Here is a 72,089-nt window from a genome sequence, read left to right as displayed (position 1 = left end):
CTAATTATTGGAGTAGTCAGGCTAGCCTTCTGGTGAGGCGATAGCCTGGGTAAGGAGCCATGAAGAAAGATGAAGGAAGGGGCTCTGTGGGACAGAGAAAATGGGTGGGGCACTCTCCCTCAATTCTGGATACTTAGACAGATAGAGCCAGAGTTGAGAGTTGAGCATTGCAGTGATGTGAGCTAGAGGAAAAAGCTGTGAACTAGAGAGAGAGAACCAGAGCAATGCTTGGTTTCTGTTTCAATCCAAGACTGCGACTGAGGGTGTGAATGCTGTGAGCCCCCCCTCCATCATAGGATCAGGTTGTATATATAGGTAAATAAACCATACTGTATATTAAAAAGACACCACATTCGCTGCTGTGCCTCATTCCGAAAGAAACACGGATCCTGGGTACCATAAGTGCCTGAAATCCCTGGGATCTCACGCTGCTGAGAGAGTGAGGTGGTGCACAACTAGATGTACTTTTGTACACATTAATTAGCTGAAGAACTGAATCACAAAATTAGGAGAAGGAAGAATTTTGAAGGATAGCTGTGTTGCAGTTCACATAGTGTTTTGGGACACTGCAAATTAAGTAGCTTCATGTTAAAATACAGTGGTACTGTACCTTGGTTCTCAAACATAATCCATTTCAGAAGTCCGTTCAACTCCCAAAATCATTCAAAAACCAAGGTGTGGCTTCTGATTGGCTGCAGGCGCTTCCTGCACTCCAGCGGAAGCCGTGTTGGAAGTTCAGCTTCCGGAAAACGTTTGCAAACCGGAACACTTACTTTCGGGTTTGCGGTGTTCGAGAGCTGATTTGTTTGGCAGCTAAGCCATTCAATAACCAAGGTATGACTGTATAAACCGAAGTGAACTTGTCTCCAACCCCAACCATCATCTACCTCCAGTTTCTTAGTCTCAAAGTGCCTAGAAACCACAATCAGTTTTGGAGAAGCTGTATTATTATGCTGCAATTTGGATTATCTTCTTGTATTTTAGTATGAATTATTATTTGTTTGTTCAGTCTTAGTATGCAGTTATTAATGTGCAATGTTTTGATTAGCCTATAAATCTTGGTATGACTATTTAAATTTCATTGTGTTTTTTTGCATATATGCATAACCAGTGTGTATCAACAATAAACAACAAATAAAAAGGGGGGAAATACAGCATTCGCAAGTTTTGTCTGCTGTTAAAATAGAAATAGAGGTGTTATGGCAATACATATTTTATCACTTTTTTACTACTCGGATAAGTTCGGCTGACACCAATGACCCTTGGGAGTGATATTTGTGATTCTCCCTTATTGATGGAAGTGAAAACTGTATTGTAACTGTTAGTGAATTAACTTGAAATGTTGCTATATTTTATTAGGCAAACATTTTCTGATGTTGTGAGCTGCTCTGTGTATGGTTTAACACGGTGGTGATGATGGCAATTATATTCACACCTTTTGGTAAACAGCTGGGCAAAGAACACCCAACAATCTCAAATTCTTCACAGCACAAACTTTCTTTCTCTAAAGGATTCTAGAGAAGGAGAAATTTTACCGATTTGATCCTAGCCCAGTCAGCCCTAGGGGCTAAACCAATTAAAAACACTAATTTTACCTCAAACAACCTTAACACTATTAAGATACATTTGGGCTGCAATTCTATACGTACTTACCTGGAACCAAGCCAGTATAGCATTGAACCCAGTGGAGCTTTCTTATGAGTAGACATGTAGAGTGGGCTCTTAGTAGCCTAAAAGTTTTCTACAGCTAAGGTACTTCAGAAGATTAAGAACTCTAGATTTATAAGATTAAATGTTCTAAACCTGAAGAGTTCATAATTTCAAAAGTATGGATGCACTATAAGATAAGAGAAGGGTGAAATGTTTTCAGAAAGGATGGTATTTGCTATTGATTAAGACCTCAAGCTGAAGGAAGTGATTTCCACATCAAAGAAAGCAGCAATATTTGCCTGAGGAAAGCAACATACTTCATGATTTTCAGAGCAGTAGTCCTATTAGTTTGTTGCACCAAAAAACAACAGCTTTGTGGCACCTTATAACAAGCTTACGTTTTTGAGGCCCAGAGTCCACTTCGTTAGATACCAGTAGATTTGTCCCTCCTTAAGGTGCCACAAGATTATTTTGATACCTGAGGATCGACAGTGAGCAGACACGTTTACAAAACTGCATACTCTATTCTGTCAGCCATCTCTTTTGGAGGCTTGCTCAGAAGCATTAAGCCCCTTAAGGAAGTGAGTACAGGATTGAAGCTTTATTATTGCACAGTCAGAGAAGCGCTTTCCATCACAAGGGGGCAGCAAGAGGATCAGCAGTACGGTATATATCTGGTCAGACAGGTCCTCATTTATTTACAGTTTCTTGAAATGGTCCTCCAACAATGCCAGGACTGACTAGGATGCTAACTTGAATAAAATATTGCGGGTGGGTGTGAGGTAAGCCCTGCCCTGCAGAATCGACCATATGATGCAGTGCACACGCACTATTTGAATGGCAAGGTCGACCAACTTGGGGGGAACAGACCCCTATAATATTTTAGGGGGGGAAACCCCTTGGCCCCCAAGAGTTGGTTCCTATGGCACTGACTGTTATTAGTCATTTTTGAAAAAGTTGCTGCCGAGTGGGAGGGAGCAGAGCTCAAACCCAAATGTCATGGTGCAAGATGGATCTTCACTCCTAGGTCTGTCATGGTGAAGAAGGATGTGTGGCACTTCTGCAAGAGCAAGCACATATAGGCTTGCAACAGTCTAAGGCAGGCTTCCTCAAACTCTGCCCTCCGGATGTTTTGAGACTACAATTCCCATCATCCCTGACCACTGGTCCTGCTAGCTAGGGATCATGGGAGTTGTAGGCCAAAAACATCTGGAGGGCCAAGTTTGAGGAAGCCTGGTCTAAGGCATATTCACAATGGGTCTGGTGAAATCAGTGGACTTAAATTAGCTTACTGTGAGTATGATATAGCAGAATAGTACCCCATGTCTTGAAACCAAAGTATAGCTAAGTCTCAGTCCCGTCTGTGCAAGGATCTCCACTTGCGCAACTGAGCTCCCCCCCCTCCTTTCCTCCACATGCCCCTGGGGCCTCCTAACATTTAGAGCAGATTTAGGGAGGGGACAGGTTGGAAGGGAGGAGGGAGGAGCGAGTCCAATTGTGCAAGTGGAAATCCTTGCACCAATTGGGTCCATAATTTGGATACCACCCTTATGTTGAAACCACCGAAGAAAATATGAGCACAGCATACTTTTTTGCCTCTTGCTTATTCAAAATTTGTATCATCATCTGGTCTCTCTGTGTGTATCTCTCTCTCACACACACTCTCACACACAAGTATATAACTTCAAACTGGAACTTCAGCAACAGGAACACTTTTTATTTATTCAAAGCTTCTGTTTTCTTAACACTCACAATTCCCCTAATGAAGGGCCATCTGTGGCTTTTGGAACAGAATCATTATTTTCTTTTGTACTTTGAATATATCTGTTCACTTCAGCTACCACCAAAAATAGTGCCACTCAAAAAACTTGGACAAATGTTCTTAATGATATAATTAACTCATAATAGCAAACTTGGTTTTATCTTCTACTTTGTAAATGGTTTTGAATAGAGAATACAGTTGCAGTATATTTGGCTCTTAATCACAGAAATAGCTCTTTCGATTAAGTGTGAAGAGAGGTTTCATAACAACAGCATAGCTTCCTTCTGCCAAGTGTATGTTAGCATGTGTGTGTTTGTAATACTTCTTCTTTGTTTTGCATATAGACATTGTTTATTTGCTGTGCTTGGGAACAGCTTCCCCTCCTTTTTATTCATGCTTTTCACCACAAAGTGCTGCTTGGAAGTAGAGCCAGGTAAAAGTTTCTTGAGTCAAAATTATTCACCACTTCATTTAAATCTGGGATAGGCAGTAATAATAATAATAATAATAATAATAATAATAATAATAATAATAATATATTTATACCCCACCCATCTGGCTGGGTTTCCCCAGCCACTCTGGGCGGCTTCCAACAAAATATTAAAATACAATAGTCTATTAAACATTAAAAACTTCCCTAAACAGGGCTGCCTTCAGATGTCTCCTAAAAGTCTGGTCGTTGTTTTTCTCTTTGACATCTGGTGCGAGGGCGTTCCACAGGGCGGGTGCCACTACCGAGAAGGCCCTCTGCCTGGTTCCCTGTAACTTGGCTTCTTGCAGTGAGGGAAATGCCAGAAGGCCCTCGGCACTGGACCTCAGTGTCCGGGCAGAACGATGGAGGTGGAGACGCCCCTTCAGGTATACTGGGCCGAGACCGTTTAGGGCTTTAAAAGTCAGCAACAACACTTTGAATTGTGCTCGGAAACGTACTGGGAGCCAATGTAGATCTCTCAGGACCGGAGGAGATCAGACGCAACCCATGAAGCAGTTTTATCCCCCCCCCCCCAACACCATTTTTTAAAAAGAAATCTACTGATCACTAACTTAACTTTTAAGAGAAAGACTTCCCCTCTCCCCCCAAAAAAACAAAAACAAAAAAACAACAGCTGGAGGTGAGAGATCCCTTTGTTTAGTGATAATACCTCTTGCTATGTTTCATATGTAATGCTCTGACCAATGGTAGGAGTGGAGCTGTTCAACAGTAGAACAGACTACATCAGAAGGTGGCAGACTTTACTTCCCTGGATGTTTTTAAACAGAGGTTGGATGGCCATCTGTCTAGGATTCTTTATCTGTGATTCCTGCATTACAGGGAGTTGAACCAGATTATCTTTGGGATCCCTTCCAACCCTGTGATTCTATGAATATCCTCCTCAAGCATCTCCTTATCCCACCATATCCCACATTGTTTAGATCAGGCATCCCCAAACTCGGCCCTCCAGAGGTATTGGGACTACAACTCCCATCATCCCTAGCTAACAGGACCAGTGGTCCAGGGTGATGGGAATTGTAGTCCCAAAACTTCTGGAGGGCTGAGTTTGGGAATGCCTGGTTTAGATGGTCCTTTGATCTTCCTGAGACACTTAGTGGGGCACAAGTGGTTGTAGAAAGAGGAGAATGGGAACTTTCATTTCAATAATTTCTTTTCTGTCCACTTAAAGTACCACTCAAAATCTGTGGCTTATAGTTTGGGGTATGAGACCATAGATCAAGTTATCTGGGTGCAGAAGGTATCAGGGTTCTGTGGTTTAAAGGGGATAGAAGGTAGCAAACCAAACCACTGCGAGTCAGAATAGGCAGAACTCAGCAAAGCTGTCAGAATAACACAATTTCATATGTTCCTTTGTTTAATACAGCAAGTGGCATAACTAGAAGACTACCCACCTGCTCAACCTATTCATGGGAGACAAGGATTTTACCTCATTCACCTCTCCCTTCCAAATGCATTACTCATGCATTTAAAAAGTTCTTAGCCATCCTTTTTTTCTTGAGGAAACAACTTTTAATAATAAAAAATAGAATTTTTTGATTTGCAGGAAACAGTGAAAATAGAAGCTCCTGAGTTCACAGTATCTTACCTCATAATTATTGTGAGTGAAGCATCACTACAGCAACCCTTCTTAGTGAAACAACAGCTCTTGTTTGGTAGATATGATATGTTTGTCTTTTACTATTGTACATAGTAGTTGTACGGCACCCACACAGGAAAGTAGAAGAGAAGGCATCTAATTTTTCAAGGTAGCCATCAGTCCCCGCCCACCCTGTTTCATTTTTTCCAGCTTTTGCAACTTTAGAAACTGGATGGAAATTTCGGAAGTCTGCTTTTCTTTGTGCAGTGATACGGGGTGTGTGTGTGTGTGTGTGTGTGTGTGTGTGTGTGTTTGTTTGTGTTTCAACTAATTAGCCAGCAATGACAGAGGAAATTGTTTTAACATTGCTCAGTGAAAGGGGAATTGGTCTTTGTGTTTGTAAGAAACACAAGTGCCACTGCAAGCGTGTATCTCTCTGTATGTACATACATATACCTGTTCTGTATGCTTTTTCTGCTCCATCCCCTCTCCAGTTGCCAGTAACCAGATCTATAGTTAGAATGTAAAGGTCTATTAAAGAGATAATAGAGAACACGAGGTATTACAGCCCTAAGATTAAGAAAGATGGGCTGTTGTATAAAAGGATAGGGTTAATCTTATCAGCTCCAGAGTGAGGTGCAAAATAATGATGGTCACGAATACAAATCAGGTATTCTCATTATCTGGCATTCATGCTCTGAACAGTGGCCTATGAGCATGCAACTAGAAGAGACATAGACTCTTCTTCTATCAGCCAATGAAATAGCAGCATCAACATCTGTTTCTACACTGCCTCTAGTCCGTGCTATATAAAATAGTAAGGTAAACACTCCCTTGCCCTCAAGCTCAGAATTTAATACACGTACACACACCAAAAGGAAGTGGGAAGTTGGAATGGAAAAGAAGAGCTTTGCTGCATGCTGGGTGGCAACAACATACTAAGATTGCCAGAAACCCAGGCAGCTTCATGGAGCTGGTCTCTCATGCATGGCCCTCCAAGTCCCAAACTCATCTCTCTAGTCTTCTCCTTGGGCAGCAAAATGTCTTAGATCAGTACCGAGTGGAAACCAGAGCATCTCTTGTGATTTACATTGGAGGTGAGGCGATTAAAGAGCTTTTTGCAATGGTCTTGGCTTATGAATGAGGAGGGGCATGATAATGTGTGTGTGTCCATGTGTTCAGGGGTGATACTGAAGGCCAGATGTAAGCCTTTTTGAGAGGGGTAGATGCGGCCCCTGAGCTTCTTGATGTCTATCTCTAGTTTACATTATCAATTTTTCTTCTGTTAAAGCTTATGGGGGATATCCAGCAATCAGACTCACAGCAGACCCATCGAAATCAGTGGAGTTACTTAACTCAAGGCTATTGATTTCAACAGATCTCCTCTGAGTTTGACTTAGCAGGATATCATCCTGCAAATTTATAGTTAGCAAAGAAAACTAGACCAGAAACACACTCTTCTGCCGCATATAATGTGTTCTTTGTAGCATATGTTAGTTACTTTGAGTTTTTACAGATTCAGAATAATTTTATATCAGCACATGAATAACAGATGGCGCCCTTTAATACAAGCACTGATGAGGGCAGTCATGATGATTTAGCAGCACAGAGAACATTTGAATTTCAGATATACTTACAAATAGCTGCTTATATTCCTCTCCAGAATTGACAAGTTCATTTGGCAAAGGTTGATTAAAGAAAATAAACAACTTGAACATATTGTTAAAGGTTGGTCACCTTACTTATTGGCTTCTCTAATAGGTATTTTCTATTATTAGTTATTAAATGTGCAAGAGCCTTGCTCTCTTTTTCACCTGGCCTCCCAGGATCATGGAATCATAGAATTGTAGTATTAGATGGGTTCCTGAGGGTCATCTAGTCCAACCCCCTGCAATGCAGGAAACTTTCACCCAATGCGGGGACTCACAACTCTGAGATCAAGAGTTTCATGCTCTACCAAGTGAGCTATCCCAGTGGATAGATTAGGTGTTTACATAAATGACAAAGTGGAACAAAGGTGGAAGGCTCTGTCCCTGTATGGCTTAGCTAAAACACACGAGGAGGCTCATTATATCACCCTTCTTCATTTTGTCAGCACCAGTTCAAAAGCCTTTTCAAAGGCCACCTGGCTTGGAGAAGGAATGATCATCACTGTCCCCTGTCCAGCTTTGCAAGAGGTTGTTGGGTTTTCAATTAATTAATTAAGTAATACTGTATTACTAAATATTAAGTGTGCAAATGTTCTGCTTTCCTAGCTCCTCTCCACTTTTCCCCTTTACTAAAACATTATTTATTCTGCCCAGAGAACTTTGTGTTTTGGGGTAGTATACAAATGCAACAACAACAACAACAACAACAACAACAACTCATTGAAAACAAACAAACAATCTAATAAACAAAAACAGCCTCATTATTAAAAATTTGAAACCAGACTACAGATGGGGTGGTTGAGAGTATAATCTAGCCCGAGGTGTCTGCATGTCTTCATAGAGATGAGTACACTAATCTCAAATGACAGGTTGTTGGAATGGTCTGAGTGATGCTTGGAAATATATTGTTAAAGCGGAGCGAAAGTGCCCACAATAATATAAATCAAATCCAGGTTCAGCAATCAAAGGTGACAGAATGCAAGTAATGACAGCATTTCTTTGCACTGATGTGATGACAGGATGGCATTTAAGGTATGCCCATCTTCTGCTTCTGGCAGCCTTACAGCTCCTTGATGAAACTATGAATGTACATAATGTGATAAATACCACTAAGCGGCTCTGAAAAGTGATTCCTGGTTATCTCCTTTCGGGAAGCGTAAACAGGATCATTTCGGAAGCAATGCTGGGGGATACAATGCAGAAGCCTTGCCAACAAATAATGTTTCAGATAAACTCCTCTGCTATTTAGCTCCAAAGCGTTTCTGTTTCTAGTGGGGGGAGGGGTGTTTGTGTGTGCGCTAATTAATTAACTAAATCTCTTGGAATAACATTTCTGCCACTTAGGTGCCCAAGGAGATTCTACATTCACATACAACTACTAAAAATTACAATAAGAATCCAACTATATTGAGAATAAGATTTTAAAATGTTTCGAAGATACTGTGATCATATGGCAGTTCTGAACACAGGAAGTCACGTTACAGGAAGATGGCGCCAAAATTTGGCTAAAATTTACCACAACCATGATAACAAATGTTGGAGATGCAAGAAAGAAGAAGGTTCCTTTTACCACATGTGGTGGACATGCCCACTAGTAAGTGACTTCTGGAATAAGATTTATAATGAACTCAAGAAAGTGTTGAAAAACACATTTGTTAAAAAAACCCAGAAGCATTTCTAGTGGGCATCATTGGAAATGAGATACCAAATAAAAATGTGTCTTTTTTTATGTATGCGGCGGCGGTGGCAAGAATTTTAATTGCGAAGAACTGGAAACTACCAACACTACCAATGATTGATGACTGGCAGATGAAGATGATGGAGTTTATGGAACTGGCTGAGATGACCGGGAGAATCCGCAACCGGGGAGAGGAAGCGATGGAAGAAGAATGGAAAGATTTTAAGTCATATTTTAAAAAATATGCAAGTGTGATATATTAAGAATAGAATTAGGTTGTAAATAAACTGTGGAAAATAGGAATATGTTAATTGAGAATTAAAATTAGATTATATGAGGTGATTAAAATGGGTTAGAACTTGCTAAAATAGAAATGTGATTAAGAACCACAGGGGAAGGGATCCCGAGGGGGTCCACATATGCAATGCATTTTTCTTTTTTCTATTTTTCTATTTTTTATCCTTTTTGTAATGCTTTTTTGTTCTTCTTTTATTCTGGAAAAACCTAATAAAAATATTATATAAAAAAAGGAAGATGGGGCCACTGACACTGGCTCCAGAGGGATAACAACAGGTTTAGTGGCGGAAAAGGCTCAGCACTCGTTTTCCAGGAGTTTGTGTCTGGTGGTAATGGGCAAATGGATTGGAACAGAAGCAAGGAGAATATGTGTTAACAGTTGGATGTGCCTCTGATGTGCTCTTTAGATTGAACAAACTGTGTGAACCGTTTGGAGCTGTTGTTTCCTGTTGTGAGGGGAAAGCAAAGGCCAAGCCCTCCTGGCTGTGAGAGGAGTTCCAGCATCTTACTGCTACAGATTTGGGGCCTTTAGAAGCACATCGGAGGTGAGGTGAACTGTTCTGTGCCACAAGTATCTTACCAGTCAGTGCCTGATGATTCACTTTCTGGGGGGGGGGGGGGATCTTGATGTGGCATCAAAGGATCATAGCATCTCAGCTTGGGTGTGTATCTATTGCTGAGGCACCACACATAAGCATTTGCCCTACTTTGGGGGCAATAGGCATCTTGTTAGGCGTTAAGTTTCTTTGTCTGCTCTGTGGAGAGTCTTCATATAGTGCTTGTGCGGGCATGCTTTGCAAAACAGTGAAACTCCTTTTACCCACACTGACATGCCAGCTGTCCCTTCTCTGAGTTACCAAGGCTATAAAATACCTCTTGGTGAGCTTTTGATGTTTTTGGCCTCCTTAGCTTGGAAGTGCCTGAGTCAGTTCTCAGGCTCTGTGTTTAAGTTTCAGTTCTGCATTGCAAGCAGCAGGTTGCCGAAGACTTTCTTTCTTGGGAAGTATCTTGTATCTTTTTGCATGAACATCCTCTGGGTGGCCTCCACTTTGTGACAAGTCTCTTAGACTCAGCATCCTGCTACCTCTTAAACCTGCCTGCCTGTACAGAACCTCACATCAGCTAAAACAGCCTTGCAACTCTCTAGGGCCCCCTTTGTCTCTTGAGCAATCAACCTCTTGTCCAGAAAAGATTGCTCATTATCTATATGCCTGTCAAATAAGTAGCAAACAAACACAGGTTATAATCGCACCAGGAAGGGTGACTGCTTTTCGGTAGCGGATGGCTTAAAGAGTCAGAGGTGCTTACCTCACCTCCCAGCAGGTGGGTTGCTGTTATTGGCCAAGAGTGGAAGGGGCAAGATGGCGGACTCACTGGCAGGAACACCAGGCCGCCTCTGTTGACCTCGCTGCTGCCTCGCCCCTGTTCTTTCTGGTAAGCTGCAGTGACTCACCTGCTGGGACCCACCATAGTCCTTGCTTCCACTGTTTTTGCTGCTGCAAATGTGCTGCCACTTAGTAACTGCATTTCTAGACAGTTGTCTTAATGCAAGGGTCACCAATGTGGTGCCCATGTGTGCCAGTGTGTCCCCCAATGATTCTTAGGGCTCCTGTGGGTGATTTCAGTAAATACCCCTTCAAAAATCCACAATGCAGAAGGTGCTGTTTGCTTTTCTTGCTCAGTACCTGTTTGCACTGGCTCAGACTCTTCTACATTAAGCCCGTCTCTTCCCGTGCAGCAAAAAGAGATGGTAGGATTCTGAGATGATGGAAGAGGCTGTACTACTTCAGATTGTAGGTGGGGAGATACCATTTCTGAATGCTCCCCTACACAAATACATTCCTGCAAGTAAAAAGCTAACGCATCAGGGAAAAAGTTCCTAGCCCAATCTGCTCCCTTTTGTGTTTGTTTTCTGTTTGCAGGGAGTTCTTTAGTTGCAGAAACACTCATTAATGTGACCATTGCCAGCAGTATAAAGTGCTAGAGAACATTCCTACTGTGTTCTGCTGCCTCAGCCTTATAGCTTAGCCAGGGTCCTTTGAATTAAAACAAAAACAGAACAATTAAAGAGAACACCAGGAAAGTATCACACACCGCCGAAGCCGGATTTCACAAAGAACATGGGGGTTATCCAATGCTCTGAATTCACAAAGAGGTTTGGCTTATTTCAAAACAAACACAAAAATGAATAGGTTTTCCGATGCTCATTTTCTGTGCACAAAGAAACCTCATGTCAGAACCTCTGACATCAGGTTTCGCTGTTCACTGAAAATGAACACTAGAGAAACAACCCATTTGAACAAAAATCCAACCAGACTGCTTTAGGTATACAAATTAGTCCATGCTAGTACCTAGACATTCAATTATAATATTCCCCAAAGTTGGAAACATCTGGACTGGACCCTTAGCGCTCGCTTGCACAACTTCATGCACCCTGTTTTGAGTTCAGCAGCTGCAGGATAAGGGAAGAGGTTAAGCAACAGGAGACTTTTCATCTTCCTAAAAATCAATTAGGTGTTTTCTGTTGAGGAGTATTTAGCCACCGAATGAGTCTGTGTGCCATGCAAATAAAGACAAGTTTACTTTTGTTACATGCAACACAGCACACTGACTCAAGTGACTTAAAGTCAAGTATTCAGCATAATTGCAGTGGCATTCTGCATTTAAACCAGGATCTGAGTTCAGTGGAGATAAATGTAGCCATTTGGCTCCAAACACATACCCTCCATCATTTATCCAATGAAACTAGTGACATCCTGATTAATACTACTACTCCTAATAATAATAATAAGAAGAGAAAAGAAAAGAAAAGAAAGCAATAGAAACTAAGTAATTGTGTAAGTGTTTTAATAACTAAAATTGCTAAATAGCAATGGGGAAGGGGGAAAGCCATTGCACTTTGATTGTTTCTTTGGTTAGAGGAATACTGTCAACAAAACAGGAAAGCAAAGAAATATAAAATAAACTGATAACTTGGGTGGGATCAAAAGTTAATTTTCTTTGAGACATAACACCAATTTTGAATCAGATTTCCATATTGGGTAAAATAGTCATAGGCTTCGCTGGCACATTTTGGGCCACCTCTTATTGCCAGGAGCTTCCTTATGGTTGCCAATGGAAAGAGGGAAATTTGAAGTGTGGGAAATAAAAACTGGATTAAAAGAATATAGGACTGGAACAAGGCTTGTTCCCCTAAGCGCAGTGTATGTATGGAATACTTGGCTCTTTCGTGACCAAATGATGGTTGGTTTCCTGAATGGTGCGTAATAGCACATTTCAGAAGGAATTTAGGTGATGTGTTTTCAGCTGTATAAGTGGCATTTGACTGCTTTCTCTCTTCACAGCCATAGCAAGACTGCAGTTCACCATGGTTCCATATGCATGCTCAGTGTGCACTTTGAATATATTCCAGACCTGTTACAGTTTTATCATTTGGCTCTCTATAATGAATTTGGAACCTTCAAGTAAAAATTGCTATTTTCACTAGCTCATTTGTTTCCTTCTCACTTCCCCCAAGTCTCTTGTAACATGAAGAGCAATTCCATGATTTGCTTTGTGGCCCAAGGAGGATACTTCCATGATGGAACTCTCTGCCATGTAAAGCCTGTTGAGATTTCCATTCTACCTTAAGGGCAGACATGGGACTGGTGCATGTCACATGTCTGTCTTACACACACACCTGCACTGTATGCTGGGACTTCCATTTGTGTATAGCTTTTGTTTTTTTGCTTTGGACATGAAGGAGATCAGACATGTTTCTCTTTGTCCTGATTTATGCTCAATAAATCTGCTTGTCAATATGCTACCACAGTCTCTCTCAGGCTACTTTTGCTGCGTAGTGGTATCTGCTGTTACAGTGCCATGCTTCTGAAGTCTGGGTTGCTATCCCAAAGCTGCCCCGGGAGTCGGAGATTGGCCGGGAGGAGTTGATCCTGCTGGGGCTTGCCAGTTGCCCTCTCGTCTCCCTGGTGGCCGCTAACACAGGGTTATGGGCCCAGATCCACGGTGCTACCATCATGGCTGAAACATGTAGCCACATGAATTTTTCTGGTCACATGGAGCTTTTTTACACCAGTAATGAATACTCGCATGAAATCTAGTACTGCCATAAGGAATCGTTATAGGTTTAGGAGGATCCATGTGGGAAGCCATGCTAAATGTTTTCAATTCAGGCAAGGAGAAGTGGCCTCCAATGGGAGGGTGAGTAGAGATTGAATAAATGATTGAATAGTGGAGAGTTATGGGGCCCTTAATGACAACTCCAAACCATGGTACGCCTTTACTTTTGGGAGCTAAGGGGCCTACCACAAAATCTAAGTAGGGAGTCCGCCTATGGCCCCTCTAAAATTTGGCCAGCAGAATAAACCATTTCTTTTTCTTTAATAAAAATTGTGTTGTGGGTTGTTGTCAAGCACATGGCAGGTGATCACATATGGCTTGTGGACTTGGAGTCGTATAGACCTGAGGGCATACAGTACTCTCTTAACCTTAGAGCCAGCCTACAAAAACACATAGACCAGGTGTGGGGAAACTTTGGCTCTCCAGGTATTGTTGAGCTAGAACTCACATCATCCTTGCTGGGGCATGTGGGAGTTGTAGTTCTGCAACATCTGGAGGGTCACATCTGGTATAGATTGTAGATTGGTTCTGTGTAGACTGACTCTAAGTTTGATTTAGAGTGTGGCCATGGTTGCAACTTACCCATTTTGTTCAGTTGAACTAGGAGGAATGGCTCAGGACAAAGGACTCCCATGTCATAGTGTCTATCTGTACAGTTCCCTCTTCTGCAGGGCCTTCTGGGTTATGGCAGAAGTGCTTCAAGAAATGCAGAGAACTAAGCAGGTGGAGCCAGTTTAATACAGGCAAATATAAACTCTCAGAAGAGCAGTGAAAGAGCAGATCATGGGCAACTCTTCTTAAACAACAACTATAAGTCAACACAGGCTTCCAGCCAACCAATTTACACTCCCAGCACAGAGTCTTATTATGACACCACACTAGCTATCTGGAAATAAAATCCTTCATTTTAAAAACTTTCCTCAGCATTTTCTTTGCGTTTTCTGTCAGATCCTGGTTGCTGTTGTTTTGTAGTCTTCTCAAAACAAACATACACATATATATTCACACTGGTAAGCTTATGCATGTTAAGAAAAACGAAGTATCTGGATATAATATATGTGTTCAGAGTAGTGCTTGTGCCAAGATCCTCTGTTTTATACATCCCAACGTTTGTTGGGTTGCAGCTTAAAATTCACTTTCAGGTGCTGTATCAGTGTGGGATGGATCAACGAGCCTATGAGGATGCTTTCAGTTGGTACCTGCTATTTTTTGCCAAATGTCAAGGTTTGACATTTGATGCTATTATCTGTTATCAGTTAATCACTCATCCTGAGTTTTTTTGTTTCTCTTGATCTGATATTGAACTGAGTTGTGCTGTTAAAATCAAATAAACAGCCATGGATCTGGCGTTGCTTCATCTTGGGGGCAAGCAGCAATATTTCAATTAGTCTCCTTGTTCTCCTCTGTGCAATTGCTGTATCCCGGTGCTTTTTGATGTCTCTGATCAATTCCCTTGGGAAGGAGAGAATGACTAAGTATGACTCCGTGGGGCTGCCTTTGCTCTCAGATGAAATATTCTTTCCGGCTCTCATCCATGGCTTCTTGAAGGGTAGGGTCATTTTTCAAAGCGGCATCTGCGCTTTCGGCAAATTCAGTTCCCTTTGCTTCGTTGGTGTGGTAGGTGCCCTTGTGCCGGTACATGTATCTCAGCATCACTACCAAGAGGCAAATCAAGACAAAAGCCACCGCTGCAATGACACCTATGGGGAGGAAGAAACATTTGAATGTTCCCTTTCATTAATGATTTCAAATAGCTGAAGGTTTTTGTTTTGTTTTTGTTTTGCATAGATGGATGCTTATGTTGAAGCCTTCAAAGGGAAAGCATTCATACACAGCAACACATCAGGTAGCGGCTTTGACATTGTGATGATGAAGACTGGATTGAGGAAAAAATATAAGCAATACAAAACAAAAACAAGAAACAACAAGATCACCCCCCCATGCATATTTGCATTTTGGTAGACTTGTTGCTGTACCCATGTTGGCAGCTGCTTGAGACTTTCAGATCTTGTCAGTGCTTCCATCTCCCATGGTTTTATGTATGTAAGATTCTGAGCCAACCTTGGTTTGGGCCACAGATTTTTTTGTACAGTTCAAGCATCCCCAAACTTCGCCGACCCAGATGTTTTGGACTACAATTCCCATCTTCCCCGACCACTGGTCCTGTTAGCTAGGGATCATGGGAGTTGTAGGCCAAAACATCTGGAGGGCCACAGTTTGGGGATGTCCAGTTTATATGATTCTATGCTACTTAATTCCTGCTCCATTCCTGCCACACTCTCTCTGTTGCTCATAACCAAGCTTAAGTCTGAACCAGGAGTGTGAATAGAGTCAGTATATATTGGAATTGGCAAAAAAATTGAATTCCTCAAGCAAAAAAATGAATTCCTCTCCTCTCATTTGGTTCTCTACAGTCCACCCAACCAGTCTGAACCAGGACTTCGGTTTTACTCATTGTTTGTTCTGCAGATCTGGGTCTGATCTTGGACAGTTAGTCTTTGAAGCTTGGCTTACCACGAACATTTGACTCTGAAGTTATCACCATACCTGAGATCCTGAAGCAACCCCACAATGGTTACGGTATGGGTATGGGAAGTCACTTTACCTGTGCAAAGCACACTCGTCTGAAGCATTAAGAAACCCTCAGAGCTTTTGTTGCCTGATTCCAGGAATCAAAGTTACTGCTATGAAAAAGAAAATTGCCCCTGTAAAGATGTTGCCTCTGGTATTATAATGCGGCTCCAATAGGGAATTCATCAATTTTTAAGGCCCGTGATGGACTCTCAAAGCACAATAGGCTATAATGCTCTTTAGATGTTGTACAGTATTAATAAGCCTCAGGGGCTTAGCACAATTCAATTTCCCTCCTAATAACTTGTAGGAAGCTAAAATTAAAGTTACAGGAGATGGAACCTAAGGGAAATACAGCAGAACTTCACTAATTTCCACTAATGACGGGGAATCCACCTGGTGAATTACTGAAATTAGCAAGTACAGCAAGGAAGTGAGCAAACACAATAGAAATAGAGAAGGCCCAAATAATACATCTTAACATTTAAGAAGCTTCTTTGGGGAGAAATAGTAATTCAAGCGAACAACTTGAATTAGTACGACAATGCGCTAATGGGACTGTAGCAAAATTGCTGTAACAAGTTTCTGTCATGGTAGCTCTCATCAGTAGAAAAGCCTAGAGAGAGAATGCTCTTCTTAACACCAGTTGGTAATCTAAGATGGTTTTGTATGTGCACGGGGAAACTTGCAGAGAGAGAGTGAAGTTCCGTGAGCGGGGAGAAAAAGAGGAGGCCTCACACTGCAAGGTTTTGGGACAGTATCATCTGGAATCGCATAACATCAGAAGCCCTGGTCTCTCACAGATTTTAAAATGAGAGGTGGGAATGTGAGGATACCCACAAGGCAGAGCAGCCCCATGTGAGGCTGCTGTCTATAGTCTATATAGTAATCAAAAGATGGCACAACCAACAGGGATTGCATTCAGCTCCAGTGAGGAACCTTCTGCACTTAAGAGGCAATGGGTGATTTATCAGATGCCACTCTGAACTCTGCCCCACACCCTCCGCAATCAGTTCTGGAAGATTAGGGGAATCCCCAGAACAGAATTAGGGAGGGCATAGAGGAGAAGAGTGGTAGGAAGCCCCATTGTGCAGGTGGGAATCCTTGCGCTGATGGGATGCTTACTTAGCACTGCACTAGATACAAACCTTTGAGAAGCATTAAAACACTCCCTTCACACTGGTCTGGATAGCTAGTGGGTTAAACTGTGTTTCCTGAATCCAGTTTTTGACCTGTTTAATATCAGTTATTGCTTTTCACCTCTTCATTTGTCTTGCCTGCAAAATCATTAATATTATTATTTCTCAATGTTTAGTATGTTTCGTCGTGTCCGATTCTTCGTGAACCCATGGACCAGAGCACGCCAGGCACTCCTGTCTTCCACAATATTATTACTATTGCCTGCTAAATCATCATCAGTAATAATAATAATCAGAATTAGAGTAGACCCACTTAAACACATTTATTTCAGTTAGTCATGTCAGTTGATGGATCTGAGTAGGGTTTATTTGGATACACAACCCCTATTTTTCATCTTCTATACCCCCATTTTACAGGGTTTATCTGTTTAGTCCTTTATGGGGAGGGGGGAATCAAAGTGGTCAATTTAGCACTAAGGGGATTGTTTAAATCCCTAAATGGCCTCGGTCCAGTATACCTGAAGGAGCGTCTCCACCCCCATCGTTCTGCCCGGACACCGAGGGCCTTCTGGCGGTTCCCTCGTTGCGAGAAGCCAAGTTGCGGGGAACCAGGCAGAGGGCCTTCTCGATGGTGGCAGCCGCCCTGTGGAATGCCCTCCCAACAGATGTCAAAGAGAAAAACAGCTACCAGATTTTTAGAAGACATCTGAAGGCAACCCTGTTTAGGGAGGCTTTTAATGTTTAAAATATTATTTTATTTCATTTTTCTGTTGGAAGCCGCCCAGAGTGGCTGGGGAAACCCAGCCAGATGGGCAGGGTATAAATAATAAATTATTATTATTATTAATTATTATTATTCCATCAGTGTAAGGATTTCTGCCTACCCAACTGAACAGTATTCCATTTCTTCCCCCCTGCACTGTTCTGAGTGTTCTCCTGACCCGCCAAAGTGGATTTAGAGAAAGCAAGAGAGGTGCATAAGGCAGAGAGGGGGGAGCCCTATTGCACTAGTGGAAGTCCTTGTGTTGGCTTCTGCTAACAGAAAGAGCTGGTTGAATCCTACTATTATCTCTATATGATTTTCTCTAGACTTTAGCACTCTAACTGGGACTGTGCAGTTCAGACCTCCTTTCTCTCTGTGATGTTGCATTTATAATAATAATAATTTATGAAATGATATTAAATACCTCCTGATGTAAACATACAATGACTTTACTTCCGGTCTCTCCCCCCCCCCCCCTCACAACTGGGAAGCCTTCCAGGTACATATGCCTGCTACACCCTTGGGCTGTTTATCCCATCCATGCAAGCACCAAACATATTTTCTGCCAATTCTCTCTGCACTTCCGGTGCTGTGCTCCAATCCGCTTCCAGCAGGTCTGTGGTAGTTTCAATGAGGTTGTAACTGCAAGCCACACTTTTAGAAGTCTGGAGCCTTGCCTTTTTGTATAAATGTCTTACACACGGAGAGTGCACATTTTGTTGTACCTTCCCCATAATATTCCACCCTTCCCAAGGAAGCCCTCATTGCATGTGCTAGAAAGTCTGTTGTATAGCAGCTTTATAGATGTCTTTTCAGGTCTGGCCTGAATGGTTTGTCACATTTTCACAGACTATTAACAGAGACATATTGCATCACACCATTGATTTTTCAACAGAAAAGCTGAGTAGGTGTATATTATAATACTTATTTTTTTCTGGGCATAGGCAGAGAGTCCCATTTTGTTTCTTCAGTTCTGTGAAATACAGCCTTTTGTTCAAGCAAGATTGTGTTCTTACCTCCGATGACTGCAATATCAGCTGCAGTCGGAGAGCTTCCAATATTTGCAGCTAGAAATAGAATATACAAAATCTAATTAGACAGGAGATCTCAGGTGATAAATAACCACAGCTACTGCAGTGAATGGAGCAGCGTTCTGGTTTTTTTTTTAACCATTCCATTCGTTTTCTCCCCATGAAACCAAGAATGTGAAGGATCTGGACTCAAAGGACAGCAATTAGAATCCTCAAATCATCAAATTGTAACATTGGAAAGGGACCTTGAGGTTCATCTGGTCCAACCTTTTGCAGTGGAATCTCAACTAAATCAAAAAGAAGAAGCCTAATTCAAGCATTGAGGATGCCCCCTGCTATACACACTGGATAGGAAATCTGAGACCCTCCAGATGCTGTTGCACTACGACTCCAACATCAGAGGGACAAAGGTTCTCCATCCCTGCTGCACACACTGAAAATAAATCACTAGCACACTTGTGTAGTAGCTCTGCAGCCCAAGGAAACATCACAAAATGTTACAAATATTCTCTGTCAACGTCTCTGGGTGAAAATTCATAAAAGCATAAGCGTTTCCTCCCTCGTTTTCCCTCTCAAGCACAAAATCCATGAAAGAAACATGTATGTTCTAAGTCGAATGACAGAAGACGTGTAAATGGCACCTTGATCATGTTTGGGACTTAGACTGATGGATTATGCATGATCCTGGTTTGTTTTTCACTTTGTGTACTTGACATATTCTTTTTTTTAAAAAATAATTTTTATTGATTTTACAAACAAAACTAAACAAACTACACAAACATACAATATAACACTGTCCCTTCGTTTTCCCTCCACCCACTGGTTCACCTCTGCCACCAGTGAAACCCGTGTGCTTTGAGAAACAAAGGGGTCCATTGTAAGTTGGGTTTAACCTCCCCCCTCCCTCCTCCCCCCTCCTCCCCCCTGCCACTGAAAGGACAAGGGTGGAGGAGTTCTGAGCATTGGTTTCCCCCAGCTCATTCATAAGTATATATTTAACAAAAACAAACAAACATAATAGGGGAGAGTTTTAACTCCCCAATTCTTATTGCCTTAGCCTTATACTTGTGACTTCCTCGATAGTCTTCCTCCTGGTTTTCTTTAAACAAAATCTAAAGTTTATGGCGGGTTTTCTATTTCAGTTTAAAATCCTTTTCTTATAATATTAACTCAACCCTCCTCCTTTTCCATGCTGCCCTCCCACAGGTCCCCTCCTGCCACAAGAGGAACCTGTGGGGCACAGCATTTCCAAGGTTCCATTATATCCCCTCCTCACCCCCCTGAGCACCCCCTGCCACTGAGTATCTCAGAGTAAGGAAAGGAGAGTAGACAGCTTTCTGCCTAAACCTAACTTAACTTACAAAAATTTACATTCACTTAAGTTCTTTCCTAAGCTGCTCTTATAATTCCCTCCAGAAAGCACAACTTTTTCCATTCATTTTTAGACTCCATCTCCTCTCCCTAAGTCTTTTCCCCCAATTGGATCATCATTTCCGTTAACAAGCCAAAATTTAAAAAACCGTCTCTCAAAAACTAAAAATAAAGTCTTTTAACTAAAATATTCACCCCACACCCATTCTTTCCCATGTCCATCTCCAGGCCCTTGTCCCCCCCTGCCCCTGTCTTTTCCATTCCTCCCTAACATCATCCCACATTTCACCCCCTCCAGGATCTTCAAGTCCATCAATCCTCAAATTCCTTTGCTTCTCATTTTCTTGCTCTGCTTGATTTTCTTCCTTTTGAGGTCCATGCTTTGCTTCATCCCAAACATATTTTTTTAAAGTCCAAGTCCTCTTTAAAATTTTCATCTAATTGTTCCTCCTGGTATCCAAATTCAGTCTCCACAGTCTCCAAAGTCAAATTTTCCTCTAAATCCTGGGCTTGGACTTCATCCTCATCTGATGGTAAATTGGGATGCTGCCGTTCCTTGTAGATATCTTCCCATGTTTGTAAGTAGTTTAGCACAACCTCCTGGAAGGCTCGAGAGTACTTTGTTTTCATATTTCTCCTGACCGCAGACAAACAGGAGGTGGAGAACAAAGAGGTGCTGGAAAATTCCTTTCTCAGACGATCGACTCCATTTTGGCTGATCTTTTCCTTTGTCTTTTAACTCAATCACAACTCCATTCTTAAATCCAGTTTTTAAGTAATTCTACCACATTTTCATCCAATTTTTCCAATTATAACAGTACAATCAGTCCACCCGGTCTTTTGACAGCTTGACAGCTTTTTGACAGCTGTCAAAGCGCTCTCCCCCTTAATGATGCTGTTCCTCAAGGGGAGCCGGACTCGGGAGTTGAGAGGGTTCAAAAAGGTCTTTCTTTCTCTCGGGTCCACAGTCCCAAACGTCTTTTGTCGTTCAGCTTAAGGTTATTTAAAGCGCCTCCCAATTTTCCATTAGGAAGAGACCGACTTCCGTTTCTTTGGAGTCTCTCCTATTTTTCCAATTAACGAATTTAAAGTCCGTAATCGTAATTTCACTTACTTTTTTGGAAGTTCAAATTTATTCGGAAGAATCTGCCGCTTGCCGGGTCGGGACTCGGAGCTTCACTTCTCGGAGGTAAGATAAAGCCCAAAATGGCTCCCGCGGTTCCACCCCGCCGGCTCTCGATCGCTCTATTGAGCTCTCGGGCAGCGGGGGATCCGCAAAAAACGGAGCAACCGCTGGGCGCGTGAGTCACCGGGACTCTCTACCCGGTGTTTTTACGGGGAATCCGCTCGCTCTGCGAGGTCCCTGCGTCCTTCTCTCCGCCGCGACAGACCGGAAGTCCACTTTGTGTACTTGACATATTCTACATTGTTTGGCGTCTTGCATGTGAGGCCTTAGATTCTAGAGGCTTGGGGACTAACCTGTAGGAGTAAGAGAAAACCCTATTCCAGGCATCCCCAAACTTTGGCCCTCCAGATGTTTTGGACTACAGTTCCCATCATCCCTGACCACTGGTCCTGTTAGCTAGGGATCATGGGAGTTGTAGGCCAAAACATCTGGAGGGCCACAGTTTGGGGATGCCTGCCCTATTCCATGTCCCACCTAGTAGTGGGGTGGCAAGAACGGTTTTGGCTGCAGAGCTTAAAAAGTTGGGCAATCTGGTATAGTAAGTCGTGCTCCTTCAAGCATCGGTTTTAGGACTTTATAAGCTGCCATCAATGTTATGTATGTATAATGTTGTTGTTGTTGTTGTTGTTGAATACATCTTTAGTTTGGAATTTTTCTCTTTAGTTATAAAAATAACATAAATAATGAAGTGATCTTTCACACACACAAAATATCACACAGTAGGAGGCTGCTTTTGGATCACTATTTTTTTTTCTTCCAATTTGAAATCGGAGGGGAATCTCATCTGCCCTTTCTGATGAATGTGGTTCTACTGTGAGTAATTTCTCTCCCTTGGCTTACAAGCGTTGTAATGACCCCAAGACTTATTCAATTGGCAAATCTGTCCCTGGCCTGTACCATTTCATACAACAGGTGGGGACTCACCTGCCTGAATGTTTCTTCATAAAACTCATTGAAAACGGGGAAATAAGGCTTGACTAGGACATTTATTTTTATTTTCTATCTGCAGAGTTGTTGTTTTAAGAGAATCATTCAGTAGTGTGGAAACCCCTCCCCCCGCCCAATAGTTTCAACTCATACAGCCTACCCACAGATGTACCATTTCAGCAAGAGCAAAAGTCTGTCTCAAAAATGAAGGCTGGGGGTTTACTACAATTGACTGCTGCAGAAGGAACAACAAAGATGGATATCTAGGTCATTTGTCATAAACAGGTGCAGTTTTTGTGAAGTGGCACTTGCTTACCACAGGGCTGAATTTGGCTCCCGGAACTCCAATTACATTCTCTACTGGATTATAACAACGCCAGGATTAAGTAAAACCCAACATTGGGGTGTGGGTGTTTTTTAAAAAAAATCTAAGAAAAGGAATTGGTTTGAGAGAGTTATGAGAGGTTGGAAAAAGTAGGCATGAAATCTGAAATTTAATTATAGCCCTCACTTTAAATATGAAAAAAATCAGATTAATAAAAGGCAAGAAAAAAAAGGGGGGGTCATTTTTCAGGAAAAAAGGAAACTTCAGACAACTCCCTTTTTCTTTCCCATTATCTTACAAGATACTTAATGCATCAGCAAACTGAGAGGATCTTATTTCCCTAGTTCCGCTACCCTGCCTTTCTCTCTTTCTATCTGCTGTAATGGCTATAATCTTGCATTGAAGTTGTATATAAATAAATGGGACCAGAGTGCATAGGTTGGAGACTGCAGCTACCGTAGCTACACACAAATAGCACAACTCTAATTTAAACACCTTGAACCAAGCACAGTAAGCTTTCGTAGAGCAATTCCAGACTGTTTCTGATTTTGGGTGGGATTCAATCACATACTGACATACAGGTTATGTAATTAATGTTGATTAGGAGGTCTTTTCCAACAAACTCACTTCCCCCCAAAGATCAGACCTTTTAGAATAAGAAACGTGACAGGGCAATGGACCTGCACTTGCTTTGATGCAACACCATATAGAGTTCACACAAACTAATAGAATGAATGCTCCTCAACAACCCCACAAACCAACCTGAATGAATGTTCCTTCCACAGGCTGTCTGAAAGCACAGCATGGTTTTATTACTGTTGCCAGCGATGGGTTGATTCCTTTATATTTTATTTTTATTTTTGCGGGGGGAAAGCCTGGAGGAGGGAGCTTTTGCAAGACACCGTCAATACCCCTTCCCTCAGTGAGTTCACATTTTTGTTACCATTGTTGCCAGCCGTTTTCTTGCCAGACAGAGCCAATGAGCAGGAATGCAGTGGCAGTTATTCCTCCTCCTTTTCACTTCCCCTTATGTTTACTTGCTCATCCCCGCTTGGCCAGAGGGAGAGTCAGGTGAACAAGCTACCCTGAAATGTGGAAGAGGAGGAGCAGGTCCAAGGGGACTCTTGTCAGTGGGCTGCCTGCTGGAATGTGGGCTCTCAGCAGGTGCATGAGCATGATGCTGGCCAAGTTTTCATTCTTCCCATGCCAAAATGATGGATTTTGTTGGGAAAACCAGCCTCCCACTTTGCAACTCAGCACCTATTTTTAGGTGTGCGCGCATTATTACTATATAAAATGGTGGCCACTCTTGATGCCTGAGCAGCCTCTGGACTGCAACAGGTTGGGAGGAGGTTGCCATGTCACAGTCCTGACAACAACAAAACCTCTACTATTTCCATTTCAAGGAAATCTCTCACTTGGTGCCCTTGAAATGCAAATAGCAATTCCAAGAGAGGCAATTTTGTTTGCAGTGGGAGAATGAGTGAGATTTCCGCTCTCCACCATCCCAGACTCCTAACTACATAACAAAAAGGGAGGCACATTAATTGTGTTCCTACCACTATCTAGTTTGGCCCACAGATTATATACTGGGCATGTGGAAGGGAACCGCCTTGTCCTGTGTGAGGATTTGGCAGTTCTCAGCCATGTGACCCAACCCCTAAGAAGTTCCAGGTCTAAATCTTAAAAGCTTGTGCCCTCTCTGTAAGAAGATCTGCCAGTGCAGACTACACTGCAGAAGAAAAGGGGTTGGAGGAGAAAACAGGACAGGGGTCACATTCTGTATTTCCTGCTATAAAATTACAAACCGCGCAGCTTCTGCAATTGTGTCCATCCTCCCTGCTTTTAGTGTGCATGTTTTTTGTCTTGCCAACACCTGTCATTCATTGATTTGCCGTATAGATTTAAATCTCAGGCTAGAGGCCAAGGAGTGCAAGAAAAGATTGCTAAAGGTCACTTGACTTGTTACATTTTAGGTGCTCACTGAAAAATAAAGTGTGTGACAAATGCATGCATCATGCAGGTACAATTATTTGGAACACAGGGAGCTGCCTTAAACCAAGTCAGACCATTGTCCCAACTAGCTCAGTATTGTCTATGTTGACTGGCCACAGTTCTCCAGGATTTCAGGGAGGGGTCTCTTCCAGGCCCATGGGTGTAGCTAGGATCTTTGTTAGTGGGGGGAAGAACTGAACTATCTGTGACGTGATTGGCCAGTTAGGTAAGTATTTTTTATTTATTTACTTGATCTGGGTGTGGGTGTGTGCAGAAGCCACCCTCTGCTGCCCTCTGGCTGTGCCCATGTCCAGACCTACCTGGATATGCCAGGCATGGGGACCTTTTGCATGAGCTATGTCCTTCTCCATATTGGGGAGCCATGATTGACTGCAAGTTTATATTTAAAGCACACTCGGAGACAAGCCCAGAATTGCCCCAACACAGAGTGCGAAGTCACCTAGGGTAGACTTTCCCCAGCCTGATACTCTTCCATAATTTCTAACCATTGGCCATGCTGGCTGGGGTTGCTGGCTGCTGGGGAAAGCTGGCCTAAGGGTACATGAATCAAAAGAGAGGGCGTGCAAAATCCCATTTTCTATTAAAAGGATTCTGTTCAAACTGCCTATTGAATAGTTAAAAGTGTTACCCATTATCTATTTGAAGACTTGCTGCCAACTCTGGTGCCCCACTGGAGTTGGCATCCACTTTTCTGAAGGGGTCATCAGAGCAAATTCATCAATCTGACACTCTCTCCGCTCAAAAACCCATCGCCGCCTTCCACGAGATGGTGAAACTCATCAACGCCGCTCTTTGAAAATTAAGGAACAGTTTCTCATCTGTCAATCTGGACAGGAGATGGAATAATTTGGCCTCCATTTATATGCTAAATTATTACAAGGATAATAATGGTGGATTGGGGAGGGGAAAATATAACAACTACACTGATTGTTTAGGTGACTGTAAATGGATCGTCTTCAAAAGGCGAGGTTAGAGGAAAATGCAGATAAACACGCAGATTGCTTCAAAATCAAAACACTTAAGGCACGGTGTTCATCCTTCTAGAACTAATGGCCATTCAGCGTGAACGGGATTGTGCCTCAAATTGCATTCAGATGCAAATATTTAATTGCCTCGGTAGCAAATAAAATTATAGGCCCCAGGTATTTGCGGGATGTTTTTGCACAGAAACAACATAGTTAAACTGTGCAGTATTTGATGAATTAAATTCATTATGTTAATGCACTCCATATAATCTGAGCAGCCCACCTTTGGCTTGAAAAATACAGCAGAACTGCTGGCGTTGATTCCTGCCGCCTAAGACTGCTGCTGTCACTTCCAGTAATTAACCCTAGAGGCTTACAGTTTTCTTAATGCTTTCTTAAAAATAAGAATCAAAGAAAGGCCGTAGTCCTGTGAGCCATAGCAGTGTTATCCATGTGGTAGCATTGCTTATTGATCAATGCAGGGAGGTGGGTATACAGCTCCCAGAGGATAGATGTTCTTTTGTTTAGATGTTCCAAAGGCAGTGAACAAAGATCACATATTGTGGTCAGGAAAACAACAGCAGTTTTTTTTGTTTTGTTTTTAAAGGCAACCCAGATGAAATCCAGTGACTCTTAAATATCTTTGTTTCTTTTTTTGTGGCCTTCAGAAAGTGATGCCATGAACCCCATAAATAGGGCTGATTGTACTCTGGCATGTTCTATCCAGTTTGAAATTCTGTGCTGAAAGCCAAATTGTACAATGTGTAGCTTCCTGCCCCCTCCCCTTTAAATTTTTATTAATTACAAGTGCAGTGTTTGTGGGGAGCAGAGGATGATGGTTACCAGGAATTCAACATTTGGAGAAGGGGAGAAAGTTATCTCTTCCTTCTCCAGCAAGACTGGAACGTAAATTGCCCTCCTATGCATGGCTTAGTAAAAAAACAAACAAATTATAACACACACACACACACACACACACACACACACACACACACACACACAAACCCGCCCAAGTATTGGTGCTCTGCAGGAGGGGGCAATTTTAGTTTGGAGAGATAAACCACACCTCCCTGCAACCTGCATTTCTCAAAAGGGTCATACATATACACAAACCATGCACACCTGTAATTTATAAAAGCAAAAGGGTGGGGACATAGCTACATACTGTGCATTAATGCACCTGTAGTTTGTCTTAGATAACTGAAATCCACAATTTAGAGCACATTATGCAAATATACACCAAGTTGCTGGATTTGAATGATGACCTGTGAGGAGCGCACTATTTGGGATTTTGCAAAGCCTAACAATGATTTGGCAAGAACTGGGGTGGTAAAAGGTTTTTTTTAAAAAAAGGAGAGCTAGAATGAATTAAAGGAGAAGTGGTTAAGGGACAGATTAGAACAGGCATCCCCAAACTGCGGCCCTCCAGATGTTTTGGCCTACAACTCCCATGATCCCTAGCTAAGAGGACCAGTGGTCAGGGATGATGGGAATTGTAGTCCAAAACATCTGGAGGGCCGAAGTTTGGGGATGCCTGGATTAGAAGATTACTTTTTTATCAGGTTTAGGAAAAAAGCTTCAGGGCTCTCAGGTACCTTGCCAAAGTTTTCCTTTTTCTTGTGAGCTTCCAGCCACCACTACTGCCTGATCTGCCCTGATATCATAGTGGAAGCTTGTAGGCAGAGATGTCATTGTCCCTCTCAGTATGGCATAGTAGGATGCCACCATTTACCTGGCCTCTGGCTGGTTGCATTGCTTACAAGGAGGTAAGCATTCTTTCTTCCCCAAATGTCCTGAAACAACGCTCCCACAAGACACTTTAGAGAAAACAAAATGGCGGACACTAGAAGCATCTGCCTGTGTCACACACATATCTGGATTTTAAAGATAGGAGATAAGATTACAGTGGTACCTTGGTTTACAACCATAATCCGTTCCGGATGTCCATTTATAAACCAAAACAGGTTGTAACCCAAGGCATAGCTGCCAAGTTTTCCCTTTTCTCGCGAGGAAGCCTATTCAGCATAATGGAATTTCCCTTTAAAAAAGGGATAACTTGGCAGCTATGACCCAAGGCGCGCTTTCGCCAATGGGGCCTCCAAAAAATTTTTTGTTCGTAATCCAAAAAAAGAGAGGGTTGTAATCCAAAAAAAGGGTTGCAAACCGGGACACATACTTCTGGGTTTGACGTGTTTGTAATCCAAAACGAATGCAAACCAAGATGTATGCAAACCAAGGTACCACTGTATAGCTCAAAGTGGATAATGGAAGAACATACAGAATTTTGCAGGTTATAGGTGGCTGGTAAAAAATAATAATATTGAAGAGAAATTCTTTAAATTTCCACACAGGGTCTCCCTCAGCCTAACCTGTCAAAGTATTCTGCCATCCAGAACTCTTTAAATATAATGCATGTTCGTTTTAGGGTTATCTGTTGAATATTGCAGAGTATACGCAGACTTTCTGGAAGGATTCGGTTGCAGGCAGGCAGAATGAAGCAGGAACAAGACGTTGCTCACTAGTAACTTGGTTACTTATAGAGGTTTATTATTTACAGCAGACTCACAAGTTACTATATACAAGATACAAACACGGATCTTAACTCTCTCTCTGAACAAACTCCAACTAACTCCAAGAACTAACCACACACCAACAACCAAACCAACCAACCAACCAATGGAAAGTCATGAGTCATCATGCCTATATGGGTGACCTTATCCAATAGCAGAGTTGTATCCAAGGCTCTCATATCATTAGGCAGAAAAAAACTCCCTCTACTCAGTCTTCCTGGCCTTCGGTCAACTCATTAATTGCTTCTGTAGGAAGCTGCATCAAACCAAAGTCCCAACATTATCAACAAAGTATTATTTTCTGACATTATGTGCCATTTGATAAATTTATTTATTTAGTTATTTACGAGGCAAATGCTGTGCTTTCTGAGGAAACTGCACAAAGCAGACTATGTTGTTTTTAAAATACAAACCCATTACATTAACCTTTTAAAAACAAACAATCAGCAACAATAAACAAGAAAATTAAGATCACCATCATAAAAAATGATAAGCAGTTTAAAGCAATATTATAAATAATAATAAATATGGAGTAAGATAATCATCATCATGCCAGCAAAATGCTTGGTGTTGAACTGGATGCAGAGGAAAGCTATGAACAGCACTAGCTTTGGAAGATGCTGATAATAGACAACCACCGCAAAATGATGCTATGCACAAGCTATCATGTGATTTGAGACCTCAACATACGTAGGAAGCTACATTAAACCAAGTCAGACCATTGGCCCGTCTAGCTCAGTGCTGTCTACACTGAATGACAGCAGTTCATCAGGGTCTCAGACAAGAGTCTTCTCCAACCCTACTTGCAGATTCTGAGGATTGAATCTGTATGCAAGGCAGTTTCTCTGCCACCGAGCTATGGCCTTCCCCATCAGCTACTGCCCCTACCTTGTACCTGGTGTTTGATTTGCATTTTCTCCCTTTCTGCCATTCTGCTTCTGCCACTTATGAACTATGAGCACAAACTGTCATTTTGCACATCAATACAGATCATGCCAGAGTTAGTGGCATGCAAAACCATGGCTCCTTGTGAATGGGTCAGCAACATCTGCAAGTCAACCGGTTTGCAAATACAGCTGCAAATACAACATTTTAAGTGCGTTTTAAGTGCATTTTACAAATGTGACACTAAATGGCGCTGATGAGCTAATGGAAAATTCCATATCTACTTTATGACATTTATTATAAAGGCATTTTCACAGTGGTGGTTTGTTTTGTTTTTTAAATAACTGTGTAGATTCAGCCTGGGTCTGGGCAGAAGAAGCTTTGTGCTATCTGTAATACTTGCTCTTTGGTACAAACTGTTTGGTCCTGGGGAAATCCTCCCCATATTTCTAGATTTACTGCTCAGGAGGGTGCAAAGAGCTGTTGTTGAAACCATCCTCTCTGTTGCGGAAGGGTGATTCATGCTTTGGAAAGAAGAGCCAGCAATCCTGTGGGGAATTTTATAACCCCTGTGAAGTGAAGTGCCACACAGGAAGTGTTTTATCTTTCTCCAGCTTCACTGTCCTTTGAAGTTAGCCTTAGTTTTGCCCCATTACTCTGAGAAGAGCAAAGTTCCATGGGTGTATTGCACATTCAGCTTGAATTTCCTTTGGATGGAGGTCACTAGAGGCTTATTGGAGTTTTTTAACATTTATATTTACAAACAGACAAGTAAAGCTTAGGTGGAGGCACACAGTTTGAGCAGTCAAGCAGCCAACTGAAACCTGGTGCTCCTACATCAAATCGCCAGGGAGATATCCAGCACCTTAAGATGCTTACAGAGCCCAAATCCCCCCCCCTCAAAATTTCAGAGCTCCTTTATCACTGACAAGTCTAATTGGGAAAATGAATCTCTTTTAGTTTTTTCTATACCAAAAACATTTTTAAAGTGCTTGGCCTTTGGGCCTACCGGTATTTGTCTGAAAATGCGGAGATCTCTCATGTCTGTGATTTTCAGACTAATTGCACACAAAAGACATGGGGATATTTAAGTGATTCCTTTTGTTGTTACCCATTTCAGTCCTTGTGGCAGAACTGCTACAGTGATCCTTCTGAAATTTGACAGGATTCATGCCCTCTGAAGTGGTGACTCAGCCTGCAAATTCCATCCAATTCTGCCCCTAAATGAAAAGTTAGAGATGGTTTCTTTTTGGAGGGTGGGTGAAGTCACATTTTAGAGGTAAAAATCACTGGCAGCCTTAATGCTCTCTTGAGGGACTACTGTGCGTGCAAATTTCACCCACTTCAGTCAAAAGATAGACAAAAGTTAGAGCCTTGTTGTTGTTGTTTTCCCAGTAGTGAACCAGGGAGGATAGTGGCATTGAGACCAACAGATCTCAAAGAAGCAGCAGAAGTCACAGACTGCACATGGGAGTTTGAACAGGAAGCAGGACTGGGAATATAAACTTGTGTTAGTCACAATGAGTAAAAGCGTAGGCTTCCCTCCACTTGAATCTGATGAACTCACATTTCAACCAGAATGCTGCTAACAACTACTTGACATATAGGCTGCACCATAGCATTGCTTCGAAAGATGCAGTGGCTTCCAGACATAACTTTTTTGGGGGAACATTGCCTCAGCATATTTGGGATTGCTGTTTTGTTCTGCAAAAAAAGGGCATGCTCTGTGAAAAGACTGCAATAATCCCTTTGGCACAGTAGCAGCTCATACTGGGGGGAGGGGGAGGTACAATAGGAGTAGCTGCCTTTTGCTAACACCCCATGGAAATTTTGCTGTCACAGCAGCATATGATGTTGGAAGGTATTTTCACACTAGCATGGCAGGATGTTATTGACAGGTTTTTAACAAAAGCCGGAGCACCACAACTTGAAAATGATTGGATAGTGCAATCCTGTACATGTCTTCTTAGAAATGACTCCCAGATAAGTAGGTATCAAAATGCAGCCTATGACATCTAAAACAGGGAACCTGCGGCTTCCAGAAGACTACAGTTCTCATCATCTGTGTCTTCTGGCTACATTGGCCAGAAGTGTTGGGAGTTGGTGATACAACAACACCTGGAGGGAAAAGATGGCCCATCCCTGCCTTAGTCTTTAAAGCATGGACACCCTTTCACACTTGGGCTTCCTGCTCTTAATTAGGATGACAGTTCTTGATGCTATGAGCCTAGTTTACCACCTCTACGTCATGGCTCTGAAAACTCCAGCAGACCGACGAGATATTCTGTGTGATGTATATAAGAGTCAAAACTTGTGCGAGTCTTTTCCCATTGATGAAAAAATTAGAACATGCTAAAGACAGCGAGCCTGTGTGGAACTTTGAGATCTGATGGCAACAAAAGCTTACAATAGTAGGACAGCCATTTGATAGGGGCTCTTATTACATGAGATACTGCATGCTTTCCAGTTAAACCCTGACAATGTGTTCAGGCAAAGAGTTAGTGTCTTATTAAAGCCACCTAAAGAGATTGATGGCTGAGAGTTTGACGCTGTGCCTTTCATAACCACACATAATATACTATCCATTCAGCATTTCTAGGCTGGCACTGGATTGTGATTATTGCTCAGATTATCTGAGATATTCCTTTTGATCGCAATTTCAGATGCACCCAGCTCAATGCTGCCCACAAGTCATATATCATGGGCCACCCAGAGCATGATAAATTATCTTCCTGGGCTGTGAAATCTGCATTATTAAACCTCTTGCAAGCCACAATGGCCGTGGAGCTGCATTTGGCTTAGCAAGTCACAAAATATAGGTCTTGATTATATCATCTTTGCACCAACAGACATAGACAGGCATTCTTGTTGCCCATTACACAGCTATGAAATATTCTTCCCAGAGGCTGGTATAAGACATTTCCTTAGCAGCCCAGAGTAATCTGGTTCTGAGGAGCTTTAGTTTGGTATATTTTATATTTTAGAATATTTTGGAGTATACCTATTATTTTTGAATACTGTATCTTGCCCTGGGGGCAATGTGAGCCATAAAACAAAATAATAGCAACATTAGTTGAACTATATATATATTTGAAACTCATTCTATTTGGTTTCTTTAGATCAGGTTTGTCTTTTCCTCAGCCAGAAAGGAAGTGGCATTAGTTCTCAATTATTGATTAGAAACTAGTGTGTTGACAACCCACCAGCTGTTGAGAGAGTCACTTGTCTGCTCTGATGTCACAGGCAGATGTGTGTTATCACCTTCTGGGCTATTAGTTTAGTTGCACTGATGTCACAGAGGGGCTTAGAAGTCAAGTACTAAGAGGAACTCAGCGCACCTTAGAATTTGTGCTTCAATAGCACAAAGCAGTTTTGTTTTGTTTTTAATTGCAGCAAACAAAATTTCTTATTGACCAGGGAAATCACATCCTGCAGTTCCTCTTAATACTTGGCTACCTGGCCCTAGGCTTCTAGGTTCTTGGTGAAGGCTCTAAAACTGCTTAGTTTATTTGTATCCAGCTAGAAGGAATCATTTGAAACACCCTGATATCTAGGCTGTACTGAAAAAAATCTTGCTAGGTTCCAAGGTGATTCCAATGACATCTAGTGGGTACAAATCAATTGAGCGTTTTCCGAATCTTTGATAAAAACCGACAGAGGACGTTTGCTGTCTGTGGTATGATGTAATGAATACAAATTAAAACTATAGATTCTAAAAGGGTTTTGATCAGAGTTGTCACTTGCTTAGACAGTATTGATGGCAATGTTGTACCTTACAGTGTACCTTACAATTTCATAGTTTGCTCAGTGATTTCTGATGGCCATGGAAACTGATGTGGAGCCTTAGATCCTGGGCTCATGAGGACCAATCTCATGTACCACCCAGACTCATTGCTACTGCAGGAGTGTCATCAACTACTATCCCCATTGCGTGCATGCACACGCGCATGCACGCACGCACGCACACACACACACACACAATCACTGGGTACAGGTGGAATAATAGACAATTCCATTTTTTGCCATTCTCTTTGACCCTACTCTTTTGCAATTCTAAATCTAATTTTGTGGCTCCAGTTCTGTCGTGCCCAACTAGTGAGCAACCACGCCAAGCACATCTACCAGCCATACTATTTTCCTTATTAGGTACTTGACATGCTTCCTCTCCTTACAATCAGAGAAGTCGATGAAAACATGACACTTATGTTCTTTGTAGACAAACGCACATGGCTGGTAGGCTGTGCTTCATTTAATGGATCTCAAATTGCACAGACCTGGGGTGGCAAGCACAAAAGGTCAGCAGGATTACGCAGCTGCTGGGGTTCATGTCTATTAAGGGACCCACCAACTGAAGGTCAGTGTCACCATATTAGCTTTCAGGACCTATGATCTGGCCAGGCTTTGCTCCAAAAAACCATCTTGACCATATAGGACTATATAGTGGGGGAATCCCTGGTCCTGAATGGGGTCACTGTGCCCCTGAAGGACCAGGTGCACAGCCTGGGAGTCATTTTGGACTCACGGCTGTCCATGGAGCTACAAGTTAATTCTGTGTCCATCAGCTCCATCTGGTACGCAGGCTGAGACCCTAACTGCCCGAAGACTGTCTCACCAGAGTGGTGCATGCTCTAGTTATCTCCCGCTTGGACTACTGCAATGCGCTCTACGTGGGGCTACCTTTGACGGTGACCCGGAAACTGCAATTAATCCAGAATGCGGCAGCTAGACTGGTGACTGGGAGTGGCCGCCGAGACCACATAACACCGGTCCTAAGAGACCTACATTGGCTCCCAGTATGTTTCCAAGCACAATTCAAAGTGTTGGTGCTGACCTTTAAAGCCCTAAACGGCCTCGGTCCAGTATACCTGAAGGAGCGTCTCCACCCCCATCGTTTAGCCCGGACACTGAGATCCAGCGCCAAGGGCCTTCTGCCGGTTCCCTCGCTACGGGGAAGCCAAGTTACAGGGAACCAGGAAGAGGGCCTTCTCGGTAGTGGTGCCCGCCCCCTATGGAACGCCCTTCCATCGGAGGTCAAGGAGATAAACAACTACCTGACATTTAGAAAACACCTAAAGGCAGCCCTGTTTAGGGAAGTTTTTAATCTGTGATATTTTAATGTATTTTGGTATTTGTTGGAAGCCGCCCAGAGTGGTGGGGGAAACCCAGCCAGATGGGCAGGGTATAAATAAATAAAATAATAATAATAATAATAATAATAATAATAATAATAATAATAATACAGTGGAACCTCGGTTTATGAACACCTCGGTTTATGAATTTTCGGTTTATGAATGCCGCAGACCCATCTGGAACGGATTAATTCACTTTCCATTACTTTCAATGGGAAAGTTCGCTTCAGTTTATGAACAGACTTCCGGAACCAATTACACCCATGCTTCGGGTTAAGTACGCTTCAGGTTGAGTACTCCGCGGACCCGTCTGGAATGGATTAATCCACTTTCCATTATTTTCAATGGGAAAGTTCACTTCAGTTTATGAACGCTTCAGTTTAAGTACTCCGTGGACCGTCTGGAACGGATTAATTCACTTTCCATTACTTTCAATGGGAAAGTTCGCTTCAGTTTATGAATGCTTCAGTTTATGAACAGACTTCCGGAACCAATTACACCCATGCTTCGGGTTAAGTACGCTTCAGGTTGAGCACTCCGCGGACCTGTCTGGAATGGATTAATCCACTTTCCATTATTTTCAATGGGAAAGTTCACTTCAGTTTATGAACGCTTCAGTTTAAGTACTCCGTGGACCGTCTGGAACGGATTAATTCACTTTCCATTACTTTCAATGGGAAAGTTCGCTTCAGTTTATGAACGCTTCAGTTTATGAACAGACTTCCGGAACCAATTGTGTTCACAAACCGAGGTACCACTGTAATAGGAGGTTTAAGATATACTCTTTGCATACACTTCAACTGTCGTGATTTGAGTGGGACATCCTGGAATTAAAGAAGCCATACTAGTTTCTGATTGGCTCCCTGAATGTCCTTGATTTTTTTTTATTTTTTTTTTGGTCCAGAGCTCTGGCTTAAGCCAGCTGGCTCCTGTGAGAGCTCAGGACTGAAAAAAGAAGAATCCAAATTTTGATCAGCAGGATGTTGGAGGGTATGTCTTTGTGGTCTCAGACATCCTCTGCCCTAACCAGCTTGACCTCTGAGATCATTGGGCCTTCCTAGGTAATGTTGCTCTGAGGGCCTTCCAAAACCTAAAGCTGGCCCTGAGGCCTGTTATAGATATATTGACACTCTCATCAGTGGCAGAGGTGAATGATTCCTCTATACTTGCATCAAAGTAGCTAAAGTGGCTTAAGAAAACGAGGCAGTGTCTTAAACCTCAGTTTCTCATCCTTATAACAGAAGCAGCTCGTGACTAGATGTCACAGAATCAGGGCATGCAAAATACCAATCTTATTAACTTTAAGTTACTTTGACCTGAATTTATGGTGTCTGATGTGTTTGCTTATTAAGACATACACCCATTCTTGTTGAAACAAAATTAAAAAATTCCTTCCAGTAGCACCTTAGAGACCAACTACTTGTAACCCATTCTTGTTGGGACTCTAATATATTTTTTTCTTTCCAGATACCTCCTCCTTTCTGTGATCTAAAACTGGGTGGATTTTCTCCTTTTTTTGGTTCAAGAAAGTTAAGTTTCCTTTGTGCTACAAGGGGAAAAGAGAATAGCTCTGGTGGAATTAATAACCAGCATGATCTTTAATTACAAGACATGTGCGGCAGACGCCTGGAGATAGCTACAATTACCAATCTGACAAAAATAGTCATGTTGCACTTCAGACAGACAAGCTACTGTTTCACTTCTACATGCACCAATTGGTCACCTCAAGGCAGCTGTCAGGATGTGTAAGTCACAGCACCGGTTTATGCGCCATTTAAAAAAGAGGAGTCGGGGCAGAGTGCGTCTAGTGCACACCACCTCATTGATTTAAGGAGAGGGCTTTACTGAAAAGCAATACTGTTGAGAGGACACATGGAATTCATAATTTCATCTCCTCAATTACTGCCTGGGGCAGGGTAGCAGGGAGGCTAGGAACATAATGCCGGATTCACTTCCTGCCTGGGAAATGTTCTTAACAACACAAGACAGAAAACACAGCCCTTCCCTTTCAGGAAAAGACAGGCCTCTAAGAGAAGGGGAAAGACCTTTGCCTCAGGCTCCTTCTTTTCATTTAAACCATCCTCACACATCAACTCTCTCTCTGTTCTTCAAGCTGGTCCCCTCGCCTGAGCCTCATCCATCATGTGTTTACCCAGGCAAGAAACTCTTCAAACAAGCATTCCATCAAGATTGCTACTTGCGCTCCGTTCAGTCTCAAGTCCTGTGACCAAAAATCAGATGCTACCAAAGCCCAAAGGCCTGATTTGTTTCAAACAAGTAAAACCGTTTAGATGAAATCAGCCTTGGCTCATGCCCCACAAACAGGATGCAAGGCTTTGGAGACTCTCAAGGAGGAAACGAAACAGGGCAAGTGGTGTGAAGAAGCTGCAGAGGTTATGACCTCTTGGCTTTTCGAGGAGGGGTGGGGTGTGGAATCTGCTGCAGATTGAATCAGGAACCATTATAGACGCTCTGAATCTCCATTATAAATCTCTGTCAGAAGGGCCTTCTCTACAAATGTAAAGCAGTTAATAACGGATTAACAGTTCTAGATTTTCTGCAGGAAGACCTGGGAATTATAGTTATGTGGGGCTAGTGCTTTGTATCCAGACTCATTTACAGAACTATAATCCCCAGGGTTCCTTGACTGAAAGACATGAATTTTGCAACTTGCTCAGTCCACAGATCAATTGCCCTGCTAAATTGTTCAAGTCAAACACTAAAAAATAAATGAATGAACTTTTCTTAAAAATAAAAAAGAGTTCAGCTTTAACAGTTGAGCAACCCAATTCCCTCCCCTGTCTCCCCTCTGCCTCTTCCCTTGAAATGTTTTTTTTCCCCAACTCTGATAATGCCTCTTGCCTGCTTGGATGGAGGGTACAGGGGTGTGTGGTAAGTGTGTGTAGAAGCTGACCTATTATTGCAAAGGTGAAATGTACATTTGTTGCCCTCAAACGTTTGCCTCTAGCCCTGCACAGCACTAGCATGTGGCCGCCCAGAAGGTCCCCTAGAAAGGAATGCAGAAGTCAGGCTGATAAAGGTTCTCCACCACACGCTTAGGGCTTCAAATGAACCAACAAGTGATGTTCAGGCACTGGCAAAAATACATTCCACATAGCTGCTCCTAGTCGTCCCTAATTCTCGCAGCTTTGTTTTATGCTAGTCCAATTTCTGAGAGGTCTTCAGTAGAGATGTGCCCTACCCAAATCTCCATCCCTCCTTGCATCCCAGCAACCTGGTTGCAGAGGGGATAAAATCGAGGGAGTGAAGAATGGGGGTGTGGACAGGCCAGGGATCCAAAGAGACACCCCTCTGGCAAATGGGTTCTGCAGCAAAGGTGAGCTGCAGATACATATTGAATTGCAGGAGGTTGTAAGACTTGTGGCATTTCGCTGTCCGGTTTTGTTACACACAGGAACTTTGGCAACTGCTGAGCTGTGCTCACACATCAGGAAGGAAGCTAGTCCTTAAGAAGAGGTGACGAAACTTATCCCCAGAGGAAGGCTTTGCTTTTTTATTCACTCTCCGCTCAGCTCCTGGGGCTGTCAGTCACCGCTGCAGGCTGTAAAAGTTACACCGGTTGCCTGACTCTCCCAAGGAAAACAGCAACTCTCTGTGCAGAACAGAGATGCCACTGCCATGTTCCTTACTACCAAGGGTAAGTCCCTAGTGGCAACCTTTCCCTCTCCACCAACTTATTTAAAACCTGCAGAGCATGAAGCAAAGAGCAGAAGACTTGGTCCCTGGGTTCATTTGCAATTCAGAAAGCACAATCCACCGAGGCAGCTTTGGAAATTAAAAGGAGACTGATAAACTCTGTTGGTCTTTCAAGAATGAGAGGTTTGTGTATGTATGGTCTCCCCCCCCCCCGCCCCCAGAAGTGCCCTAGAGTAGAAATGAGCGGGGGGGGGGGGGTTTAATATCTGGCACCTGCAGAAATTGGAATTGGGGACAGCCAGTGCCATGGGCAGGGATCCTTTGAGAAAGGAAGTGACTTTTGCAGAGAAAAACAAAACACTTCAGGCCATGAGTTGAAAAGGAAAGATTTATGCCTTCCTCCCCTGTGGCCATAACTTCCTTTCCTTCCTTCCTGCTGACAATGCTTCTTGAATACCCTAAGAGAAAAGGAGGTTTTTTAAAAAGTGCATTCAATGTTAAAAACAGCATAAAGCTGCCTATGGGGATTTGGCATAGGGGGGAAATGAAGGATGCCTGGAGAGAAGACTTAAGAAAGCCCAGAAAGGTATGTGTGTGTGTGTATTTAAAGCCCGAGCTAGATTCTGATTTCTTTACCTCAACCTCACCCATCACCCCAATACTGTACAACATTCCCGGCCATCATAGGAGCCAATGCCTAGGGGCCAAGGCCCCTTTGCCCCCCATAAAATATTTGAGGGGGCCTCCACACACACCCCAAGTTGATGGGCATTGCCATTCAAATGGTATGTGTGTGCCATGACTTGTGATCATGGGCATAGGCAGGATTTTTGTTAGGGAGCGGTAGGCCTTTTGTTAGAGGAGGCAGGCAGAACCTCAGTTAGCTATGTATTTTTATTTTTGGGGGGGGCAGCTGACCCCCCCCCGGTGATGCCCATGCTTGTGATCGATTATGCAGGCCAGGGGTTACCTGCCCCTCATATTTTATTCAAGTTGGCACCTGTAAGGGGGAGGGCTTATAGGGAACAGCCCCCCCCTCATCAGGTCGAGCTCTTTGCAGAGCAGCAAGTCCAGTAGCAGATCAGATTACAGAAATCAGGAAGTAGAGAGGGAGGAGAGAGGCTCTGACAGCATGCGAGAGCCTCAACACCGAGTAGAGACGGAAGCAGCTGGGAAGGAAATGACATGATTGGCCACTGGAGAGCAGTCAGGACGGCCCTTCCCCCTGACGCCTGAATTGAGGTGCACGGCACCCCGTAGGGTGAGAGGGAGGCGCTTTAGGGTTCCCAAGCTGTTATGTTGGGCACGAAACAGAAAGAAGCCATTGCGAGGTTCTGAATCGGACTAAGCAGACATGTTTTCCAGACTCTTTGCACTGTAAATAAGATGCACAATAAATTAAAGACAAGGAGGTGTGGAGCGTCGTTACTCAAGAGTAGCCGCAAGAACCACTGACAGCACCTCTGCTGGCCATGTTGATGGCATAACCCTTGCTGATGTCACCATATCAATTTCAAAAGAAGACTGGAGGATGTTGGAGAAGCCCGTGGAAAAGGAACATTTAGGAATGAAAAATTATCATCACCCTCAGTGATTCTCCATTTGCCCTGGGTGTGCCAGCTAGAGAGCAGTGATTAAACTCCTAAATCATCGGAGAAGCTCAGTAGCCAAGATGGCCTTGCTAAAGCCATTCAGATAGGAGACCCGTATTAGCTGCATACAGTGGAACCTCGAGTTACAAACACCTCAGGTTACAAATGCTTCAGGTTACAAACTCCGCTAACCTGGAAGAGTTACCTCGAGTTGAGAACTTTGTCCCAGGATGAGAATGGAAATTGTCTTCTGGCGGCGCAGCGGCAGCAAGAGGCCCCATAGGCGAAAGCACGCCTCTAGTTAAGAACAGTTTCAGGTTAAGAACAGACCTCTGGAATGAATTAAGTTCATAACTAGAGGTACCACTGTACTTTTAAGAAGTAGCATGAAAGTTGCAAACACCAAAAGGGCAAGTAGCATGAGCTGAACGGGAACTTACCAATCACATGCTGATCAACTGACAGGAACATAGGAAGCTACATTGCCTATCTACACTGACAGACAGAAGCTCTCCAGGGTCTCAGACTACTAGCCTTAGCTGAAGATTCCAGGAACTGAACGTCAGACCCAAAGCTCTGGACTATAGACCTTCTCACTGTTAGAAGAATACAAGAATATAGAATCAGTCCTGTATTTAGGATCCAGTCCTGCACCCTCTTTTCAGCCATGTTCTTTCATGGCCACTGTATGTTGTCTGTTGTTTAGTACAGTGGAACCTTGGTTCTCGAACTTAATCCATTCCAGAAGTCTGTTTGACACCCGAAACTGTTCAAAAACCAAGGCGTGGCTTCCGATTGGCTGCAGGAGCTTCCTACACTCAATTGGAAGCCGTGTCGGATGTCTGGCTTCTGAAAAATGCTCAAAAACTGGAACATTTACTTCCGGGTTTTTGGCGTTCGGGAGCCGATTTGTTCATCAATTAAGCCATTCAAGAGCCAAGGTTCCATTGTATTAATTTATATAGCACAACCAGTGTACATAGCACTTTACACAAATGCAAGAGGAGAAATCCCTGCCCTGAATATTTAAAATTCAACACAGGACAAGCTACAGAAGACGGGGAACGAACTGGAGACAAGGGTAAATAGGGAAGCAACATGTGATTCTATTTGTAACACACACTTAAAGTTAGTTATCAACTGGACTACAAGAGGGCATGGGAACTAGATGTTGCTTCTGCACAGTACATAAACAAGGCACAAAGGCAACCACCCCCATTGCATTGTTTTTTCTCTAGCATCTGGTATTCATTTCAGAGGCATACCGCCTCTAAATGCAGCAGTTCCATTAAACCATTTAACCATCTTGCTATTGGCCTTTATTAGGTTTTTGGCTATATGTCATGAGCTGGTAACAGATGGCCTAAGGCTGCATGATACTCTGAAGGGTGTGTGTGTGTGTTTTATGAAGCCTGCAAACTCCTACTAGCATTCTGAGAATCATTTATAAGGAGTAGCATCCCTTTTTCATACTTTGAGAACAAACCAATAAAAATGATGCATTCAAAAGTTTTCATAGGGGTATTATGACATCCAGAAGGCAAAGGGGGTAGGTTTCCTGTATTTCTTCAGTTTTCAAAACTAATGATGCAGAAACCAGAAAGCATGAGAATTTCATTCAGCCTGCATTTGTAAGCCAACTGACTTAAGTCAAACCTCCTGGATTGGAAAGTAATAATCTTCCAGATTTTACACTTCTCCAAAGTTCTCAGCTCAGAAAATAAAACCAAAATTCATTTTAAAAGTACCGGTATGTATTTCATATGACAAAATATGTTTAGAAGTGTGTGCAGTGAGATAAATAAAATTTTAGTATTTTTTAAATATTAATATGGAGACAGACAATGAACGGGCAATGAGCATATGCCAAGTTATCAAGGACCAGAAATTGACTGATCTAATCTAAGTCAAAGACATGATTTTAAATGATCAAGGTAGAATCCTGAACTCACTTAATAGGGAGTAAACTTCAAGGAACTCAACAAGACTTACTTCTGAGTAAGGATGCAGAGGAACATTTATTTACATCATTTATATCCAAAACCTTTTTTGGGGGGGTATTTCTCTTTCTCCCCACTGTTCACAATTTTTCTTGAAGATTTCATTGTTCCCATCCTCACAATGAATGGTCAATATAGAAATCTTTGGCACAGCTCTAGCTAAAGTAGCAAGCACCAAATCAAGAACTTCCAAGTTCAGAAGCCATGCAGGAAGAAGAAACGTATATACAGAAAAGAGACCTTGGCATTGCAGTTCACACTGTTTCACATTATCTTGTTTAACTACATCTCTGCCCTCATCAACGTGTATGCATTAAATGTGAGGCTCCCCATCAGAACCCTGCTGGGATATCATAATTTATCAGTCTCAAGACACTCCACACTGAGACTCCCATGTGAAAGTTACTGATAAGCTCAACAATATATATGGACTTCTTGGAACTAAAAAAAAACCCCACAGTCTTCCTTGAAATGATCTTTTCTGTTTTTTGTTAAAGTAAGAAGAGTGAAGGGCAGTGGTGCCAGTAACGCAGTGCAAAAAGTTGAAAGGACTACAATTCTCAGCAGAGTTTTTCAGTTTCATTTAGAGACACCCCCAAAACATTTGTTGGAGAATAAATTTATGCAAGAGGCTGACTCGTTCTAGAGATTATTCAAAGCACACTGGCTTTTCTGGTTGTCTACATGCCTTCACCCACCAAACAGGTACTTGATGCTTCAAAAATACAGTCTCAGTTGGATATGGATTTCATGATGGAAATTATAGTGGTGTCTTAGTACGCAATAAAACTGTACCCTTTAAAGTACTCAATTGTAAAGGCCAATTTAAAAGATTGCAGCTTTATGTTAAAACAAACATGCTGCATCACTGATATGACTGTCTTATGATTCTGGGATGTGTGAGGAGCTGGCTACAGGGATATCTTTTAGCTCAGCTTTGCCCAATGGAGCTGATGGAAGTTGCTGCCCAAAGCATATGGAGAGCACCAGGCTGGGGAGTGCTGACATAGCCCATTCAGACATTTGGTCTGGGTTAAAATAATACTGCATGTGGTGGGGGAGTGAATACAAAGAAGTCAGTGGCATAGTGTGTGGGGGGGAGGCAGAGGGACGGGGGGCCCTGTACACAAAATTCTGAGAGGTGCATAATCAGGCAACCCCCCACGACAGGCTCCCTCAACATGGCTGAGCTCCTACTGGCTTCCAGAGCTGCAGGGAGGCAATCCGTGTCCAGCCCAGGCCTTTGGGGCTGAGGCTGGGGCAGTGGCCCCTTCTCTATGTGCCCAGTAAAGTGACACCCGCGTGCTCCCCGCCCCTTGGTTGGTGGACACCTTTAGGCCAACTCTCCTTTCCTTTTGTGCAAGCTCCACAACACCCCATGCCTCCTCCCTATCTGCCCAATCCACAAGTGGCCACAACACTTGCCCTGCCCTGGGCACCATCAACCCATGCTACATCACTGAGACAAGCATGCTAGCTCTTCCCTTCCTATTGCTGCCCCTGCTTCTCTCCACAAGTTGCATTTTAGTCATATCTTCTCCTGCACATGCAAGCTTTCCAGGGATAGCATGACGTGCTGTGGGGATAATAATAATAATAATAATAATAATAATTTATTATTTATACCCCGCCCATCTGGCCGGGTTCCCCCAGCCACTCTGGGCGGCTTCCAAAAAAAACAGAAATTCTAAAATACAGAAATCCATCAAACATTAAAAGCTTCCCTAAACAGGGCTGCCTTGAGATGCCTTCTAAAGGTCTGGTAATTGTTCTCTTTGACCTCTAGTGGGAGGGCATTCCACAGGGTGGGTGCCACTACCGAGAAGGCCCTCTGCCTGGTTCCCTGTAACTTGGCTTCTCGTAATGAGGGAACCGCCAGAAGGCCCTCGGAGCTGGACCTCAGTGTCCGGGCAGAACGATGGGGGTGGAGACGCTCCTTCAGGTATACCGGACCGAGGCCGTTTAGGGCTTTAAAGGTCAACACCAACACTTTGAATTGTGCTCGGAAACGTACTGGGAGCCAATGTAGGTCTTTTAGGACCGGTGTTATGTGATCTCGGCGGCCGCTCCCAGTCACCAGTCTAGCTGCCGCATTCTGGATTAGTTGTAGTTTCCGGGTCACCTTCAAAGGTAGCCCCACGTAGAGCGCATTGCAGTAGTCCAAGCGAGAGATAACTAGAGCATGCACCACTCTGGAGAGACAGTCAGTGGGCAGGTAGGGACTCAGCCTGCGTACCAGATGGAGCTGATAAACAGCTGCCCTGGACACGGAGTTGACCTGTGCCTCCATGGACAGCTGTGAGTCTAAAATGACTCCCAGGCTGCGCACCTGGTCTTTCAGGGGCACAGTTACCCCATTCAGGACCAGGGAGTCCTCCACACCCGCCCGCCTCCTGTCCCCCACAAACAGTACTTCTGTCTTGTCAGGATTCAATCTCAATCTGTTAGCCGCCATCCATCCTCCAACCGCCTCCAAGCACTCACACAGGACCTTCACCGCCTTCACTGGTTCTGATTTAAAAGAGAGGTAGAGCTGGGTATCATCAGCATACTGATGGACACCCAGCCCAAACCCCCTGATGATCTCTCCCAGTGGCTGCATATAGATGTTAAAAAGCATGGGGGAGAGGACAGAACCCTGAGGCACCCCACAAGTGAGCGCCCAGGGGTCTGAACACTCATCCCCCACCACCACTTTCTGAACACGGCCCAGGAGGAAGGAGCGGAACCACTGCATGACAGTGCCCCCAGCTCCCAAGCCCTCTAGACGGTCCAGAAGGATGTTATGGTCGATGGTGTCAAAAGCCGCTGAGAGATCCAGCAGAACAAGGAAACAGCTCTTACCTTTGTCCCTAGCCCGCCGGAGATCATCGACCAGTGCGACCAAGGCAGTTTCAGTCCCATGATGAGGCCTGAATCCTGACTGGAAGGGATCCAAATGGTCCGCTTCTTCCAGGCGTGCCTGGAGTTGTTCCGCAACCACTCGCTCAATCACCTTGCCCAAGAATGGAAGATTTGAGACTGGGCGATAGTTGGCCGTATTGGCCGGATCTAAAGATGGTTTTTTAAGAAGCGGTTTAATAACCGCCTCTTTCAGCGGGTCTGGGAAGGCTCCCTCATGGAGAGAAGCATTTACCAACCCGCGAAGCCCATCGCCCAGCCCTTCCTGGCTAGCTTTTATAAGCCAGGATGGGCAAGGATCAAGGAGACAGGTGGTTGGTTTCATTCGTCTAAGCAGCCTGTCCACATCCTCGGAGGTAACAGATTGAAATTGATCCCACAAAACTTGACTAGACAGGACTCTAGCACTCCCCCGCCCCGGCCCTGCTCCCACGGTGGAGTCTACCTCTTCCCGAATCTGAGCGACTTTATCTGCAAAAAACTTTGCAAAATCATTGCAGGAGATCATGTGGCCCATACTGGGCCCGGATGGAGCAGGTGGTTCCGCTAAATTGCGAACCACCTGGAAGAGTCTCCTGCTGCTGTTTTCTGCAGATGCGATGGAGACGGTGAAGAAGGTCCTCTTCGCCGTCGCCATTGCCACTTGGTAGGCTCGAAGTTGAGCTCTAGCCCGTGTCCGGTCTGATTCAAAATGAGTTTTCCGCCACCGGCGCTCTAGCCGTCTCAACGACTGTTTCATTGCCCTCAGCGCCGGGGAAAACCACGGGGCTGTCCGGGCTCCATGCAATCTGAGAGGGCGCTTCGGAGCCAGACAGTCAATAGCGCTGGTTAACTCCGCATTCCAGCGGGCCACCAGGGAATCAGCTGAAAGGCCATCGACATGGGATAAAACATCCCCTACCACTCTTTGGAAGCCAATTGGATCCATTAAGTAGCGGGGGCGGACCATCCGAATCGGTCCCACCTCCCTGCAGAGGGGAAGGGTTGCGGAGAAGTCCAGTTGCACCAGAAAGTGATCTGACCATGGCACTTCTTTTGTTTCGCTTTTACTTAATGTCAGATCACCAACATCCATAGAGGTAAACACCAAGTCCAAGGCATGTCCGCGGCTATGAGTTGGGCCAGACTTATTCAGGGACAGCCCCATGGTGGCCATGCTTTCCACGAAGTCCCGAGCGGCTCCTTGTAAGGTCGTGTCGGCATGGATGTTAAAATCCCCTAAGACAACCAAGCTAGGTGTCTCCAGGAGCACATCCGACACGACCTGAAGCAGCTCGGGCAGGGAATCCTTGGTGCAGCGGGGAGGTCGGTACACCAAAAGGAATCCTGTACTGCCTCTATTGCCCAACTTCCAGAACATGCACTCAGAGAACTGGGTCTTCCCAATAGGACGCCTGGTGCAAACTAATGACTTCCTAAAAATCACTGCAACCCCCCCTCCCCGCCCAGATGGCCTGGGTTGCTGTGCATAAGAGAAACCTGGTGGGCAAGCAGCGCCAAGAACGGGCCCATCGGCTTCCTCCAACCAGGTCTCTGTCACACATGCCAGGTCAAATCCTCCATCCACAATCAGGTCGTGAATGGTGGTGGTCTTATTCATCATCGACCTGGCATTGCACAGCAGCACCTTCAGGTCATGTGGGTATCCCTTGCTGATTCCAATATCCGTCCGGTCAGGACCAGACCTGGAGGCAGGGATAGTCCTCAGACAACGACTAAGTCTGCCTCCTCGGTAATGACATGGTCTGGTCTTAGCGTAACTCCTCCTCCTACCCGTGACCACTGAGATTGGTTGTTCCAGTGCACCCCCCCCTGTGGAATCTGCCCCAGCCATTTTGCTTGCTGGGACCCCCTCCCGGGCAGCCCTGACCCCTCCTCTTAAAAACAAAATAAAACCTCTGTAAAAAACAGCAAGAACTCAACAAAAGAAGAACACAAAAAAGACAATAAAACAATAAAACCAAAAACAATAAAAATTACAAATACACTAAAATTTAACAGATTCCCACACCCAACTAAAAATCCCTCCCACCTACCACCCCAAACACAATAAAACAATAAAACCAAAAACAATAAAAATTACAAATACACTAAAATTTAACAGATTCCCACACCCAACTAAAAATCCCTCCCACCTACCACCCCAAAGAAGATAAAAACATTAAAAATTCTTTAAAAAGCATTTTAAAAAGGACTCTGTGCTGTTTCAAGTTCCCCTGGGCAGCACCAGCAGCAGAGCGGCGGCAGCAGTCCTTTATGAGGCCTTCCAGGCCCCGCCCTAAACCAGGTGGAGAGAGGTAGGGACAGGGCCTGTGGGCACTCACAGCAGGAGAGAGTCCTGGGCAGCACCAGAAGCAGAGCAGCGGCAGCAGTCCTTTATGAGGCCTTCCAGGCCCCGCCCTAAACCAGGTGGAAGGAGGCAGGGACAGGGCCTGTGGGCACTCACAGCAGGAGAGAGTCCTGGGCAGCACCAGCAGCAGAGCAGCGGCAGCAGTCCTTTATGAGGCCTTCCAGGCCCCGCCCTAGACCAGGTGGAAGGAGGCAGGGACAGGGCCTGTGGGCACTCACAGCAGGAGAGAGTCCTGGGCAGCACCAGCAGCAGAGCAGCGGCAGCAGTCCTTTATGAGGCCTTCCAGGCCCCGCCCTAAACCAGGTGGAGAGAGGTAGGGACAGGGCCTGTGGGCACTCACAGCAGGAGAGAGTCCTGGGCAGCACCAGCAGCAGAGCAGCGGCAGCAGTCCTTTATGAGGCCTTCCAGGCCCCGCCCTAAACCAGGTGGAAGGAGGCAGGGACAGGGCCTGTGGGCACTCACAGCAGGAGAGAGTCCTGGGCAGCACCAGCAGCAGAGCAGCGGCAGCAGTCCTTTATGAGGCCTTCCAGGCCCCGCCCTAGACCAGGTGGAAGGAGGCAGGGACAGGGCCTGTGGGCACTCACAGCAGGAGAGAGTCCTGGGCAGCACCAGCAGCAGAGCAGCGGCAGCAGTCCTTTATGAGGCCTTCCAGGCCCCGCCCTAAACCAGGTGGAGAGAGGTAGGGACAGGGCCTGTGGGCACTCACAGCAGGAGAGAGTCCTGGGCAGCAGGAGAAGGTGCAGACAGAGGCAAGGAATGAGCTGTATTAGATTACGCTCAGTTTTTGACATGGTGCAGTCTGAATCAACCTTCTGCCAACCTTCTATTTTACAGCCTACTTGATTAGGAATGTTTAGTTATTGATTATCCTCCCTCGGTGCAAAGGGGTTTGATGAGATGACTACAAGTTATGATGAACTAAATAGTTTAAAGCATGAGGGTTTTGTTTACAGTGGTACCTCGGGTTACAGACGCTTCAGGTTACAGACACTTCAGGTTACAGACTCCGCTAACCCAGAAATAGTACCTCAGGTTAAGAACTTTACCTCTGGATGAGAACAGAAATTGCACGGTGGCGACATGGCAGAAGTGGGAGGCCCCATTAGCTAAAGTGGTACCTCAGGTTGAGAACAGTTTTAGGTTAAGAACGGACCTCCAGAACGAATTAAGTTCTTAACCCAAGGTATTTATAAAGTCATCATCCTTTGGCACAAGAAAGAACCTGTTGCCCCCAGACAGATTGCGTCAGAGCTGCAAAGACTGAGAACTACGTCTGTGCATGCTGACCCACTACCAGGATTCAATTTGGGCCCAATCTGGCACTTTGGAACCACCCTGACTTGGGGTGATTCAAGGCTGACCCAGTCCAGATCTAGGCCCCAAACTGATTTGGGGGCTTTGCACAGTCTCTTCCTCCCCCTCCTCACCATCAGACCGCCCCCCCCTTGACAATTCCAGATCACTATGACTGGGTCTGATCCAAGACTGCCCCATCCTGTTGAACACCAAGAAGTGTTCAACAGAAAAATGGACTCCCTCGGAAGGTGGTGGACTCTCCTTTGGAGGTTTCTGAGCAGAGGTTGGATGGCCACCTGCAGTCGATGCTTTAGTTGAGATTCCTGCATTGCAGGGGGTTGGACTAGATGACCCTCAGGGTTCCTTCTAACCCCAAAATTCTATGCATTCATGTTCCTTCCCTGCACTTATATCAGTCTCCAATCTACAGTATATACCTGTAAGTCTGGCAACATTTCCCCTGAAGACACGGCTAATGAGCACAAAGGCAGTCACTGTGATATTCAAGTTTTATCACGGTTTCACAACAGTTGACAAATGGGTCTGCAAAAGTGAAATAGTCAAAGAAAAGAAAAGGAAGGCGTATGTGTGTGCGTTAAAATGGGCGTTGCATTTGCAAAACACATCAGAGTTGCATAGGCAGATTTAGATAGAACATTATGTATTTTTCTGACATATCTTCTCTACCAAACCACCAATAGCCTTAAGTTTTCATGCAAAACTGTGTGCTTGATGCTTAATGAAAAGAAAAGCAGAGAAGGAAAGAAAGCAGCATGAATACCTCTTTTTCCTTCTCCTTTAGCCCTGCCCATGAACCGGAAAACATGTTCTAAGATTTCACATACGCTAGATATGGGCACACTGAATATCTATGAATAGACACCCCAGCGCGCCAATATGTCAGTACACACATCCTGCCAGGGAGGACCCATGCAGTTTGCACCAGTTACATAGTAGGAAGAACAGATGATCTCCACCCCTTACTACCTTGGTCTCTCTCTCCCTTCTGTGTATTCCTCTCTGTTGGTGATAGACTGTAAGTTCCTCGGGGCAGAGTCTTGTTTGTGAAACTTTACCTGCAACTCTGAACAGTTCCATGTGAACTGACTGTGCAGCAGCAGCAGCAGCAATAATACATTAAATGATGATTATGTTTTAATTATTACAGACATTCATAATTCAATTCTTAATGGCAGTAATATTATTAAACTGGTTTCAACTGAATCATTCCCATACTGGTAATATGATCTCCAGCTTAGTTAGAATCTGGTTCAGTGCCTCTATTGGAACCCTACACCTAGTACTTTTTTGCTCTCAAAAGCTCACTCAGGACTGACAAAACTCCGTGGCAGAAACTGGTGTGCTTCTGTCTCCCTAACCGCCCACCCAAATCTCCCTGGACTAACTTTCTTCCTGGTATAACTTTTCAGCAATGTGTAAGGAATTTGAGAAACAGGAAATACACCCCACTTTCCTCTCCCCTTCATTTTTCTAACCTTCAGTTGCCTCACGCCTGCTTTGCTAGAGTTAGTGAAAACAAAAATGCATTGTGGCTAAATATAGTCTGACAGTTTGGGGCTTGGCTCTCAGGTTACATAGACAGTTCCATTTCTGTATATTGAGTGAGGCAGTAATGTCACAGGAAAGAGAAAGTGGGGGCGGGGGGAAGATAGTAAACAGCTAAAAACTCCTTTACTTTATTTTTTGTCTGAAATACGATTAATTCCTACTTTAAACAACACTTTCTTGGTACGACTCAGAAGTTTGAATCTGGATTTTATCTTCTCCAAGGACTGTTATTTTTGAATTCCTGCCTCGACTTCTCCACATTCTCTCTCTCTCTCTGTGCCGATTTCCCACATCCACACTCATAAATGCAGGAAGGAAGGGAGTAAAGTTTCAAGGACACACTTTAGAAAGGCAGTCTCTTTGGATTCTGTAGACACAGATGTATCCATCTATATATAATAAAAACTTTGCATTAAACTTAAGCTAGGAGTTGTACAGTTTTCCATTATAGTACCGGGGCGGGGGGGGGGGGAGAAGAGAAATTTCAAGTACTCACGCGGAGCAGATGTTGTACTGTTTTGAGAAGCCATCCTTTATGCATTCAAAACTGCCCCCCTCTCTCCGCCTGGCTTTATTATTATTATTATTCTACTGACAGTCAGTCGGGCTTTCCTATCCGCAGTCCAAAGACAGATGAAGCTGCAACAGCTGGCAGGACTGGGGGAGGAACCAGGCAAGAAAGCAGCTCTTGTTCCGGAGCTTCTTGTCTGGTTCTTGACCATTTACCACTGGAAAAGGAAACAGCACATGTGTCATTCAGTTTAGCCTCTCCAGCTCACACTAGGAGGAGGGGAGGGGCACCAGTTTGCAGATAAGCACTAACTTTTTTTTTTTTGCATTTAGCCCTCCTATCCCTCAGCTAACTAGGACCTTTCCACCTCCAGCAAGCAACAAGTTGAGACAAAGGCATCTTACTTTCAAATCGAGAGCCAAATGCATCTCACGCCAGCAAAGTATAACATAATATGAGGTAAAAACAACAGTGAATTTTCAAGGGAGGAGGGTGGGAAACGGTTACGCTGCCAAAATTGCGCAGGGGAAAATTTAACAATAGGACTTTCATTTTTTTTCTCTTTGCTGTGGCAGCTTTTCTGACTCTCTGCACAGAGAACTCCCCCCCTCCCCCATGTTCAGCTTTGAGATATATGGTTGTGTCTGTTTGTTTCTGAGAGCTGAAGGCCAGAGGGAACATAGCTTCAGCGAGCAAAAAGTAGCGGGGATGAAGCTGTGTGCTTGATCCACTTTGGCCTCTGGCTAAATAGGTTTTGCAAGTTTGGGAGAAGTGTTTCCCAAACTGATGAAACTAATTTGTCCAGGGATAAAAGTGGGAGGAAAGAAATTGGTTGCATACACCGGTGTGATAAGAAACAGGAGCTATAAATTACGAGGTCCCCAGTCCTAACATCTCCTCTGCCAGGAGATCATGATGTAAGTTTGGGTCTTCTTGAGCACATCTTCTCAGACTCAGCTTCCTCCTTGCCCTCTGTGTTATGTTAATGATAGTACTTGCCTACCTTGCAGGCAGGGCCGGTGCATCCATTAAGGCGAACTAGGCAGTGGCCTAGGGCGCCAAAATAGAGGGGGCGCTGGTGTGTCTCCTCACTCGCAAACACTCTCTCTGCCACCGCCACCGCTTTTGCTCCTGCTGCTGTTTGCTGCTGCAGAGACGCTTCCCTGCAAGAAATCGAGGGGGGCGCTCAAACCAATCAATTGAAGCAGGCGGGGAGGCGTGCACCCAGTTGTTAGGCAGACAGGTTTTTTAAAAAAAGGAAAAAAGAGTGTGCGGCCTTCGGGGCGGGGCGATACGGCGGAGGACATGCTCCACACTCCAGGCTCCTCCCCTCATGCGCCTCCTTGGCCAATCGCCGAGCGGGAAGGTGGGGGGCGCACACCAGAAGATGATCTCGCCTAGGGTGCAAAAACCCTAGCACTGGCCCAGCTTGCAGGAGGGCCAATGTAAGTCAGAGGCTGTCAACATGGTGCCTGCAGGCTCACTTGGTAGAGCATGATGTGTTCAATCTCAGGCTTGTGGGTTAGAGCCCCACACAGGGCATTGCAGGGGGTTGGACTGGATGACCCTCAAGGTCCCTTCCAACTCTACAATTCTATGATACAATGATTCTATATTTGTTTTGTTTTATTTAAAAGCATTTATAAATTGCCTAATATTTTAAATATCTCTAAGTGGTATGCAATATAAAAACAAGCAATAACAATGAACAAAAATGCCTCATAAAACCAACAAAGCAGTAGTATAAAAGCATATAAAAACCAGAATTCAGAGAATTCAAGTACATAAAACAGGGTCTGGTATTATGGGTCAGGGAAAGTATGGGCAGAAAGATAAGCCTTTATAAGACATCTGAAGCAACTGGTGGTTGCTGTTTCACGTATGACAAAGGGAAAGGCATTCCATAGTACAGAAAAATGCCCATTTTGGAATTACTAACCTATCATATTCTGTAGGGTGTGGTACCACAAGTGGAATTTCCCCAGATAATCTAAGTGATCTTGCTTATCTATACGAGGACAGGCAGTTTTTCAGGTGACCTGGGCTTCAGTGGTTCAGGGCTTTAGGGTTCAAGGTTCAAGACTTTGAACATGGCCTAGCAGCTGATCCGCGGCTTCACTCCCCATCTAGTTTATCCTCATAACAATGTGGTATATGCTAGTTTCGGCTAGCTCAGTCACCCAGAAACGTTCATGGCTAAATGAAGATTTGAACCCAGGTCTTTCTGGTCCTAATCTGTCACTTTAACTGCTACACCACACCAGTTTTCTTCATCTTAATATTCAATCAGGTATTACAGTATCACAGTGTGCTGCAAATCCTGGATCCTGCTGACAAGTGACACCTGATCTCGATGCTTCCGTACATTTACAGTATCACATAGCCCAGGGGAATGTTTCTCGAATGGCACTGTTTTCTTGATCTTCTGTCCAGTTACAAAGTGCTTTCACAACTACCCGGGAAACAAGCCAGACAGTGCAGCAACACGATGATTGTGTCATGATCACCCTGGCAGGGGAGCTAACGCAGAGCCCAACACAATTCTCGTTCAGAAGGCATAGTTTCTGTCTGCATTTTGATGAGAATCATTTTGGTGCTGGGTATTTCCATAGCACACCGTAACTTCTCTACAAGGAAAGAGGATAAGCTGATGTGCATTCTGTTAAGTTGGAGATTAATATACAGTGGTACCTTGGTTCTCAAATGTAATCCATTCCAGAAGTCCGTTCAACTTCCGAATAATAATAATAATAATAATTTATTATTTATACCCCGCCCATCTGGCTGGGCCTCCCCAGCCACTCTGGGCGGCTTCCAACAGAAATATTAAAATACAATAATTTATTAAACATTAGAAGCTTCCCTAAACAGGGCTGCCTTCAGATGTCCTCTAAAAGTCTGGTAGTTGTTTTTCTCTTTGGCATCTGGTGGGAGGGCGTTCCACAGGGCGGGTGCCACTACCGAGAAGGCCCTCTGCCTGGTTCCCTGTTACTTGGCTTCTCGCAACGAGGGAACCACCAGAAGGCCCTCAGCACTAGACCTCAGTGTCCAGGCACAACGGGCAGAAGATTTCAAACGAAATGTTTGAAAACCAAGGCCCAGCTTCCAATTGGCGTAGGCATCCTGGAAACAATAGTCGAAAGCTGCATCGGATGTTCGGCTAACAAAAAACGTTCAAAAACCAGAACACTTACTTCTGGGTTTGCAGCATTCAGCAGCCAAAATGTTCAAGGATCAAGACGTTCAAGAACCAAGGTTCCACTGTATTAGCTGTGACACCCTGGGGTGCCTTGAATGATGGTCAGGGGTGTCATGGCCATCACTGAGTACTGTCCCTCTTTTCTTTTCTTTCCTTTCCTTCCCTACCTCCTCTGATGCACTCTCATGTCTCTGCCTCCCAAAGGCTTGTGTGACTGTTTGTTGCAGCAGTCCTGTCTACAAGCTCCACAAGCTAATGGTGCCTCTGTGGCTGGCCAGACCATGCTGGTTGCTAGGAACTGAGGCGGCTCAGAGTAAGCAAGCAAGCGGGTGAGGGAGCCCAGCCAGCCAGTCCACCAGCCCTTGCTGTTGGGAATAAACAGACAAGTCCCAGGCCCCTGCGGGGCAGTGTGAGGAAACACCTCTCTTTGGGGTGGGGTGGGGCATGCAGCTCAGAGACCGGGGGCAGCAGCAGCAGCTTCCCAGAAGACTCCCAAGGAAAGGGGAGAGGAGAGGAGGCTGAGGGGACACTCCATAAGGGAGGGTGTTTGAAAAAGGGTGAGGCAAGGGGTGACATAACTGGGCTCCTGAGCCCCACAGGGGTGCCGCAGAAAGAATGCAGTTGGTCAAGGGAGCTGTGGACTCAAGAAGGTTGGAAACCTCTGTTCTAAGGGGTTCAGAAAATCATTTCAGCCTCCCAACTGCCTTCCTGTTTAGATTAAATTGGTAAGCAGAAATTGAACATGGCCGCACAATGAATGTCATTGTCAAGCAAGGATTTCAGCCTGTTTCCCACATCCAACATCATCATCAGCAACAACAACATCTGTATTCTGTCCATCTTACTGGTTTGCCCCAGTCACTCTGGGCAGCTTCTAACATATATAAAAACATAATAAAACATTAAACATTAAAAAGCACACAGAGATGCCGGAGCAGATGCCCTTTGTCTCATCAGCCCCAGTCAGCACGTCAATGGTGAGGGATGATGGGAGTTGTAGTCCTGCAGCTCCTGGAGGGCTGCAAGTTCCTCATTCCTGTCTTGGCCTCTCACCCGCATCAGAAGCAGTTTTAGAGTAGTATGACTGGAGTGGCTACACTGAGTTCCACACTGTTGGGGACACAGGCACAGTGTTGTAGAATGCAGTGTGAGAGGCAAGGTAGCGCCTGAATTTTAGCGTCATACAGGGCACCACTGAAATTTGAGAGCCCAAAGTCCACCCCTGACCATATTACCTTACTGTTTGTATAATAAATAGGCTGCAGAACAGGAGTGATTCAACAATATTTTGGGGGGGGACATCCCCCCCCAAGGATCTGTCTGGATAGACTTGCCTGAACAAAAAGTTTCAGCATGCATTGGAAGCAGAACAACAAAGTAGGCTGCCTAATATGAATATGAATAATATGTGTAAAAGAGTCAAACCCCATGTGGTACTACTATATTTCTGCAGCTTATTTTTTATATATTAATACATCATTATTTTTACAGTTATACACAAACTGGGAGCGCGTATGTGTATAATAGGCAAACAATGATGCGCATATTAATGCATATAATATGTGGAATTGGCAATATTTTTTAGCAGAACTGGCTAAAATATAATAATATCCTTGCCTCTGAGATCAAGGAGCGAGGTGGGAATTAGAAAAGTAATAATCCATGCAGATTAGCTTGATGTGTAGAGTTTCAGAAAAATCCCACCCCTGGCATTGTGCCATTACTGCTGTGATTGTACTGTTTTTATTATCATATTACTTAAGGTTGGAAACTTCTTTGGGATCGCATGGGCGATCAATGGCTGGTAAATGTTACAAATGCAAATGATGTTACAAATATTGTCAGAAGCACTGCAAGGGAGTATATGGGGTGTATGGGGAAGGGTAGTTCCTCTGGTGAGGGACACATCACGTTACTTCTGGGGTAGTGGACATTGGGTATTCATCTCTCACCTATGGCTTCTAGAAGCTGTCAGCATGCAACAGTGGCCCAACTCTGGGAATGGCTTCGAATGTTCCAGTGAGTTCTGGCTGAAAAAAAGAAGAAAAAAGCCCTGACTAAAACTGGCATTTTGCTGAGTACAATCTATCAGCCCCCAGGATACATCAGATATGGGAGCTGTTTAGTTTATCTTTGCAGGCTTTTAATGGACATCACAGGATGATGTAGGACAAAAAGCCACGAACATGAATGGTGCATGACACCAAAGAGAAAAGTGGATTAACAGAAGACTGACTATGGAGAATGCAGGCTGGGAATTTCAAAGTGTGATTTCTGGCCCTGCAGCTCACCAAACATCTGCATGTTCAGAACTTGATATTCAACTGGATTTTTAACCTTTTTGGAGGCTTAGAGCCTCCTATCACTGGTCCCATATTACCGTGGGTTCATCAAGGGCTGTCCTTGTTCCCAAGGGGAAATGTCCATATTAGACCATTCCCAGTCCCACTTGAACTGGGCTAAATGTAGAGCATGGGATACACGCTGAGAACAAACAACAGCCTAATTCTCTTCCTTTCCTTCTGACCTCAAATGCAACTTCCCTCAGGGAAGCTGAGAAATAAGACAATGAGGAAACATGAACAGGACTGCTGTGCCATTAAATTATTAAATTCCTCCTTGTCTGAACTTTCCTCTTACGCTTATATGCTGCAGGCAGTAAAAGCTGTGGAAATGAGGCAGCTAAAAAGGAGTGGAAAAGCAGCCTTTTGTCGAAATGGAATCAGATGGGCAGGATGAGGAAATTTCTCGATGAAGCAGACTGGACTGTCCTGGAATAGGGAGCTAGGTGAATTGCTCCTGGAGAGGAGGAAGTTTGCCTATTGCAGGAGATGAACCCATGGAGGAATGTGACACACAGAAGCAGTGACGGTGGCTTGCCACCACAACCACAGCGCCACACACACTGTGGGAGTGTGCACGCTGAGGTCAGCATGCCTGATGCCACAAACTTCCGACATCCACGTGCGAGTGACGTCAGCATGCCCCCCACACACTGTCAAGCATGCTGACGTCAGACGTGTACAGCACAATGTTTGGGCTGGATGTGAAGGGGGTCTGGGTAGAGAGGAGACAGAATGTCCTCCAAGAGGAAAAGCCTGATTTGTGTTCAAAAAGCATCTAAAGGTGAAGACTCTTTAAGGAGTAGTAACAATGGAACTGGATTCCTCATCCACAGTGTGAGCCCAGCTTTCCAACTAGAAATGGACAAATGTGTCAGTTTTGGTTTTCTCCAGTCTCTCATTTTGCCCCTCAATCTTAAAGTCAGTTCTCCACATTTGCACAGCATATATATATATATATATATATATATATATATATATATATATATATATATTAAAAAATCCTGCTGAAAATTTGTCAACTGTTTAGTGAGAATTTCTCCCAATAAACACATTTCACTGCAATTTTGACTAATGTACACATTTTTGCCAGTGTTTTTCCATAATATAGTGCATTCCATATGCTATTCTCTCCCTCTCCCTCACACACACACTGCACACTTTACTCTAGCACATGCATTGGTTAGAGAATTGCATTGCAAAATTCAGACAAGTGTGAATTTCAAAGGATGGTTGTGCTTTCATATACTTATAAGAAGTGCAATTAGGTAGTTTCTCATTAAAATGCAAACAAAACTGATTTCCTTCCCCATTTCCAGCACCAGTAACATGTGTACACCCCTCCATGAGATATTTGATTTTCCTTTTCTTTGAAATTTTGGTTGTGGGTATTAGTAAGATTGGCTAAAGAGTATTTAATCCTCTGATAAGGCCAGGTTACAACTCTAGGGTTCCAACCTCGAAAGTTAAACAAGTTTTTTTTGTTTTGTTTTTAATGCCTTCTATCTGCCTGCTGCACTGTGAGCAAAGATTTCGCAGGGCCAGTTCTAATAATAAATTGCATACTGATCATTTTTTCTACCAGAGCAGGGGCACATTCATGTTATATCTGATTGGCTTTTGTTCAAGATTTTCCAAGTTGCAGAAGGCAAAGAAGAAAAACACGGCAGCAAGCTTGTATGGCATGTTTATAATCAGTGCCTAAAACAAATCGGCCTCCCGGAGGCACCAAGAAAATATTTACTGATTACAGCACTCTCAGCACCAAGGTTTTCTTTACATGACTATTTTGGAGGACATTCATCTTGAGAGCTTCCTGTTTTCATCCTCTGTGTGATGAACAGTTGCCAATACCAAAGGATGCTCAGAGTCATGAATGAACTCCTTTCCTAATATTTGAAGGAAAGGGTTTTTCCTCGTGTGTCTTTCTCTTTGCTTTTGATTTGTTGCTTTACTGCAACAAGAAAATGGTACTGTATTGCAAAGGGATTCTCACATGTTGATAGGTCTCTTTCACCAGTGTGTATGGACAGAGAAATGATCTATGGAATTTAGAAAGCTGTCTTATGTGAGTCAGATCATTGGTCCATCTATAGGTAAAGGTAAAGGGCCCCTGGACAGTTAAGTCCAGTCAAAGGCGACTATGAGGTTGTGGTGATCAACTCGCTTTCAGGCTGGGGGAGCTGGTGTTTGTCCACAGACAGCTTTCTGGGTCATGTGGCCAGCATGACTAAACCGCTTCTGGCACAACGGGACACCGTGAATGAAACCTTCTGATCGGCAAGCCCAAGAGGCTCAGTGGTTTAGACCACAGCGCCACCCACATCCCTTTGTGCTCACTGGCAGCTGCTATCTAAGATCTCAGACAGTGGCCTCTTTTCCAGCTGTGTCAGGAGATATCAGAGATTGAACATGGTACCTTCAGCATGGCCCTACCAAAGTTTTGTGGCTAGTCAGGTGTGCAATGCATACTGTCCAACTCCCGAATGAGTCACGTGACCTGCACCTCGCTCTCACCCCCCAAAAAGCATTGGGGGGGGGGCACGATATCATGCAGTACCCAAAATTGCCACCGTGGTCTCGCACAAAAAACCTGGGATGCCCCTTTTTTTTCTGGGGCACTTGGCAAGTATTGCAGATGGTGTTGTGGGGCAGAACTATGAAAACATCCTTTCAGACACTGGCATTGCTACAACTTATTTTGACGGACTTGGGGTAGGATAGGGGCAAGGATGGGGCTGTATGGATGCACTGGTAGAAGCACCAGATTGAATTTGCCAGGGTAGTCATGTAGCTGTGACTTCACTGCTGCACATAAACAGTATTGATGCTAGTGTAAAACAGATGGCTTCAAAGCCACCTGAGTCAAGAGGTTGTTCTAAGGACGGGCGAGATACGAACTATTCATTTTTGTTCACTGAAAGTACTAATTAAATGCATATTTCATCATACTTGGATTAGGCTCCTGTGTTTGCTGTTTCTAAACAGTAGGTTTTTCTGCTTATATGGTTTTCAGTGTTTAGATGGCACAAAAAGGAGAAAAAATTAGTCTCTTGCTTTCAACAGATCTGTCATTTATACACATTGTCAAGATTGAAGTGATGATGTTGGCTGTTTTTCTCAAAGTTACATTCTTTAGCATGATTTTGAAACAGGGGAACAGAGAGAAGATCTTTCTCTTGGCCCTCCTGAAACTTCCCTGGAAATCATGACACACTGATCCTGTAATGCAATCTTTTCTTTGGCATTGTTCAGAAAAGAACCTCCCTATCCTTCCTTCCCCCACACCCAGCATGACTTAAATGGAAAAAATAATAATCTGCAAACAAGGGAAAACTTGGATAATGCATTCCTATTCACCTTCGCACAGAGAAAGGAGGAAAAATATAGGCATAAAGAAGTAAACAAGCACCAGACATCATCATCAACAACATTTTGCTTCCCAAACACATGTACAAGATGTTGTACAAAACTGAATAAAAACAATTAAACACAAAACACACAAAAATCTGATCTTTTTTAAAAGCAATATCCAAGGCAGAGACCTATTTATCCATCTGGGAAAGCTTATTGGGGCAGAAATGTCAGTTGTTTCTGGAAAGTGCAGATAGTGGACACCCATTGCTTCTACACAGAAATGCTGGCAAGTTAAGTCATGGAACCAGGAGTCCTGTAGGGGTCTTGTTGCCTAGCCTCTCTTGTCCAACCACTGCATGAGGGCCTCCAGAGAGGGTCAGACCACTGCCCCTCAATGTAGTTTCCACAGTTCTATTGCTCTTACCACCAACACTTTCACCCCTCACATTACAGTCATAACTTGGATCCTGAATGCCTTGGTACTCAGACATTTTGGCTCCCAAACGCTACAAACCTGGAAGCGATTGTTCCTGCTTGCAAATGTTCTTTGGAAGCCGAACGTCCAACTGGGCTTCCTCAGCTTCCAACTGGCTGCAGGAGCTTCCGGAACGGATTCTGTTCGACTTCCAAGGTACGGCTGTATTATTATTATTACTATTACTAATTTATTTATAGCCCACCTTTCCCCCTCCTGGGACTCAATGCAGCTTACAGCTAAAAACAAGAACCACTAAAAAATAAATCATTATAATACAATTAAACCCAGATCGAATGTAAAAAATATTTACATATAAAATATGTTTGAAATACAACAATAATTACAACAAAAACACCACGGCACCAGCCGTTTAACTAAAAGCAGCCAGTTCCCAAAAGCCCGTTGGAACAAGAAAGTCTTCACCTGCCAGCAGAACGACAACATGGAAGGAGCAAGTCTAGGCTCTCTAGGGAGGGAGTTTGAAAGTCTTGGAGCTGTCACCAAGAAGGCCCTCTCCCGCATCCCCACCAAGTGTGCCTGTGAGGGTGGCAGGACTGAGAGAAGATCTTCCACCGAAGATCAAAACCTGGTCAGGTTCATATAAGAGAATATGGTTTTTCTGATAGCTTGGACCTAAGCTGTGTTCATCCAAAATCTATTCTCCCGAAACTTCAGCCTGTTAGATCTAGTCCTTCCTCCATGGACAACATGAACCTCTTCTTTCCTTCTTCTATGTTCCACCCCATCAGATATTTGAAAAGGGCTGTCATGTCCCCCATTTCTTAAGTCTTCTTAGTTCCTTCAGATACAGTTCCTTCAACATTCTCATATCTCTTGCTTTCTGTACTGTTGATACATCTTTATTGTTTCGAGTGCGAGGGACTTAATTCCAAGTAAGTGCATCATAATGTCAGTTCCCCTCTAATCTTTTAGAACACAGTCCATTGGATTATAAAAATAACAGCAGCATGAACAAAACTCCTGTTAGCGGTCCTGGTCCTCCGTGGCTTAGATCCACCAGAAGCCATGCGTTCAGCATTGTGGGTCTGATCCTGTGGAACTCCCTTCCTGTTGAACTTCATGCACTTGCCAAAGTCCCTCCTATTTCAGCAGGCTGGAGATTTTCTGTTTTTATTATTTATTTTTGACTGATTTTTACTTCCTGTATGTGTTTTGTAAACTGCATATACACCAGTTAGAAACTTCATTGATTAAGCGGCAAGTAAACTGCTGAAATGAAATAAACAAATAAACAAACTCTGAATAAACAAATAAAATGAATGAATGAATGAATGAATGAATGAATGAACTAACTCCTGCTCTGTCTCCTCACTCTCTCTTTATATATGGGGCAGGATTCAACTAATGAATAAAGACTTCCATTCACACAATGGGACCTTCCTCCTGTGCACCCTTGTGCACTCAAAATTTACTTGTGAGTGTCAGGAGAGCCCACAGAACAGTGCACAGGGGGAGGAGAGGGGGATCATTCCATGTGACAAGCTGAAATGTCTACACTGACTGGCAGATGTGGGGGACATTTATAGTCCTCTCCAGAGAAGCTAGGGATTGAATCTGGGACCTTCTGCATGCAAAGTACCACATTTCCCCATGTATAAGACTAGGGTTTTCCCCTAAAAAAATGATGTCCAAAATTTGGGGGCATCTTATACACAGGGGCCATCTCCCCCCATTTTCTTAAATTGGAGTCCTTAAATTGGAGTTCTTAAATTATACATGGGGAAGACAGAAATATACGGTAGATGTTCCACCTCTGAGGTATGGCCGTCCCAAGGAAGGAGGAGAAACACTGGTTTGATGCCTTCATGCCCTGCTTTTAAGCACATTGGAAATATCTGGCTAATTTCTATAAGAGCGAGGGTGTTTGGGTAAATGGTTTCTCATGTGATCCACTAAGGCTCTCCTTATGTCATCATGTTCTATCTATTTACATTCCAGATGAATTGTGCCCCCTTGTAGTTTCTGATGCCTCAGAGAAAAGGGGGAAATGCTTCATAAGTTCAACAGATCCATCTTAAAATTAATGAGATTCCTTGCTCCTATAATTTCACATGTATTATTCTTTTCTTTATAGCTTTGTTGCTTTTACAAAGTGGCTGGCCTCTGTTAAAAATATTAATTTTCACATCCTCCAGTCCATGCATGCAGAAGTGTGTATCTCATTAACAGGGCTGGACAAGCACAGCAATTAAATTAAATTAAATTACCATAATAGCTTAGATATTAGTGACAACGAGGTGAAATTACAGTACTAAGAATGACTTCTCCCTGGGCTGCTTTGTAGGACTCATTGGAGGAAAAAAAAAAGATGTAAAATTCTGATATTGCTTCCTGTAGTATCTGCTTTTGCTAACAATACCTATGGTGGATTAATTGCCATGCCCTTTTTCTGCCTAGATCTTGCATTATATAATAATAAATTCAAATTCCTGGAAAGTGCTTAGGCCATAGTTGGCAATTCAGCTCTGTTGATGGTACCTGTTCCTCATACCTCATTGAAGCAATGTGGAAACCTACTTGGCACTGGCCAATGACAATGTGCAGATCCACACCATAAATTTGAAACACATCCAATGCACATTTAATGCTCATGAATTCCCCCAGAGAATTGTGGGAAGTGTTGTTTGCTGAAGGTGCTGAGAATTGTAGCTCTGTGAGGGGACTCTGTGAGGAGCTCTGTTCCCAGGATTCTTTGGAAACATGTTGTGTGTTTTAAATGTATGGAGAGATTCTGCCCATTGCATCTGCTGGTATCATGGACTTGCTAATAGTCCAAACATCTCTGCATAACTCACTACCACTTAAGGATAGCTACGTCAGGTTAAGCCAGATGTATTTGTTGTTGTTGTTGTTGTTGTTGTTGTTGTTGTTGTTGCTGTTGTTGTTGTTGTTGTTGTTGTTAAAACTCTCTGTCTTTCCTTTTAATACTGAGTTCCTGAATAAAGTACACTGGTGCATATAAATTCAGAGTGATATAACTACATTGGATTTGCTTTATTTTTTCATAAATTCTAATGACTTGTCAAGCATGCTTGGTAATGAGGGATGGGGAGAGGATTTTGGTTAGGCTGCTAGCTTCACACCTTCTCATACTTATGATCTATAGTGGTATAATTGCCCCCTTCCCTGATTTTTTTGGCTTGCTGCCACACAATGGCATTATTATCCAGCTAATATTTCTTAATCATATATAGTACGTAGCTGCCAAGGACCCCGTTTTCCCCGGGAAACCCCCGTATTTTCTTACCGTTTCCCGCAGGTGTCCCGAATGGCAAAATACCTCGTATTCCCCGGATTATGGAGCTCCTGCCAGTGGCCATGTTCTTCTGGTGCCGCGCCGGCACCGGAAGTCTCTTCTACGAACTTCCGGACATGCGTAGAAGCGACTTCTGGCACTGCAGACATCTTGGAAATGGGCAGAGCGGTGCCAGAAGTCGCTTCTACACACTTCCGGACATGCATAGAAGCAACTTCCAATGCCACTGTGCCCATTTCAAAATGTCCGCAGCGCCAGAAGTCGCTTCTACGCATTTCCGGAAGTGCGTAGAAGCGACTTCCGGTGCCGTGGCGCTGCTGTATATTAATACAAAAAAGCTTTAACCACAAGAAACTGACTTTGAATTTTAATCAGTGTGGCATGTGTACAAGCAGGATCCCACTTTCTGAGTGGAGGGCGAGAGGGTTGATGGACGTGCTTTAGGAGATGTCTCTTCCATGCAACTTCCCTCCGCATGGGGCAACCTGTCAGGCTGCAAGCTCAGTTCGGAGGAGGGAAATGGCAGATAGAGTCAATGGTATGGAGTCAAAGTACTGGCCATGACAGAGAAAATTAACTGCAGACAAAATTTCATAACAATAAGCAGGTTCACCATAGCTCAGGCAGACACATAGTTCCTCTTCTAATCTCCTAGAGTCCTATGAGATTAGAATTCCAGAATACTAGGCATTAGAGAAACAGGAAAGCCACAAAAGGAGTATTCCTGTCAGAGGCATACCTAGGGTCCCTTGCGCCCTTGGCAAGAAGCTGAATCGGCAGCCACTCCAAAGTAAAAAAATCTGCAATTTACTGCAATTGTCACTTTAGAAATTACTACATTTTATGTGATCCGAGTACTCAAAGCATCTGGAATGAGGGCAAGGTGAGGTGAAAAATATCATAAGCCTTTGTGCCACGGTGTGAGAAGACTGGGAAGCTTCTCCTGTATTTGATCTTACCATGACAGTGGTGGCATGTCACTATACTCATATACGCCATGCACTCCATAGCCTCCAGCAGTCTGCCTTCATATAGCCTTGCCATTTCCCCTACGGCTCAGCTCCCTGCTCTTGTCTAAACTCACAACCTTACAAAGATAACAGGAGACATATTTCCGGGGTGATTTTTGTGCCCCACACCCCAGGCCTGTGTCCCTGCCTGGCAGAGACTAGTTTTAGTAACCTCTAGCTACACCTCTGATCCCTTTGTGGACGCTTGAACTCTGATATTTACTGGCTGGGGGAACACAAGGGTATGTTAGGGGTGTAACTACAACCCCAGAACTTTTCTCGTCAGGCACAACCCCCATTAGAGTGGATAGGAAACCCCCCAAAATTAATGGCACCCATTGACCACAGGTGAAGACAATCAGCCACAAGTTCACCGTCAAAACCATTGGCTCAAACAGCAACTGCACTACTATAAATAATAAGTGTAGAAAGGCTCTTGGTCTTTTCTGTAAGAAAAAAAATCCTGTCCCTCTTAGACCAAGCTTAGACCAAGAAAAAGTGGTTAGCAGAGAATGTTCATCTGACACTGTTAGCTAGGGTTGCCATATGTCCAGGAATTTCTCTCTTTTGGGGTCCTACATGCCCATCCGGGGGGGCGGGGTGGGAATTTTTACATTTTAAAGCAAATGTCCTGGGGGTGTATGATTTTGTTTTTGTTTGTGTGCGCTGGCGTCTCTGGTTCAGGCTCTGGGCACAGGCGGCTCAGGCTTGGCGGTGGTGGAGGTGCTAAAATCTCCTAAAAAAGCTCAATAACTTTTTGTGTCCAGATTTTTGCCTCTTGAAATATGGCAACCCTGCTGTTAGCATATGAAGACTAATTGTGAGTTGCATCTGGATTTCACTTTGTGGGATTTCAATATGGGGGAGCGGCTTCACTTTGCATTCGGGTTGAGATATTGGCTCCGAAGTCCTGTTCCTATTTAGCAGCAAGCACTCTGAAATTCATTCTGCTGCCTTCTTTCTTGGATATTTTTTTCCAGGCTGCCCTCTGAAGGTTAAGACAAGTTTTCCTCTGCCCTGGTATGATTTAAATGAGAGTGTGGATGGAGATGGAAGGCGGCTATGCTTGGCAGGGCACTGTTCATCAAAGCACCACGATTCCTAGGAATGACAAACTTCCTGTCCAGATTCTGTCCATATTTGGCAACTGAAGCAGAACCCATAAGTCAAACTCGCACCTTGTGAGGCTGGGGTACATTGCCTCTGCTGAATGAACAACTCAAGGATAGGATGAAGAGGAACACAGAGGAACACAGGCTAAAAAAAATGTGATGGGATTCTTGGAAGTTTTCTTATTTTCAAAAATGGACTCAAATAACATTTTTACAACATTTTAATATATGTTTTTGAAAGAATCATCTCTGTGATGATTTTGGCTCTTGCTTCCAGTTTTTTGAACACATGTACTGATTCAGACCTTTTGCCCATCCAGCTGAATATTGTCCACTCCAACAACAGGTACTCTGGCAGATACTATCTGATCCTTTGAACTACAGCAAGTAGATGGAATCTGAACCTAGGAAGAAGGCATCTGCTCTACCCCTGAACTATATTATGGGTCCTCCTACTATTGATCTGATCTTGATCATTTCTGTTGCTCTTTCTGGGGTAGCGGACGCCTTAGGAAAGGCCAAGCCCTACCATTATGCAGAGCATAGTGTAGGGCAGCTGCCTCAGGCAGCAAATGCTAGAGGTGCATGGAGGCAGTGGTAGCAGCCCACTGGCAACTCCACCCTGTTGAAGGGAAGAGGCATATGTACTACACAACCTTCCCTGCACCCCTAAATTAGCCTGATGCAGTGTCTCATTGTTCTGCAGGTGTAATATCTGAGTAGACCCCAATCCTAATGGGAGGAATTCAACAATGTGCTGAGGTGATTGTTCTGTCAGGGCAAGCATTTTGGCTTGCCAGGTGATATGGTCTTCCACTCACTCCACCATGTGCTGTTCCGTGGGTTTCCCCAACCCGTCCAGAGCCAATTTCTGAGGGGAGGTGCATGGAACAAAGGACAAGAAGAAGCCCTTGGGTAGTGTTTCTGCTGATGGGACTCATGAGTTCAATCCCGTTCAGAAGTCCCAGGAGGTTAAGGCCTCTCACACACACGATCGCCAAACAATGTTATGCTAAGACAAGCATGCAAAGTGAAAAACAAACCAGGGTCATGATCCCAGGGCAACATCAGAAAGCAACAGTCCAGGGACCAGCAGCAGAGGAGCTCCAAACTAATCAAGGATCTAAAAACCTGTCTTGTTCCAGCTATTGGAGAATAATATATACATGATAATAATATAGGAGAAAACTGGGTATTGAAACTTCCTTAATCTAAATCATATATCCAGTTTACAGGGGCCCTTTAAAGTACGCTTCACGCAGAGTATACGCAGTCAGAAGTTGACCTGGCTAAGAAAACACCACCAAGAGCATAGGGTATTATCTCCCTTATATGAAACCCCTTACTAGCTGCACACTTGTAAAAGTATGCAGATGAAAATACAAATGGTTGGGTTTCTTTAACTGAAAAACAAACTGACTCTAAAGAGACTTTAAACTAAAGATAAATGCTTTCTCCCACATTCCAAACCTCCCTCAAAACTCCCACATAACTCCCATTAAACTACCCAAGAATTAACAGCAAACTAGTTTTATAACTAAGCAACTCTCATACTAAGATTCATCTGGGAATCTCTTAAACTGAGAACAACTGAGAGAGTGATCTACTTAGAGATGAATCAAACCGAAAGATCTAACTAAGAGATACAGAAGGCTTTCCGGCAGAGCCTTATATACAAGAAGCAGAGCCCACGCCTGTGGGCAATTAACAGAAACACTGGCACCTGTTTCTCTTAAACAGACAGTATTTACATTAGACCGGCTCTAAAGTAACTTGACTATTCAAAAAATCCAACACCAGCATCTAGAAAGCCTAATCCCGACCAAGCCTAATCCCAGATCACGGCACTTGGGGAGAGGAAGGATGGAGAAATTACTTTGCAGAGCTAAAAGTCATGCTAGCATGACTCCGTAATCGAACACTGCCCTGTCTCCAACCAGGGGAAAAGTGGCCTTTGTTGCAGCAGGCCCTCAGGTGACATGGTTCAATTTGGTCCTGCTTTGTTAGGTAGGTGGCCTTTTGTAGTTGGTAGCCCATGACAGCATCAGGTGCTGAAATTTAGGTCTGAGTCTCAAAGCCTGAGGTCCACACTTGCTCACTCACCATCTTACACATCCTCCTGATCTACATCCCAAGCACTTCAGCTGAAGTAAACAACAGAGCTGAAATCAATTGGAGAGAGAATGCAGCTGTTATTGCCAGGGAGAGCACAGAGTCTGCAAGCAAAACACAGTGGGGAGATCTCTTGAAAAACCGGAGGAGTTTAGCTCCGACTCTGTTTGCTGCCAAACAATGTTAGTACAAATGGAGCTTAATATTGTCTGGTTGCCTTGTTCTTTTGCTCTCTCTCTCTCACCTTTTATGCATCAGCTGCATGTTGTGATATCAAAACCCATAGAAAAGAGGAAACATCACAGGGGCAAGAGAATCTATGTCCCCACCACAGATGTTACTCATAACTTTGAATCCTCCATGCCTGTGAACCGTTTGCTGCTCCCTGAAGGCAGAGCTGTACTTGGCATACAATTTGTAGCAATCACACAGATGCAGCCGGAGAGGAACAAGCTTTGGATTTGATGGCCTTTTCTTCCTGCCATTTCTGACGTGAGGCATTGTGCACGTTCCTGATGAAGTGAAGGCCAGTTGTGACCTCGTTCTGCCCCACCGGAATAATTTGAGGGGAGGGGAGGAAACCACATTTGCAGGAGAGCTGCAAATGAAGTCCCAGCTCTCCCCTGATTTACATTGCTGCTCAAATTGTGGGCAAATCCATGAAAATCCATATGGTTAATGATGCATGCTTCCCATTATTTGACAGCAGAAAATAGGTACACTTGTTTTATGTTACGCTAACAAGGGATATACGTCACAGTAATGGGCAAATCCAAGGGTGTTGCCATGGGACCTGGTGCTGTGGCCTGCTTAAGTTGCTTTGAAATCCTGGCTTCAAAAATCTGTTTCCCTGCAGCTAAAGATGGAAGCATGTTTTGTATTTTAAAGATAATAAATTAGCACATTTATATTGTCGGGGCTCGTTGCACATTCATAATATTATCAGAGTTTTAAATGAGCTCAAGGAGTTGTTGGATGCAGTTCCCAGGTGGAGCCAACAGCATTTGTGGATGTGACTTAGAGTGGGTTCAGATATTCGAAATCTTCCCCACATAATGAATTCCCAGTTGTCCCTATTTTTATATGGAGAACAGAACTGATGTCCCTGATTACCTGCCTGGACACAATTTATGCTGTGATTGTGGGCAATAGAATACACACACACACACACACACACACACACAGCCTTGGGGGCACTGCCAGGGACACTGCAACTATGATTTAGAATGGAGTGCAAGAGGTAGAGAGGCACTGAATTTTGGAATGGCTGAAATTTGAGACCCCAAGATCTGCCACTGGTGGGAAAGCAGGAAAACTAGATAATGCTTCAGCACACAGATCAAGGGTGTGTGTGTGTGTGTTTCTGTCAAGCTGAAGAAGATATAAGGAAGCTAAAGATAGGCACCCCTAACAATATTTGTGCAGATAAATGCCATTTCAGGCAGGACTTTAAGTACTGCTGCACTCTGGCATTATCCTGTCACTTGGAGACCATTCTTCTCTAAATGTTCTGGTAATCTTTAACGTGACTAGCTGCATCAGACAGCAAAGGAGCAAATGGATATGTGAGGCCATTTACCTGGAACACTGAGCATCTCCAATTATTCATTTTCAACAAGTAACGAAGGAGCAAGTTAACAGCCTGTTGGGTCTGAAACATCTCTATTATTTGGAGAGGCAGGTTCAGAGGGCATAGCAATTTTGTTTTTCTAAGATGTTTCAAAGCATGGGCCTAAGACCACAGAAGGCAAATTCCTATAGGTACTACCTGAGAATGGCCTGGAATGATGGGAGTTGTAGTATAGTATCTGTCAGGGACCATGCTGAGAAGGGCTGCACTGAGGAGGAGTGGTGGGAGCCACCCCCTCCCCTTGATCCTGAATCTTCCCAAGATCAGGGGGACAACATAGATTTGGAGCAGTGGTTTGCAGAGGGGCATAGTTCAGAAGGTAGAAGCTGGGAGATACTGCATGGGTAACAGCTAGAAGAAGAAGAAACACAGGGGGAGAGAGAGTTAACAGATTCACAGTCATTGAACAGCATTCCTCCACCACCCTCTCCAAGGTCGAGAAGAGCTCAGAAAGTCTCAGAACAGAAAGCGCAGAGGGTACAAGCTCAGGTTACAAGATGTAGGAATGGCATAGTGACGGAGCGGGGAGTGAGCCTTAATTGGGAGCACCACCATTCTAGGGAGACACTTTCTTTTGTCTCTCGCTGTGTTTATTAAAGAAACTAACAGATAAGACTTTCTTTTCATTTGATCAGCTTATTTACTGCCACTGGGGAGGAAGCCAATTCCCTGAAGCCTGACACTATCAGTAGCAACTCATGATGATAATATTACCTCCTGCATCAGACGTGGTATGCCTCTGAATACCAGTTGCTGAGGATTACAGAGCATGGTTGCATGACCAACTTGTTGTCTTCCCACTGGTTGACCACTATGAGAACAGGATACCGGACCTGATAAGCCTCTGATCTGACCCAGTAGGGTTTTTCTTCTGTTCTTATGCTGCAGCATACCCCTAATGGTCTTGCCTCTACACCTCAAAGGTTACACCTTTACCCTGTTCTTCATTATTCTATAGCAGTTGGGTGCAAGTAAAGAGGAAGGTGGTTAGGTGCTACTTCGACCATTTGGCAAATTGTTTTCAAACCATTTCAATCCAAGAGAGCACTGTCAACCATCAAAATTTATTCCATACTGCCATCTGTCCTTAGCAGCGAAATCCTGGCTGCAAGGGAATCAAAGTGTTGGCAGGCACTGGCTGGGCTGTCTGCTTATTCCCTGATGGGTGGATACCTGCCAACAGGGGATAAATGAATAGATCAGTGGGTGGGCAACCTGTTCAGCACTGAGAGGCAATTTAGAAATATCCAGAGCCAAAGGGCTGCAGTTAATTTGCATAAATTAGATACATGTAATTCACAAAAGTAGCAGTCATTTCCATGTGCTGGCAATAATGTATTAACAGTATTACAGCATTCTTGATTTTTTTTTTGGGGGGGGGGGAATGGAGACACCCAGTTTGAAAGCATCAAATGTAAACTAATAAATCCAGAGAGCTAGAACACATAGTCATGCCTCTTTCTTATTTTTTGCTACCTTTCACTATTTTTGCCATCATATTTCAAAAATATTTCTCAATGTCACTGAGGATCAGAACCACACTCCTTTGAAAAGGAAACCTGGGATTTTGTACAATGGTGACAAGAGGCCACAGATGCCAAAAAAACAACCTTATGGGTCTCAGTGTTGCCTCTTCCCTGAAATGGGATGGGGAAATCACCAGTAAACTGCAGCAGTCTATGGCTTTGGATATTGAGTTAAAGGGCACATGATCTCATAAAAGCAATTGCAGAGGTGATAGGTATATAGTACATATCTGAACTATAGATGACTTGGCATGGCATTGGGGAGTATGAATGGGTTACAGACTAAAACCTGTAGAAGAATCTCCTCAAAGATGTAATAAAAACCATATTACTTTGCATGTTCAAAAGACTCAGCCACACTGTTTGCAACATGTACCATGAAACAAAGCTTGCTTGCTACTTACTGGGCATCCATACAAAGACTGAGATGAAAGCAGGTTTACTTTTCGCAGACATTTTGGGAACATCAAAAGTGAGTGCTGCATAAAAAGGGACAAGAAATGTCCACCTTTCCAGAAAGGATTGCTGTCACTTGCCAACACTGATGTCAAGAATTAGCCTGCAGCCAATATATTACTGCAATTAAGTGTGTTATTATTCATTTATTTGAAATATTTATAACCCACACAACAATGCAGGTATCAGAGCAGGGAACAGAACATAAAATAAAACCAACCAACCAACGAAAGCATCAAAAGCACCAACAATACAGATTAAAATATGCCATCAAATAAATAAAGTAGGTGTGTGAAGCCTTCAGAACTTATGAAAAACTGAATTGAATATAGCCTACTCAGTTCAGTTTTGATTTGTTCTGAAACAGAGGTCATGAGTAAGGAGTGAACACAATTGCCTATATTTTTCATATGCATAGCAGGGCCAAGAGCTTGCCTTTGTCCTGTGACAGTAGCAGAGAGGATATTGGAAACAACACCAAGAGTGGAGTCACCATTTTATATTCCTGTAATCATCTTCTGGGTGTTGTATCATTTTAGGACATTCTAGAGGGGGAGATGGAAGCTTCCATTTTCTCTCCAGAACAAATGTGGTGGTGATTGTGGTGAATATCATCATCATCATCAACAACAACAACACCATTTTTATACCTCCCTACATCCGCAGATCTCAGGGTGGTTCACAACATAATTATTTCCTTCCAAGTTGTAATGACATCCTGTAAAGTATTCCTTCCTTTTTTTTTTTTTGCTTCGACTCAGACCAACACGGCTACCTACCTGTATCCTGTAAAGTATGTTAGCCCTCGTTGGCTGGTTCACATATGACTAAGCAAGCAAGACAACAACAAAGTAATGAGAAGGAAAAAGTACAGAAGTAGTTAGAATCATAGGAAGCTGCTTTCTCCAGAGCCAGACCATTGGACATTGCTCCATCTGTGGCTCTGAATTGCTCACATTGACTGGTTTTCCAGGGTTTCATAGAATTGTAGAACTGTAGAGTTGGAAGAAACGAGGGTCATCTAATCTAACTTCCTGTAATGCAGGAATCTTTTGCCCAGAGTGGGGTTCTAACCTTCAACCCCAAGATTAATTCATTCAGTGGTTTTCCCCAGCCCTTCTGTAGAGATGCCAGGGAATAAATCTGGAACCTTCTACATCCAAGGCACATGCTCTACCACTGAGCTATGGTATTCTCCCTGCAGGTAAACACTGGAAGTGCTTCTGACCCCAAATAATAACTGCTCCCCACTTCAAATGGAGGGTGCGTGGTTGTGCGGAACCCCCGATCCTACATGATCCCCGGCAAGTCAGACTGGCTTCGCCTCCCCAAGCTAGATACCTGGAGGTTCCCATCTAACCTCAGACAGTTAACCAATCCCAGCTGGGGAGGTGTTGCCAGGGGAGTTGACCAGGTAGGGTTAGGACCGCCCTGCACACACAGTAGAGGGTGGAACTTACCTGGGGGTCCTCATCGGGTCCAGAGCTTCTCCCACCCTGCCCTCCCTCAGTTTATGCCTTCCTTTTGCAGGTTAACCTCTTCTTTACAGATATGCGGGCGCTGCTAGGGCCATTGATGGTTGCTGTTGAAGGACCGGGAAGGAATTTCCCTG

General features: G+C 43.8%; 1 protein-coding gene across 3 annotated transcripts; it reads right to left on the bottom strand.

Annotated features, from left to right (window-relative positions):
• Window positions 1-13,940: 13,940 nt before the first annotated feature.
• GYPC (glycophorin C (Gerbich blood group)) lies at window positions 13,941-50,197 on the bottom strand. 3 transcript variants are annotated; one of them, XM_060278581.2, is made up of 4 exons: window positions 49,964-50,197; window positions 30,085-30,193; window positions 18,714-18,764; window positions 13,941-14,924 (listed from the first exon to the last, which is right to left on the bottom strand). In XM_060278581.2, exons 2-4 carry the CDS (start codon window positions 30,143-30,145, stop codon window positions 14,728-14,730), a joined length of 309 nt encoding a protein of 102 aa, XP_060134564.1. In that variant the 5' UTR covers window positions 30,146-30,193; window positions 49,964-50,197; the 3' UTR covers window positions 13,941-14,727. The 3 variants fall into 3 exon arrangements, with proteins under 3 accessions (XP_060134564.1, XP_034984417.1, XP_034984425.1); XM_035128526.3 differs by lacking the exon at window positions 30,085-30,193 and having other exon boundaries at window positions 49,964-50,181; XM_035128534.3 differs by lacking the exons at window positions 18,714-18,764; window positions 30,085-30,193 and having other exon boundaries at window positions 49,964-50,181.
• Window positions 50,198-72,089: the final 21,892 nt, after the last annotated feature.

Source organism: Zootoca vivipara, chromosome 1, assembly GCF_965207765.1.
Source record: "Zootoca vivipara chromosome 1, rZooViv2.hap1.1, whole genome shotgun sequence".
NCBI classification, from domain to species: Eukaryota; Metazoa; Chordata; class Lepidosauria; order Squamata; family Lacertidae; genus Zootoca; species Zootoca vivipara.
The sequence above is the reverse complement of the archived record's forward strand: the minus strand, read 5'-3'. Positions and strand labels throughout refer to the sequence as shown.

Bases quoted from the DNA above. Each gene is read 5' to 3' on its own strand.
- GYPC (XM_060278581.2), bottom strand. From the start codon at position 30,145: ATGAATCCTGTCAAATTTCAGAAGGATCACTGTAGCAGTTCTGCCACA. The intron at 18,765-30,084 runs GTAACAACAAAA...TTCTATTTCTAG, and splicing joins TGCCACAAGGACTGAAATGG to CTGCAAATATTGGAAGCTCT. The intron at 14,925-18,713 runs GTAAGAACACAA...TCCTCCCCATAG, and splicing joins TGATATTGCAGTCATCGGAG to GTGTCATTGCAGCGGTGGCT.